The sequence below is a fragment of the Nannobrachium achirus genome, assembly GCF_963921795.1.
Source record: "Nannobrachium achirus genome assembly, chromosome: 4".
NCBI lineage: Eukaryota > Metazoa > Chordata > Actinopteri > Myctophiformes > Myctophidae > Nannobrachium > Nannobrachium achirus.
In genome coordinates this window covers 76,127,333-76,191,278 of record NC_137813.1, presented here as the reverse complement: position 1 = coordinate 76,191,278, position 63,946 = coordinate 76,127,333, and the positions used below count along the sequence as shown (strand labels likewise).

The 63,946-nt window shown below is 42.7% G+C and overlaps 1 protein-coding gene across 1 annotated transcript; it reads left to right on the top strand.

Annotated features, from left to right (window-relative positions):
- Window positions 1-3,628: 3,628 nt before the first annotated feature.
- Window positions 3,629-36,849, top strand: LOC308283193 (T-box transcription factor TBX19-like; the record flags this gene model as incomplete). The annotated part of the gene is made up of 8 exons (XM_080723572.1): window positions 3,629-3,768; window positions 4,382-4,564; window positions 12,847-13,123; window positions 22,417-22,551; window positions 27,074-27,135; window positions 29,738-29,793; window positions 33,707-33,857; window positions 36,684-36,849. 8 exons carry the CDS (start codon window positions 3,629-3,631, stop codon window positions 36,847-36,849), a joined length of 1,170 nt encoding a protein of 389 aa, XP_080579698.1.
- Between the last annotated feature and the right edge of the window lie 27,097 nt (window positions 36,850-63,946).

Below are 63,946 nucleotides of genomic sequence, written 5' to 3'. Positions count from 1 at the left end.
TATCAAATGATCTCGCGACACACCTGGACTGCCGTCGCGGCACCCCAGGGTGCCCCGTCACCCACTTTGAAACCCCTGTTCTAAATCCTTCTTCTAAATCAGTGGTTCTCAAACTTTTTCGTGTCAATGGACCCTCAAAATTACATGTATTTTGGCCGCGGACTCAAAATATGTTGTTCCAGGGACCCAAAGGTTTGAGTTACAAATGTTCGCTTTCAAAAATAGGCTATGTGTTCAAAGATTTGCAAAAAATGTTTCGTTTTTCTAAAATAGCAGATCTACAAGCTCACAGCGCAGGACTTAGCGCCGCGCCGCTCCAACATTGTAGTTTGCAGAGTTTGCAAGGCGACATGTGGTGATTGGGTTTTGATTAGTACAGTAAAACGTGTGGATGTCTGCCACTAGTATCAACTAATTGCCATTAATTCTGTGCACCTCTTGCATACAGTGGCAGTGTGATATTTGTAGGAGACAGAATTGATCTGCATGCGCAACTTGGATTTTCATTTGACACATTCAAACCGAAAAAGTATCTGTGTGCTTTCAGATATATAGGCTGAAGTACACATTTTTGAACAGTAGTAGGCCATTTTACCCTGCTAAAAAATGTGTATATTACTAATTATATTCAACAGTTCAATCCAAAATATAATCCTACAAGTGTTAGGCTGCAAGCCTGCTTGTCAAAATGATGGGGGACCCAAATGATTGTCTTAGGGAATGCGACAAAGAACTACTCCTTTACTGCGTAAAAATAGGCTATCTATTGTGCAACTGTTGGCATTTGAGGTGCCTATGGGAAAAGGTTTTTTGGGTATTTTTGTTTTATTTTTAATATCATTATTTATTATTATTTTGTAAGAAATGAACAGTATGAACTCTCAAAACCCTGTCTGACGATCATGATCACATGATTCACAAGGCCATTTGTTCTGGTGCCCCCTATGGGTGGAAGTGACATTTCTTTTGGCTTTGCGTTACGCAGTTGAAGCCCCACCCCGTCCTCACTCTGGTGTCGGAAGCGTTTTCCCCATTCATTTCTTCCATAGACATTTCATAAAGTATTTATTTAAACGGCTGGTGAGGAATCATGACTATATTTTTTGAATGCAACGATTAATTAGAAAGCTGAAGAAAGGGGCAGGGTACAAGACTGTGTACATCATTATTTTAAAAATTGCGGAAACTACACTCCCAGAATGCATTGCGAATGACACTTGTTTCCTGAAATATATCCCTTAAATCACACTCAGTTTAGTTATCCAGGCCAGCATATGGCCTGACATGTAGTGATTTTCATCTCTGTGGACGCTCATATCGTCATCTTTAACATAGTGCATCATTTTTGTAAAAGAAAGACTGTCGCTCACGGAGTTCTGCTGAAGTGCAATAATCTGTCAGGAAGACAGGGGGCATTAATCTACTTCCGCGGTAACCGCAAGATACATGAAAGAAGAAGAAACTAGACCAATCACAGACATCGATTTCATGGGATGTACATTTCTAGCAGTATGGGTAATGCAGTTCTTCTCTGTGTGATCTTGATTAAAACGTGTTTTTACTAAAACTAGAGTGATTGCATACATACTTGGGGTTTCTACAGGAGCATATAGAACCATTTTACAACCACCAGCCTAGTGGTAAGTGTACATTGAATTGCTACGACTTTGTGGCTGATAATGAAAAACCCTATGGTGAAAATGAATGGGCTTTTTTACTTCCGACACCTCACTGCGATGCTCTATTTAGAGGCCGCTTGATGTGTGATTCAAATTTGGGGTTAGATGGAATGCTGTGACTTGCTGTCTTCATTATTTGTAGCTTTTTGTAGCATCTAAACAGGGCCTTTTACATTTGGTCCTTTAAGTGTTATTTTGATGCCGATAGCCCAATACTTTTGTAATATTTGGACTTTAACTTGTAAAGGGGAACACCAGGGGTGAGATGCCATGGGCTCGGTTGGGCTCGGCGAGTCCAGACTTTTTTTCAAGCTGCACGTACACACGCCCCACATGCACGCACACACGACACGAGCGTGCAGCCGTGCACGCACGTCCCCCTACCTGGCTAGCTGCTTTGCATAACAATACTCGGGTAGGCAGTTCTCACCTACATCCTCATTTACACTTGTACATGGCCAGCAGCACGTTCGCCTTGCATTCTTTGCAGACATTTAGCTCCTTTCGGAACCTCTCCGCTATGCAGCTCCGAGATAAGCTTCCCCACTCTTGTGATCCACAATCGTTTGCGTCGCGGGGAAGCTCAGCCGTTCGCGAAAACGTCTTACCTTTTGTGAACCTCTCATCTGTTTACATCACAAGAGTGGAAGAAAAACAAAGCAGTGTGTTGTTTTGTCAGAGCTGCATGCATAGTGGAGGGAGAGTTCCGAAAGTGTCTATGATTGTAAAGTAAAGTCTATGTAATATGTAAAGTTATTTTATATTTTATATAAAAAAATACACTAATTGAAACACATTAATTGAAACTAATTAATAATGTAACTAAATAATAAGAAATATAATTAGGCTACATTAAAAATGTTGTGATGTTGAATACAGTATTTCAACTAGCACCGCGCGGCAGGCATGCGTGCACACATACGTGACGTGCATGTGATGTCATGAATTTAGAGGGGCACCACTTCTAAAATCCATATCACACCATGGGGAACACTCACCGGCTGTGGACAGGCAGAGCAAGCTGTTTCACCGCGCGCCGCGCGCGGCAACGCCTGGAATAGAACAGTCGGCGTATCAGAGCGGCAGAAAGAGACGTGAACACTGGTGCTTGTCCCCCTTAACAGAATGTTTCTAGAGCAGGGGTCTTCAACGTTTTCAGGCCAAGGACCCCTTAGTTGAGAAACAGATGAAGCAGGGACCCCCGCAACCTGTTATAGATTCCATATATAGTTTCACAATTATCAATATCGGATTCATGTCAATTTGTGTTTTCACTTGAACCGTCAATACTTAATGACCTTTCACTCTGTACTTAGTCTGCTCTTTCCCCCCAATACACCAAAGCTCTTTGCCAAAAATAGAAGATCTACAAGTTCACAGCGCATTGCAGCGCAAGGCGTTGTGAGCTTGTAGATCTTCTATTATATATATATATATATATATATATATATATATATCACTCTGATTTGGAGGACCCCCTGTTATAACACTGAGGACCCCATGTTGAAGTCCCTTGTTCTAGAGCAGGGGTTTTCAAAGTGGGTGACAGGGCACCCTATAGGGTGCCGTGACGGCAGTCCAGGGGTGCCGCGAGATAATTTGAAAATATTTGGAATTTATTTGCACACTTGAAAAAATATTTAGTATAATTTTAAACTTGAATTACACGAGGCATTGTGTAGATCGTCTGTTTTCACTAGTTTTGTGCATTTTATAGATGATGAATACAAAACGAACGGTTTTGGACATACAGGTTTCCACCCAACAACGACGATATGCTATAAATATAGGGTGCTGGGAGTGAAAATTATAATGTAGGGGTGCCTCGGATTAAAAAAATATTTACGGTGCCCTGAGACAAAAAAGTTTGGGAACCCCTGTTCTAGAGCATTGCAGTATTGATACTTTTACATAAAAGTCAATTTTTTTCCACCACTTGTGTGTGGCAGATGAAAGTGGAAGGCTCCCAGGAAGACGGCGACCCCGTGGGGACCAACCCTGGTGACAGTGTCATAACGGACTGTGGCAGCGTCGCATCGGCCGGCGGCGGCGAGCCCTGCAGCACTGACGGCCCGGCGCTGTCCACCAGGCACGTGCACGCATAGACATTAAAGGGGGCTTGAGCCCCCTGCCCTTATACCCGTCTGTAAAAAGTGCCTTCTCCAGACCCTTAGAAACATCCCCATTCCTCCGCGTCATAAGCGCCCACACACTAGGTGGGGTTGGCAAAAGGGCCTTTCTTTGTGGAGTTTGCATGTTCTCCCCGTGTCTCCTATAGGGTATATACCCTCACAAAAACATGCAGTAATCCTGGCCTCTATACTGCCTCCCCCTGGCCAGCCGGGGCGCCTGATGGAGGGGAAAGGAACCGGTTGGAATAACGTGTTCCTTCCACACGCTACGTCCAACCCGTGAAGCTCTCCCCTGTCAGGTTATAAGAAGCGGTCTGCTCACTCCTCATGCACTGAAGGAAGCATGAGCTCAGTTCGGGGCTCTCCCCAGGTTGGCAGAGGGAGAGCAGAGCCCAGGATTACAGTTTAGGCAATTGGCACCGGGTGAAAAAATGGGTTACAAAATCGTGGAATAAAAATGATACGTATATAATATATATATATATATATATATATATATATATATATATATAAAAGAAATGTCAGCCCCTGCATCTCTAACATTCTCAGCTCGTCCCTTCTGTCCACCAGCGTCGATGTGGCGCGCTGCGGCAGCGTGTCGCGGCTGCTGGGCGCCGTGGAGCGCGAGCTGCAGGCGGGCCGCGAGAAGGGAGACCCCACCGAGCGGCGGCTCACCGTCACGCTGGAGGACGCCGAGCTGTGGCACAAGTTCCAGCGAATCACCAACGAGATGATCGTCACCAAGAGTGGAAGGTATTGAATGCGCCATTTCGCCAAACAGTGGGTCGTCGGGACCCGTTTGTTGGTCACGGAGCAATTCTTTTATGGGTCAGGAGTCTCGAGTAAAAGTCGCATTTTCTTTTTCAAAAGATTGAAAATGAATGCAAAATGATTGTATACATTTTTCTTTTTTAATAAATGCATTTTTTTGGGGGTTTTGGTTTTTTTTTTACAGCTTTTTTGTGCTTCAGAGTAGGACGAACTATTTATATTTTTGTATTTTATTTTGTGTAGGCTATAGCCATATTATCACTGATATATTGTAGACTGGTAACAACACATTTTGAGTCACTCAAGGCTTGGGTTTTTCAACCCTGCATTTCAGGTGCAGTAGCCAGCCTAGACTAGTTTTGGGAGTTACTAATACACTTCAAAACGTAGGGTTGGCAACTGATCTAGCTAATGCTAGTTCCTACATTTACAGGAACACAAAACGTAATTTTGTTGATCGTAGATTACCTCTCAATTTGGCTCTTTTTTTCCTCCTGTTCTTTCCTCTAGCCTGGGATCATTAGCATGTCATTTTTATGATCCGGTCAGGAGTGGCAACAACCACGTCCTGTTGTAGTCATCAACGACGGACGGACTGCACTTTGGCCAGAACCATCAAACCGGAAACAGAACTCTGAAATATTTAAAAATAGTTTAAATCTTTTATTTCAACTTGTACCGCAACGAGTGTGAATAAACTAATTGGTTTGTATTATTATGAAAATAACGTTACATCATGTTGTAGTTTGCGTAGTCATCAGGTGGCCTGTCTTCCTCTTTCCGAATTTGGCAATCAGGGGTGTCGCACCAAATTCTGGGCCCTGGGTACAAGGATTCACTGCGGGCCCCCCATGAATGTTCTTCATATGGGTTTAACCCATTTAGACTGGGAACTGGGAATTTGGACTATTTTGTGCTTTAACTATTGAAAAATAGCAGATATACAAGCTCACAGCGCGGCACTCGGTGCCGCGCTGCAAGCTTGTAGATCTGCTATTTTTGAAAAATTTTGAAAAATTGTGCAAGTCTTTGAATATTTCAAATCCTTCTATGTCAGTGGTGCTCAAACCTTTTCATGTGAAGGACCCACAAAATGATATGTATTTGGCCACGGATCCCCCATCTCAAAATATTTAGTTTCAGAGAGAAGCAAATTTTCACAACTTTTCAAAAATAGCAGATCTACAAGCTCGCAGCGTGGCACCGAGTGCCACGTTGAATATCTGCTTATTATTTCCATAACTTCAATGAGTTTATTGCGACCGTAGTTCGCAGTTACTTGCACTCCTATACTATCCAAAGTCCAAACCTCCACGGGCTGTCAGTCCGTCCCTCCCTCCGTCAGTCGTCAGTCCGTCCGTCTGTCAGTCACACGTCACACGTCACACTTTTGCCCTGCTCATATCTCCGCAACCGTTGCCCCGATCCATGCCAGATTTTGCACACACACAACTTGCCTGCCAAACTACAACCTCCAAGGACCCCCGGAGCTCCAGGGACCCTCAGGTCCCTGGGGGACCCCAGGTGTAAAAAATGACCAAATGTGCAAAAATGACCAAATGACCACCCCAACGGGGCTGCTCACAGGGAATTCCCGGGGACTACCGACTCCTGGTGCTCCAGAACGGATGCAAAAGTGGTGGCGCCCCCAGTGGAGGACCCCCTGCTACTGCAGCGCACATAAAATGCCGTAACTCGGGCTAGGAGCGACCGGGAGAGCCGGGGCCGGTACCTATTCGTCCGCCTCGGCGGTGCGGGGACCCCACCCCTCATTTCTCACATGACCCTCTTCTAGCGCCACCATGAGGCAGATTCTTGCAAAACACATTTTTGGACACTGCTCCTACAATTTTTGCCCTAAAATCACTCAAATCGGTACACAGTATGTCTACACTCATGTCATCAACTTGGATCTGTCCCATATAGCGCCACCTTCAGGTCGATTTTTTAAAACACATTTTTGGACACTGCTCCTAAAATTTTTGCCCTAAAATCGCGCAAATCGCTACACAGTATGTCTACACTCATCATCTCATCAACATGGATCTGTCCCATATGTAGCGCCACCTTCAGACCGAATTTTTTAAACACATTTTTGGACACTGCTCCTACAGATTTTGCCCTAAAATCACACAAATCGGTACACAGTATGTCTACACTAATGTCATCAACATGGACCTGTCCCATATAGCGCCACCTTCAGGCCGAATTTTTTAAACACATTTTTGGACACTGCTCCTACAGTTTTTGCCCTAAAATCACACAAATCGGTACACAGTATGTCTACACTCATGTCATCAACATGGACCTGTCCCCTTTAGCGCCACCTTCAGGCCGATTTTTTAAAACACATTTTTGGACACTGCTCCTACAGATTTTGCCCTAAAATCACGCAAATCGCACAGTATCTCTACAGTCATGTAATCAAAACGCATCTGTCCCATCTAGCGCCACCATCAGGACGATTTTGGTACAACTCATTTTTGGCCTATTTGTCTCCCGATTAGGGAGTCTTACTGGTTTACCAACAACGCCTTGCTCCCTCAGCTGTTGTAGCACGTCTATTGGGTTGCCTGTTATACCCAAGCCCCCAGAACCATGGTAGAGCATTGAAGCTGCCTTAGCCTAGTGGTCAGACCTGGGAGTGCAGTTAAACGCTCCTGCGTATGCTAAATGCTAAGGCTACTGTGTACCCTTGTGCGCCTGCTTGGTGCCTCGGCCAATCGCAAAGTTGGCCTATTGACGCAGTTCAACCAATCAGCGTGCAATGTACAGTTACTTCCGGCAGTCTTCCGGGTGCTTCAAACGCCACTGAGCAATTTGCATTGACATGAACAGCTGGGGCGGGGCTGTCCGGCCTCTATATTATTGCGACCGTCAGGTCGCATTTACTATCAAAACCTCGACCAGCTGTCTGTCTGTCTGTCTGTCTGTCTGTCTGTCTGTCTGTCAGTCTGTCACACGTCACACGTCACACTTTTCCCCTGCTCATATCTCCGCAACCGTTGCCCCGATCCATGCCAAATTTTGCACACACAATCCTTGCCTACCAAACCACAACCACAACCCATCAATTCTCACATGACCCTCTTATAGCGCCACCATGAGGCCGGTTCTTGCAAACCACATTTATGGACACAGCTCCTAAATTTTTTGGCCAAAAATCACGCAAATCGGTACACAGTATGTCTACACTCATGTCATCAATATGGATCTGTCCCATTTAGCGCCACCTTCAGGCCGATTTTTAAAACACATTTTTGGAAACTGCTCCTACAGATTTTGCCCTAAAATCACGCAAATCTGTACACAGTATGTCTACACTCATCTCATCAATATGGATCTGTCCCATATAGCGCCACCATCAGGCCGATTTTTTCAAACACATTTTTGGACACTACTCCTACACATTTTGCCCTAAAATCACGCTGCGACCTGACCGTCGCTTATCTCCCGATTAGGGAGTCTTACTGGTATATAACTCTATGGTTATACCCCATTAGGCACCAGCCAGACACAGCATGTCTTGTTGAAAGTGCAGCAGATGAGGAACAGAACAGGGGTGCAAAGTCTATTTATTCTTGTTCATTTGTTAAATTCACCCTTTGTCAAGTCCCCCAAAAAAATACATGTTTTAATTAGTTTAACCAAAACAATCCTCTGAAACAGGCAGAGGGCAGAGACAGAGCAGTGCATATAGGCTGACTCGCACTGACCAGGAAATTGAGGAAGTATAGGCTCGCCCTCAACATAAAATTAATTTTAATATGCTTTAAGTAGCATGAGAGGGCCTGAGGGGTCAAACTAGGGGTTTACAATTATTCTGAATCCATTGCAAGCATTGGTTTGGCATGAAAAACATCCCTTGGCCTAAAAACAGACAAACAAAAATATGGTTTAGTGATGAGTCATCACTTTTCACAATTTTGTGGGGAGCTTTTTAAGCCCAAGGAAGGTTTTTCATGCCAAACCAATGCTTGCAATGGATTCAGAATAATCATAAACCCCTAGTTTGACCCCTCACATGCTACTTAAAGCAGACTTTTGGGGGGTATTTTTTTCCCTTTATAGTATAGTGTATAGTAAGTGAATGGGACAAACTTTTACCCCCTATAAATACAATTGCTCAATGCTGACAGGCGATCAGCAGGTGGTTTTATGAACGTATATATATATTGACAACATTTTAGGCCAATAAAAGAAAAACTATATACCAAGTATCATACCTATGCCATAAATGCTAAGTTGGCAGCCGGACTATTTGGATATCATGTCCAGAGCACACAGTGTGTATTCACCTCTGCAGCGTATCGACTGTTGCTGCAGCTCGAACGTTTGTGTCATCCGTTGTATTAGCTCCAATGGCCTAACTGAAATAATAGTAAACATGAATTTTCGCATGGCTGTTTAGAAATGCGTGACAGAACGTCCTTGGAGGGGCTTGCAGATATAGGGTCCCCAGCAAAATGTGACACGTGGCTGTCAAAAAATAGCAGAGATACAAGCTCCCTGCTATTTTTGAAAATCTTTGACCCGATTCTATGAATGTCTTCTGGACCCTCAAAATGACATGAATTTGTCCGCGGACCCCCATCTCAAAATGTGTTGTTCCAGGGACCCCCCAGAAGCTAATATTGGAGTTACAAATGTTATATTCAAAGATTTGCGCAAACATTTTCACAACGTTTCGAAAATAGCAGGTCTACAAGCTCGCAGATCTACTATTTTTCAATAGTTAAAGCCATACTGTGTAAGATGCCCAACTAGTGGTCATTAGCCCTATAGCAAACCGCGGTCGCGTCCGCGTCTTTCGGACGTTTTTCGTACCTTCAGACCCCCGCGTCTGCCTCCACCTCGCTGAGATCTATCTTTTAAGGGGTCCCTTGTTCCTGTGCGTTCAGTAATTCCAGAGATACGGACTCCTTCACCCTGCCTGGTAGGCGAAATTACCTAGAGAAGGGATGGTACAAACGGGCGACAACAAATATGGCTGCCATAGCGACCCCACTTCAAGATGCGCTGTGATTGGCCGGCAGTTGTATAACCCTCGCTGTGATTGGCCGGTAGTGTGATGACGCAATTTTGGCGCGAGATCCGGTCCACGGCAAGGATCTCAGTTTACATACAGAGAAGGCTTTACAGGCTGAAATTCACGGCGCGGATCTTCTAAAACTTTTGTGATTTAATAGTTAGGAGAATTTTAAGATTTGTTTTATAAAAAAAGTTACATAGTACAACTTTAACCCTGCAAGACCCAAATTAATTTCTACTTGCCTTTTTTTTTTTTAAATCAGATGGTGTTGTAGGAGTCCTAATCAGAGGAAAATGTAATGTTTAAAAATTAATAATGTTTTTGCAAGGTTTTATAGCCATAAATCATAAAACATGCTCTAATTTGCATTTTGGGGATATTTTTCACAATAATAACTTATGTACATGTTCTAGACATTCTAATGATCACCAAAACAAATATTACAGGCATTTTACTTATGTTTTTTGTGAGGAATAGCTTCAGTGAAAAAGTGAGATGTTGTTCGTCTAGACTCTGGACTCCAGAGATCTTTAAGTGGTGTGAATGTCAGCCTCTGTGGGAGGTATTCATATGCAAATATCGTGGCATTGTAATGGCATTGTAATAGTAAACAATAGGATTTAATGGTGATGTTAATGTGAAAAAATGAACAGGAAAACTAATTATAACATTTTTTAAAAGAATATTTAAAAAATGTTGCCAAAAAGCATCGCTGGGCCTTGCAGGGTTAAAGTGTAAAATCATTCCAGGCCTAAATGGCACCGATACCCATTGTGTCTAATTGTTTCTGCGCACATCATCATTTCCTGACCCGCTGATTGATTCTCGTTGGCCGCGTGCCGGCATTTGCGGCGACCTCCTCTTGAGCGCTGAGAGGGGGCGTGACCGCTGAGAGAGGGGGCGTGACTGCCGGCTCGTGCTCTGGAGGGTCCGGTTCGTAGCCTGCGGTGGGCGGTCGTCCATTTGCACGTTTCCCAAATCACCACTTTACCCACTGGAATTGTTTGGTAAAAGCACAAGCTGATACTTCAAGTGTGCGTGCGCGCGTGTGCATGCATGTGTTTGAGCGTGCGCGTATGTGTGTGTGTGTGTGTGTGTGTGTGTGTGTGTGTGTGTGTGTGAGAGCGAGAGAGAGAGAGAGAGAGAGAGAGAGAGAGAGAGAGAGAGAGAGAATGATAGCGAGATGAACTAAATATAAATGCACCAGAAAGGGTCTCATTGGAGACGGCTGCCGTCAAGATTCATACGAGTAAATAGATTCCATATAGTTTCATTTCTTGACAGCGCAATCATCAGTGTATTTTGGATTCATGTCAATTTGTGTTTTCAGATATTTAACTACTTGAACCATCAATACTTAATAAACTTCACCTTTCACTCTGTACATTCTAAACCAAACTTCTTTGGCAAAAATAGCAGAATCTACAAGCTCACAACGCCTCGCATTTTTCCCCTCTACACCAAACTTCTTTGCCAAAAAATAGCTGATCTACAAGCTCACAACGCCTCACATTTTCCCCTCTACACCAAACTTCTTTGCCAAAAATAGCCGATCTACAAACTCACAACTAGCTTGTAGATCTGCTATTTTTGGCCAAAGTTCTCTTTTTTGTAAGTTGACGACCCTATTTAGTAACTCTGCCCCCTAGGGGTCCTGGACCCCCTGTTGAAAACCCCTGGGTTAGGGTATCATAGAATCAAACTAGCAGGGTGTTTGTGGTGAAGTCTGAGGTGGAACACATTTTGCTGACACCGTTGTACAATGAAGAAACTGATCAATTTACATAAAGAATAATAATCTAAATGTTAAGAGGCCATCTGGCCATGTTTGTGTAGTGACTAAATTAACCTCTTAAACCAGGGGTCTTCAACGTTTTCAGGCCAAGGACCCCTTAGTTGAAAGAGAGATGAAGCAGGGACCCCCCACAACCTTTTCATAGATTCCATATAGTTTTATCGTTTGACAGCACAATCATTAGTGTATTTTGGATTCATGTCAATTTGTGTTTTAAATGTTCAATGTTTTCAATACTTAATAAACTGGACCTTTCAATCTGTACTTAGTCTGCTCTTTTTCCCTCAAACCTCTTTGCCGAAAATAGCCGATCTACAAGCTTGTAGATCGGCTATTTTGGCTAAAGTCCTCAGGATATATGGATGCTAGGGTTCAAAAAAAGGAGAAAAAAGTCACACAACGATTTGGAGGACCCCCTGCAGTAACTCTGAGGACCCCCTAGAGGTCCTGGACCCCCTGTTGAAGACCCTTGTCTTAGAGGTCGCCCGGGCGGATTCCCAAGCAGGGGTCATCGCCATGATGGCTTGTGGTGGATATTTTTGTCACGGACATCAGGGACGTGCTGGGCCCCTGATTCAGCCCGGGAAAAAGAGTTGGGGAGGCCCTCATTGCGTGCTATAGAGAGAGATCTCTCTCTATAGCGCTGCTGCTACTCAAAGATTTGCCATTTCAGATCATGACAAGTGACAAGCCAGTGGGCCAATTAATGTACATGAGTTATATTTTGTCGTTGTCGGGTGGAAACCTTGTATGTCTAAAACTGTTCGTTTTGTATTTATCATTTAAAAAAATATTTAACATGTTTTCACTACTTTTGTACAACAGCCTTGTAAGATGAAGTAGGGCTTTGCTTTGTGAAAAATGTACAAATTTGAAACTTGGAGATACAAGGTTTCTGCCTGACAGTGACGATTTACTTTGTTGGCCGCCCAGCCCCCAAAATGGAACAAAGACATTTTATTTTTTTATTTTTTCCTAATGGCCGGCCTGGACCAGCCAGGAATGACAGACATACAACATGATGAGGGGACAATATTACCAGAAACACATGACGAGATAGCCATGAATCAACAGTTTCTGTAACTCTGAGAGTTTGCACACTCTCCCGGAGTGATGGGGTCCTTTAACTTTTGAGAACCACTACTGGGACTCTGTGGGTTCCTTTAGGGGGGGTCTAAATTGACCCGTCTGTAACAGCGTACATATGTACAAATCCATTTGCACGCTGTCAAAGGAAGACCTTGAAAATTTGTTTCCCCATCTCAACATATTTAGTTACAGAGGGCAGAGTTACAAATATCCGCTATAAAAAAACACAGATGTTCAAAGATTTGCACACATTTTCACGACAAAAATAGCTTGTATATCAGCTATTTTTCAATAGCTAAAGCATTCAATAATTCCAGGCCTGAACTAATGCCGTGCCCTGCTCTCCAGGCGTATGTTCCCCGTGCTCAGGGTGAGCGTGGCGGGCCTGGACCCCAGTGCCATGTATACCTTCCTGCTGGACTTCGCGCCGGCCGCCGCCTGCCGCTGGAAGTACGTCAACGGGGAGTGGGTGGCGGCCGGCAAGGCCGAGGCGGCGGTGGGGGGGCGGAGCCAGGGCGGCGTCTACATCCACCCCGACTCGCCCAACTTCGGCGCGCACTGGATGAAGGCCGCCGTGACCTTCAACAAGGTCAAGCTCACCAACAAGGTCAACGGGGGAGGGCAGGTACGCGCACGCACGCACACGAGCGCACGCGCTCGCGCACACACAAAGTAACTACGGGAACAACGTGAACAGCTCTTAACCCATTTAGGCCTAGAATTATTGAATGCTTTAACCAGTGAAAAATAGCAGATATACAAGCTCACAGCGCGGCACCGAGTGCCGTGCTGCGAGCTTGTAGATCTGCTATTTTTTTTTTAAGTCGTGAAAATGTGTGCAAATCTTTGAATATTAATCTTTGAGTATTTTTTAAGCGAACGTTTGTAAATCAAGTTTTGCTTCTGGGTGGTCCCTGGAAATAAATATTTTGAGATGGGGGGTCCATGGCCAAATAAATATCATTTTGGGGGTCCTTCACATGAAAAGGTTTGAGAACCACTGATATAGTAGTCTCTCAAGAACAGACTAACCGAGCTCCATTCAAGTGAAAAGGACCTTTTCTTTGACGATGGCTGGCCAGATTGCTGACATAGAAACATCAACAAAAAAAAACTTAGAAGGATTCAAAAGACACTTATAAAATCGGGTCAAAATGTTCACGATTTTTCAAAAATAGCGGATCTACAAGCTCGCAGCGTGGCACTCGGTGCCGCGCTGTGAGCTTGTAGATCTACTATTTTTCAATAGTTAAAGCACTCAATAATTTTAGGCCTAAATTAATTGGGCGGCAGAGATTTAATGCACTTCCTGATGAGGAGCATCCACTCAGCAAGGGTTGCACGCACGCACGCACGCACGCACACATACACACATACACACATACACACACACACAGGAGCGGGCAGGTATACGGACGCAGACACAAATTATACTAATCTGGCAATACTGTTGTTTATGTTTACCCATGCATGTGGACCTTCACACACACACACACACACACACACACACACACACACACACACACACACACACACACACACACACACACACACACACACACACACACACACACACACACACACACGTGCGGCGGTAATGCAGTGTTGGCATGATGTCCGGTGCTCAGGGAGACATAATGAAATAATTGCCAAGGTTATTTGTGCATTATGATAATTATGTGTTTTCTACTAGACAATTAACTAGCGGAGAGAGAGAGAGAGAGAGAGAGATTTGATATTCAAAAGGCCCACACACACTCCAACTAATGTGGGCACTGGCAATGTACAAGGAGGTGTGTGTGTGTGTGTGTGTGTGTGTGTGTGTGTGTGTGTGTGTGTGTGTGTGTGTGTGTGTGTGTGTGTGTGTGTGTGTGTGTGTGTGTAGTAGTGTGAGAGGTGAAGCCATGCAGGCTCTCAATCTGAATAGAAAACAGTTTGTTTTGTTCCGCTGAGAAGCCAGATTGGCTAATTGGCCTTGTTAACGACCGCGAGAGAGAGAGAGAGAGAGAGAGAGAGAGAGAGAGAGAGAGAGAGAGAGAGAGAGAGAGAGAGAGGACTCGTACACTCATAGCGGAAGTTTCTAAGTGTACTCACATTCATTTTCTTAAATAAAAGTAGCAATACCACACTGTAAAAGGCCTTTAATTCCAAATGTAAAACTACATAAGTATTGGCATCAAAATATACTTAACATTTTAAAGTAAACTGTTTACTTTCAAACAGTGGCGTCAGTTCAGAAAAAGCTAAGGTATGGCAACATGACTGGTGTCACCTTAGCAACAGGCATGATACATTTATTTTAAGAAGTACATTTTATTTTTTCCCCCGGTTTCTTGGGCTGGATATGGCAGCCTGGAACGGTTGTGCATTGCACCTGTGCAGCTGACCTGTGGAACCTGGGAATATACCATGTTGTCAAAATGGGGAGAATAAAAGTGTGGAGAATATAATTATAATACCTTGTTAAAGTAACCATTTTGTTACATTTTGCATTTGTAGTTAGTTTACTGTAATTTAACAACATAATAACCAGCACAGATAGACAAAGAGACATTCATGGATATATATTTAAAAGTAACTTTTATTCTCCCCCCTGGACCCAGGGTATGGCAGCTGCATACCCCTGCCATACCCAATTGACGCCCCTGCTTTCAAATTGTAAGCAGTGGTGGAAAAAGTACTTGTACTTAACTACAAAATGTTTGAAAATAGCAGATCTACAAGCTCACAACGTGTCGCGTTGTGACGCGTTGTGAGCTTGTAGATCGGCTATTTTCAAACAGCCTATGTGGGCTAAAGTGGTTTATGTATGTTTTATAACATTATAATTTATCTGCATAGTAACTATAAACCAGAGCATGTGAGCGGAGCGCGAGCGGAGCGGAGCGGGCCGTTTTTGACGTGAGCGTGAGCGAGCAACTTTTCAAATGGGTCTGAGCGGCATTGGAACGAGGTCTGTACCCCGCTCCGCAGAGCGGCGACCGCCGCCCGCTTCGAATACCGCTCACTGTGCGCGAAATCACCATACACAACACAACTGGCCATGCCCACTAGTCCACAATGCACCTTTGTATGCTGTGCTATGAAAGTCCCATACAGCCAAGAACAAGCATGGAATTTGCAAAATACTACACCAAAATAACAGACAAGACGTACAAATGTACTATCAAAGTTAAAGAAACAGAAGACGCCGACGAGACAGAATGTGGTGAGAAAGTTACAACCAGCAAAGATTAATTTTGGAATCTGAGAAGACACGTCTCTAGGAGACATGAGGAGATATTTCGCCAACATAATGAGAAGAAATCAAAAGGTTTGTAGCCGTTTTGAGATAGGTCATTTACAAAAGCCAGCTTTACTATCCTAATGTAAGCTATAGGCTACTTAATAAGCATGTGTTTGTTTTATAGATAAAGAAGCGCAGCAGCAACAAACAGAGAAACAGAGTGATCAGCTACAGAGTTTCTTCACTGGGAGAAAAGGCCCAACCGTCACACGTGAAAGAAAAAGGGAGCTGGATGAATAATTTTTTAAAATGATATACATGGACTACGAACCTCTAACTGCAGGCGAGCGCGAAGGAATGCGACACTTTGCTGGTAAGGCCGAACCGGGTTATACTCCGCCCTGCTACAATACTGTCAGGGATACTCTTATGCCAAATGCCATGGAAGAGATGGAAGCCAAGCTAAGGGATCTACTGCTAATGGGAGAAGGGTTCGTTCTCGCAGCGGACATCTGGACAAATAGAAGAGGACACAGTTTCCTTGCCATTGTGGCGAGTTTCATAGATGGGCTGTTCAAGGGGCATAATGTGCTGTTAAGCTGTGAGCACATTGCAGGAAGCCATACAGCAGACCGCATCTACCAAAAATACCAATGTGTTCTGAAAAATTGGAACATCCACCAGAGCGTGATTCGGGTTGTGAGCGACAGTGCCAGCAACATGATCAAGGCATTTAATATCCTCCCGGACCTTGACAGTGAAGAGGAAGAAGAGGAGGATGAAGTGGGGGTCGCTACGCCCGATGATGGAGAGGAGGAAGAGGAGGGACTGCCTGAGCTCTCACAAAACCAAGTGGACGAGGTCACCAGTAATGTCAATGCTATGGTAAACCAGTACTTCACTGTGTCAAGTTTACACCTGCGATGCCCTATTCATCTTCTTCAGCTAGCCATTAAAGACGCCATTAACGAGCATGATGATATCAATCGCCTGTTAATCAAAGCTGGGAAGATAGTGAAAAGTGTGCGCAAGAGTTGTCAGAACACAGAGGAAACCGACCGTCTGGGTGTGCGACCCACCACTGCTTGCCCGACACGATGGAGCAGCCAGTTACACATGATCGAGTCTGTCCTTAAATTGTTTGATAAAGATCCATTATGGCAAAGCAAGCTTAAGACTACCGCTACAAACCTCACCTCAAACGACGTGCGTCGGCTGACTCACCTTGTAGAAGTATTGTCACCGCTGGCTGACCTCACCGACAAAATGCAACGGGAGCTTGGGAATTTAGGGATGATTCTCCCCGCTGTCACCGAGCTCAAATCCCTGCTAGTCAATTCCGACGTGGCCCTTCCAATGAGCATTGCTTCGTTTGCAGAAACACTGGCTAATAACGTTTCCACCCACTTCAGAATGTATTATGATGATAAACACATCCTCCTCGCGTCAGTGTTAGATCCTCTTTCAAAACAGAGTGGATAATCCGTGATGAGTTGGTTTGCAACAAACTTGGAGAGATCCGTGATCTCATCGTTAAAGAAGCTGAGGAAATGACCGCAGCAGGTCAGTCTGCGGCGACCACCAGCACCGCATCTCCCGACCCCGCACCTGCACCTGATGTAGGCCTAATCAAGAGACCTTGCATGTTCCGATCATATTTCACAGAGAAGCAAGATGCTGGTGATGCGAAAAGTGAAGTTGAAAGCTATCTCTCCGCCCCAAGATCGAACCCAGATGAAGATGTACTTGCATTCTGGAAAACTAACTCCTGTGGAAGTAAGAAACGAGGCGACAGACGGAGAACACGGTTCAGACGTTTTACTTCCAAACAAATGCATGAATGACACAGGTACAAGCACTTCCCTATATCCCTTCCTCTCTCTTCCCATTTCCACCCCCCCAATCCATTCTGAGGTGAGATAACCCCCCCTGGTGTCCAGGTGTCCAGGTGTTCACCACACAGGCCCCCCCCCCGAACACTCAGAATTGACATTAGTGCAACACCATAACCCTGTACAAACCCCCCCCCAAAACAGTACACCCAGTGTCTTCAGTCTCTCTTAGGAGGTCTGACCCTGCGGCCATAACGACTGTATTTCACAGTCTCAGGGAAAGTGCAAAGGGCAGGGGTAGGGGCCGGGGCAGGGGGCCGTCCTCGCCGACGATGAGGCTTCGCCGGTGGAACAGCAGGGGTGACAGCTGACGGAGGGCCTGGGAGAGGGGAAAGCTTACACTTCAGGGGAACAGCCTCCGCCCACCTGGTGGTCCTGTCCACCATAGTGAGGAGATACGTGAAACCTTGCGACGGGGGAAGTGGGCCCACCAGGTCCACGTTGACATGGTCAAATCGCCTCTCTGGAATGAGAAACGGCTCCAGGGGGGCCTTAGTGTGAGGATGTACCTTGGCCCTCTGGCATGCCACACACGAGGCGGCCCACCCCCATACGTCCTTCCTGAGTCCTGGCCAGACAAACTTTGCCCCCACCAGCTTAACTGACGCCCTCACCCCCGGGTGCGAAATGGCGTGAATGGCATCAAACACGCGGCGGCGCCAGCCAGTTGGTACCATCGGCCGGGGCTGGCCAGTGGAGACATCACAGAGGAGAGTGGCCCCGCTGTCATGAAACGCCACATCTTCCAGGTGCAGTCCTGTCACCGCCGTCCAGAAAGCCTGCAGGTCAGAGTCGATGAGCTGATCGGCGGCCATGGCTGCATAGTCGATGCCCAGGTGCACGGGACTGACGTGTGCCCGAGAAAGGCAGTCCGCCACCTGGTTGTCTTTGCCGGCCACATGTTGAATGTCTGTCGTGAACTCTGAGATGGCGGAGAGTTGGCGCTGCTGACGCCCCGACCACGGCTCTGTAGTCTTGGCCATGGCAAAGGTCAGGGGTTTGTGGTCCACATAAGAGGTGAACTTCTGGCCCTCCAGCAGAAACCTGAAGTGACGTACAGCGAGGAAAAGGGCCAGCAACTCTCTGTCAAACGTGCTGTACTTTCTCTCAGTGTCCCGTAGCTTTTTACTAAAAAAGGCAAGGGGCTGCCAGGCTCCAGCCACCCACTGTTCGCACACGGCCCCCACTGCATAATCCGAGGCATCGGTGGTAAGAGCTATAGGCGCAGCCGGGGACGGGTGGGCCAACATGGCAGCTTTGGCGAGAGCAGCCTTTGTGTCCTCAAACGCTTGGACCCGCTCCGGGGTACTTCCATTACTCTTCTTCAACTAAAACTTAAAACTTATTAATTTGAAATGAAGCTATAATAATGATCCCCTGATAATTGTTAAAAAAATAACGAATTTTTATTTTAAATGTTAACCTACAGTTATTTAACTATAGGCCTACTTGCATGCCTAATTGTCATACGATCACGATGGTAATATATTATTATGAAGAAGAGGAGAATGAATCTGCACACTGTCTCTCAGCTCCCAATTAAGTTAATAATTTATTTATTCAATAAATAACAACGTCTTAGCTGCTTTAAATGCTCCAGAAAAGAGCGCAAATGGAAACGAGCGTCTTCAGGAAATGCCGATGTGTTTCACTCTGAGGAAAACACGGCTTTTCTTTTGTGCCGTTTTTTGGTTGTAATTGTTGCTGATGAGAAGACTGTTTGAGAGCGGAGCGTGGAGCGAGCGGTGAGCGACTAATGCACAACTCAAGGTGAGCGGCGGAGCGGGGGGGAGCGGAGCGGCCGGGGAGCCGACGTGAGCGAGGAGCGAGCGGGACCACGGATCCCTGGAGCGCGGAGCGGTATATTTATCCGCTCCACTCCGCTCACATGCTCTGCTATAAACTAAAGTTTTCAAATAAATGTAGTGGAGTGAAAGTACAATATTTGGACCAGAGATGTAGTGGAGTAGAAGTAAAAGTATTGGAAATTGGAAATACTCAAGTAAAGTACAAACAGGGGCGTCACTTGGGTATGGCAGGGGTATGTAGCTGCCATACCCTGGGTCCAGGGGGGAAGATAAAAGTTAGTTCTAAATATGAATCCATGAATGTCTCTTTGTCTATCTGTGCTGGTTATTATGTTGGTAAATTCGCGCGCGTGCAAGACACCAGTCATGTTGCCATACCTTAGCTTTTTCTGAACTGACGCCACTGAGTACAAATACTTCAAAATTGTACTTAAGTACAGGACGTAAGTAAATGTACTTAGTTACTTTACACCACTGATTGTAAGTATATTATGTAGATACCAATACTTATGCCTGGATTTTTTTAAGGGGGATCTGGTGGCTAGATCCTTTTTTAAAAGGTCAAGTCGATCGTAGAAACATGTTAGGCAAAGAATCGTGGCTGAATTACCACTTTGACCACTAAGGATGCAACGGTGTTGTCGTTGTCAGTGGTGTTTTCAACGTTTTCAGGCCAAGGACCCCTTAGTCGAGAGAGAGATGAAGCAGGGACCCCCACAACCTGTTCATAGATTCCATATATATAGTTGAATTGTTTGACAGCACAATCATCAGTGTTTTTTGGATTCATGTCAATTTGTGTTTTCATATAATTAACCACTTGAACCATCAATACTTAATAAACTTGACCTTTCACTCTGTACTTAGTCTGCTCTTTTTCCCCTCTACACCAAACCTCTTTGCCAAATAGCCGATCTACAAGCTCACAACGCCTCACAGCGCGAGGCCTTGTGAGCTTGTAGATCGGCTATTTTTGGCTAAAGTTCTCAGAATATGGACGCTAGGGTTCAAGTGGTTAATATAAAAAAGGAGAAAAAGCTTCTATCACTCAAAGATTTGGAGGACCCCCTGTAGTAACCCTGGGGAGCCCCTAGGGGTCCCGGACGCCCTGTTGAAGACCCCTGGTGTAAAGTAACTAAGGACATTTACTCAAGCAAGGAGAGTGGGGTAAACTGAGACACTTTTTTACATTTGCTCCCCTCAAGGCGAAGTAAATGTATCAGTAAAAATGTACACATTACCCAGTAATTTGGGATGTTTCCTAACAATGGAAGTTATCAGAATGTATTCAAGACAAAAGACAGTAAAAATATGATTGTTTAAAAAAAATGTGGTCTTGTGTCTCACTTTACCCCAGCACCAGGGTAAACTGAGGCAGACCAGAGAAATCAAGGGGGTAAAGTGATCCACGTACTTTTTTCAGGTTAAATATGAACAATACAAAAATGTACATAGCAGATTTTTTTTTAATATGGTTTGTCCTGTCATTTCCACCCATGCGTCAAATAATTTGACACAAATATGCTATATGCTGATTATCTCATTAATTATGCACAATACAAAGAAATATATTGCAGAAATGGACTCTACAGGGAAACATACATGTATCAATTGAGAAAAGTTTGGTACTGTACACCCTTTCATCAGGTTATTACAGCTTTCTCCCTGTCTATCATGTTGGGGTAATGTGAGATAGTGTCTCACTTTACCCCCGAAGCAATTGTCTCACTTTACCCACATCCACATTTTGGGTAAAAGGACATCTCTTATCAAGTCAGGGTAATCTTCTGCTAGCATCCATTGGTAGTTCTTCAAAATGTATGATATACAATGTTCTCCCTGAATCAATTTTCTTTGACACAACAGCTGGTTATGTTGACAGCAAGAACATTTACTTTGACATACAAAAACACATATTTTTGTGAAAAAAGCATGTTTCCCACAGCACTATCAGGTCCTCTCCTTAGTGGCAAGGGGGACATTCAAGGGGCTTGACAATATAATGGTCACATGACCACAAATGTGTTCCATTGCCTATATACAGGGGGTGTCTCAGTTTACCCGGTGTCTCAGTTTACCCCACTCTCTCCTATACTGTACTTAACTACAGTTTTGATTTCCAATTTTCTGTACTCCACTACATCTCAGAGGCAAATGCTATACTTTTACTCCACTGCAATTATTTGGAAACTTAAAGGACAACTTTGTTTTTTTACAACAAGGGTTCATATTTTAGATTGTAATTAGAGAAAAGAAAAAGAGAGTGTTAAAATGTTTTCATTCGCTTCGTTCTATTGTTTTATCGCATTTACCGCGCTAAAATGTGGGGCATGCGTATGCATGGGGGCATGCGTACAAGTGGCTAAAAATGTCTTTTTAGACACAATAAGCCAGCAGTTTCTTTATTGCTATTTACAGTAACACTTCTAGCTTCATAAGTCACATCCAACCATGAAATGTTGCGTTGTATCTTGGGAATGGGCTTATTCTGTGTAAAATGACATATTTAGCCACTTGTACGCATGCCCCCAACCACTGAAATAAGAATCTCTAAAACAATAGAAAGAAGTAAATGAAATAATTTTAACACTCATCTTTTATATTCTTTAATTAAAATCTAAAATATGAACCCTTGTGGTAAAAAACTAAAGTTGTCCTTTAAGTTACTTTGTAGATTATTATTACATGACATACATTACCCACATAGCCCTATATACAATATACAGTATTTCGGCCATTTGAAAACAGCCGACAAGCTGATGTGTCGTGATGCAACGCATCGTTTTTTGTGTACGTATGTTATACGTGTTGTATACATTTTATAAAAAAATAAGTACAAAACAAAATTGGTCGTTATTGCGAGTACAGTGACCAGTAAAGTAACAACTCATTCCACTACTTTTCTGCCTTTCTCTTCCCTCTGACTTTCTATCTCTCCACCTCTCTCTCTCTCTCTCTCTCTCCATCTCTCTCTCTCCATCTCTCTCTGCAGATCATGTTGAACTCTCTCCATAAGTATGAGCCTCAGCTGCACATTGCGCGTGTTGGTTCCAGTCACAGAATGGTGTGTAACACCTCCTTCACTGAGACACAGTTCATCGCTGTCACTGCTTACCAGAACGAAGAGGTAAGGCACCGACGGACGGAAGCACGCACGCACGCACGCATATAAACAGAAGTCAGATAATTCGGAAAACAGCCAGTTACAAAGTGCATGTAGGGCAGAACATCGTTACATACTGTGCAATCCTGTCGGCATACTTGTCAAACACAGCAGACAACTATCATGGGTAAAGGAAACAACGCCTCCTCCAAATTGAGCGGCCTCCTATAATAGTCTGAACCGAGCAGTACCTTGCTGACTGTAACGTTTGGCCCTCCTTTTGGAGAGGTCGGCCATTTGACGGCACGTGCCCTAGGCCAGGGGTTTTCAAAGTGGGTGACGGGGCACCCTGGGGTGCCGTGACGGCAGTCCAGGGGTGCCACGAGATAATTTGATAATATTTGGAATTAATTTGGACACTTTGGAAAAAAATATTTAGTATCATTTTAAACTTGTAGTACAAAGTTATTTTCAGTCAGTTCTAACCAAAATGGCTGTTATCCCAACGTTTTCCAACGCAACATAATCACAAAATATCGTCACTGTCAGGCATAAATCTCGTATCTCCAAGTTTCAAATGTGTACCTCTTTTCGTAAAGTTAAGCCCTGCTTCATCATAAGACTGTCGCACAAAACTAGTGAAAACAGCCGATCTACAAGCACACAACGCCTCGCGATGCGGGGCATTGTGTGCTTGTAGATCTGCTGTTTTCACTAGTTTAGTACATTGTATAGATGATAAATACAAAACGAACGGTTTTGGACATGCAAGGTTTCCACCCGACAACGACGATATGCTATAAATATAAGGTGCTTGGAGTGAAAGTTATAATGTAGGGGTGCCTCGGATTAAAAAAAATATAGGGTGCCCTGAGACAAAAAAGTTTGGGGACCCCTGCCCTAGGCTACCAAGGATAAAAAACAAAAAGTTTACATCTGTAGCCAAGCTGTGAGATGGTCTGCTCTAGCTGGTGATATTTTAACACTCTGGTTAAGAAGGTTTCCTCTAAGCTGTAATCAAAGGGAATGAACACCTCCCTGTGGTTATCATTAACAACAATGGCCGGGTTTCTCAAAGTGATTTTAGCCCATCGTAGCTCACGCATGGTCGTAGAGGCCAAGCCCCGACCGCCATGTTCCCGTGTTTACATGGGTTCGGGCAGAGCGACTTATTTAGCCCCCTACAACTACACCATCATTCAGATTCCACAAACAAAGTGCTTAATAAAGCCTCACACCTGTCGGTACAGCATTCTATGATTACCTGTATCCTCCGTGTTCTTTAATAAGAGGCCTTTTTATCCGATCGCTGTCTGTTTATCTCAATGGGGTTGGTGCGCATGGGGAACGCCAGGAAATACATGGGAAAACAGAAAGCGATCGGATAAAAAGGCTTCTTATTAAAGAAAACGGAGGAGGAGTGAGACTTTATTAAGCACTTTGTGAAATCTGAATGATGGTCTAGTTGTAGGGGGCAAAATAAGTTGCTCTGCCCGAACCCATGCATGTAAACCCGGGAACATGGCGGTCGGGGCTTGATCTCTACGACCATGCGTGAGCTACGATGGGCTAAAAGCGCACGCACGCACGCACGCACGCACGCACGCACGCACGCACACACACACACACACACACACACACACACACACACACGTTCTATTACTATAGGCCTACCTTTGAGGACATCAAAATTGTAGGACAGCATTGAATATTGTTGTTGTCGGGTGGAAACTTTGTATGTCCAAAACCGGTTTGTATTTATCATTTTAAAAATGATTTAAACTAGTGAACAGCCAATCTATAAGGCGAGGCGTTGTGTGCTTGTAGATCTGCTGTTTTCACTACTTTTGTGCGACGGCCTTGTATGATTAAGCAGGGTTTTATTTTGCGAGAACACTTGAAACTTAGAGATACGAGGTTTCTGCCCAACAGTGACGATATGACAGAAAGGAGCCCAAAAAATACCAGATATAGCGCTTATATTGGCTCTTCTCCTGTGCGCAACACTGGTGTGTTAGGGTTACCAACCGTCCCGTAAAATACGGGATCGTCCCTTTTTTGGAAACTAAAAGACGTGTCCCGTATTGAACTGAAACGGGACGCTCTTTGTCCCGTATTTTAAGGTTGGGGGATAAATATGAATGACGGGATGATTTAATTGAGAAATGACAGCGATTCTGCCTGTCAGAGAGCTTCCACTTCCACTCTGCTCTCTCTCCTCTGAGACAAGTGCTGCATCCCATTGCTGTGAGAGGCGCTGCGCTGTTTGTAAGCAGCTGATTGGCTTATTAACATACGGCTCTGAGTGTTGCTAAGACACAGTCTCCGCCCCCTACACACTCCCTTCCCAAGCATGGGCTGTAGGTTCACTCCACACAAGTTGCCTGCGAGAGACGAAACGAGTGCGTGCGAGCGACCATACGACAGTGCTCGGCTCAGAACATTGTTTAATGTCTTAAAAAAACGTGTGACAGAAGATTGTGTACAAACATATTAGACATGAATCCATGATAGGTGATAGGCTAAACAAAAAGGTGAAAAAGCAGGCAAGCAACAGAAAATAAGCCATGGATATTGGTATTCCTGGGAACACTACAGTAATCTTGTCTGCCAACTAAAGCGACCCCAGACAGGCTGGTATGTGAAATAACATAAGCATGCGTTGATTTTGTTTTTAAAACCTAATGGTTATTGTTGTATGCCAATATGATTAAACTAGTGTTGGGTAACCAGAGAGTGGGCACATAAGGACCAGGTAGACCTAGGCGATATGTTTTGGAAAATTGAGAGACACCCGAATTAATATTGTGAAAGGAAAAATATGATTTAATAGAGGAAAATACACACTTTAGCCAACTTTATAACCGAAAATATCCGATTTTTCGGCCCAAAGACACCCGAATTAATATTGTGAAAGGAAAAATATGATTTAATATAGGAAAATGCCCGTTTTAGCCAACTTTATAACCGAAAATATGCGATTTTTCGGCGCCGCCTTTGGCGGCGCATGTTTCCTTAGAAAGTGTCCCGTATTTGAAACTCTGGGAGTTGGCAACCCTAGGTGTGTATAAATAAGGCTTAATTACAATGCCTTAATACAATTCCTTTATTAACCCCTAAACATAGTCTGAATATCAGCCAGAATTTAAACGTTGTTTCAAGTCAAAGGAGCTTTATTGGCACATTCAGGGGCGTCAATTGGGTATGGCAGGGGTATGCAGCTGCCATACCCTGGGTCCAGGGGGGGAAATAAAAGTTACTTTTAAATATAAATCCATGAATGTATCTGTTTCTATCTGTGCAGGTTATTATGTTGTTAAATTACAGTAAAATAACTGCAAATGTAAAATTTTACAAAATGGTCACTTCAACAAGGTAAATTATATTCTCCACATTATTCATCTTGACAGAATGGTATACTCCCAGTTTCTGCAGGTCAGCTGCACAGGTGCAATGCATTTTTGTTAATTGTGGCACGTTTACTAACATGCCAAGTTTAGCTGCACTTGAACACCAGTTCCAGGCTGCCATATCCAACCCAAGAAACCATAGAAACGGGGGGGAAAAAAGAAAATGTACTCAAAATGAATTAATCATTCCTGTTGATCAGTCATGTTGCCATACCTTAGCTTTTTCTGAACTGACACCACTGGGCACATTGTTTCACTCCATTATTCAGTCTGAGAGCCCTTCCTGCTGCAGCTGTTTCTGGGATGGGCGTTGCCAAAGAGGCAGACTTCGGCGATTGGTTCACCCCCTGACCAATCACAATGGGGCTGTTAAGTCTGACATAATTTTGTAGGCAGAGGAGAATTTTTGCCCCCAGTGCCCGTGAATCTTTTTACTATTTTTACTATTTACACATTTTTCTTCTCTTTGTTGTTGAAAGGAAAGTGTTAGAATTATACTTTAGTCGTTATTTTTGTCTCGGATCTGTTGAAATAGCGAGGAACAGATATTGACAATAAATCTGCTTGGAGGTCTCACTACAAAATGATGTCACGGCTTAAAAGCCCCAGTGGGCGTGGTTTACTCGTCCCACTAAAAAAATCTCCCGTTCATTTCCTCATAGACTGTCACGAAAATATTGATAACAATTATGTTAAGCCTCGAACCAAGCCATCCAGGAGGGCAGTGCATCATGACCATAAAACCTTTGTTTCTGTTAAAAGTCTATGGGGGAAATTAATGGGAGATTTTTTTGTGGGACCAGTAAACAACTTCCGCTGTGCTGCTCTATAGTAGTAAAGCATATGACGTCATTGTTAAGCGACCCTTATTTGTGTTGCAGAATAGGAGCGCCACTAACTAGTAATCAAACGTGAAATATGTCTTAGCGAGATTGAAAGGAATCGCAAATTACCGCAGCGGGCGACATGGGAATGTCCAGTCCGGCGCACGCACGCACACACACACACACACACACACACACACACACACACACACACACACACACACACACACACACACACACACACACACACACACACACACACGCACTCACTCGCACACACAGTCAGTAACAGGTTGTGTTGTTATGTTGTAGATAACAGCTCTGAAGATTAAATACAACCCTTTCGCCAAAGCTTTCCTGGATGCCAAAGACAGGTAGGTTTTTTTCTTTTTGTCTTTTTCTTTTTTTTTTACTGTTGTTCCAACTTATTGGATATTGACGAAACCTGAGATTTAGCTCCAAGTAGGAACCAAATACAAATTTCCGGGTGCGGGGGCACGGTGGAGCAGTGGTTAGCGTTTCGCCTCACAGCTAGAAGTTCCTGGGTTCGATTCCCACCAGGGGACGCTGTGGGTGCTGGGGGTGTGTTCCTCCCTCCGGGTTATCAGTGCCCACACCCTAGGTGGGGTTGGCGATAGGGCCTTTCTGTGTGAAGTTTGCATGTTCTCCCCGTGTCTCCTAGGGTTGATACCCTCACAAAAACATGCAGTAATCCTCGTCTCAATAATGCCAGCCGGGGCGCCTGATGGAGGGGGAAGGAACTGGTTGGAATAACGAGTTCCTTCCACGTGCTACGTCCATCCCAGGGCAATCCCCCCTGTCAGGTGAAAAGAAACAACTTGGATTACCCATGCATTGAAGGAAGCATGAGGTCAGTCCGTTGTCTCCCCAGCCGCGGCAGAGGAGAGCAGAGCCCAGGATTACATAGGCAATTGGCACTGGGTGAAAATGGGTTACAAAAAAATAATAATTCCGGGTGCCCAGCCTGGAAAACTATCCCGGTTGTGTCTTCTCCAGACCGGTCTGGTCCAAAGCCCTGGTTGGGTGTTGTTGCACAAAACAAAAAGTGGAAGAGCCAATCAGCGTATGCGCTCAGGGTCCGAGAATTACAATTTACAATTTAGGCATTTAGCAGACGCTTTTAATCCAAAGCGACTTACAATAAGACGGTAATACATATAATAAGCAAGATACTATGTCAGTACATCAACAACAATACAACAAATGCATACCCACTAAGCAATTTGGGGGTTAAATCGCGTTCAGATGACGTCTTCGCCTAAACCAGACGTATAGCTAGATCCAGTCTGTGACGAGTTTAAATGTTAAAGTTTTTTCACCGTCTATGCCAAGCCAAGCCATTGTATCACCGTCATTTAAACGCCTTTAGTGGCCCCTAGCGGCCGCCGAAAGTAGTGAAAATTTAGTGAAAATGATTGCAGCCAGCAGGATTTAAAATCATTTTTCCTTAGCTCTGAGAGCCGTATCCTACCCGTACCACCGCAGCTGATCGTATTTGTGATGATTTCTTGCACTGTTATTATTTGTGTCCCAATCTCACTGAGAGCCAGTCATCTCGGAAAGTACAGCTTTAGACAGGGACTGAAAATACCTTTTTTTTTTTTTTCTCACTAAAATGTGATAAAGCCACTAAAGCATTTCATAAATTTCAGGCTACATTTCACTTAAACGCCAGAGCTTAACTCTGCATGTAAATAAGACTTTTTTTAATTAATGTGAGAGATCATCAGGTCATTTGCAGGTTAGAAATTTATTTAGAACTTGAATATCTCAAAAGTAGTATTTCAGCATGGCATCATTCTATAAGCCATATCTTCAAAACTGTTGGGTCAATCTCCACAACCAATATATCATTTTGTAGCTATGATCCCCAGCTTTCAAATGAAATGAAAAAATGAAAATGAATAAAAATCCAATGACTGGCTCCCAGCCAAATTGGGACACATTTGACACTGGGAGTCGACGGGGTTCGAACTCAGGATCTACTGTACTTGAAACCTGCGCGCTAACCGCTCGACCACGGCAGCTTGTGATTCAAAGGGGTTCCAGCAGCTATTAGTAGTTGACATATCGCTTCCCGCTGTTCGTTTGAGGTCGGTGCATTTGTTTGACAACACAAACTAACTTTATATTGATGCATAGCTATAAAACGATTTTATTTAATCATTATCGTATGGTGGGGGTGACATGCAGTCTTGTGTGTTTGTGGCTGTTGGTGTCAGAATGAATTATGTAACTCAGAGAAGTAATAGTATGCTGTCATGAGCAGCGTACCACGGCATTATGCAATTATTTAATACACTTTTAGAATTTTTCAAAGGTATTGACCAGCACGTCTTTTAGACGGCTATAAGATGTGCAATGGCCAGAAACTGCTCAGTGGATGCAATCAACTATTAAGGTAAAACCGGGAGATACTGTTAGCATCCGATAATGAACAACTTGATAAAAATGTATTTAAAAAAAAGATGGTCTAACACACGTTTGTCCTGAACGGTAATATATCGTTATTATGGAAGCGTTCAGATGACGGCTACAACTCAACTAGACTATATAGTGAAATTGGTTCTTAAAATTACTTTAGTCCAATATTTGAAAACCAGGTGTGGATATTAAAGCAGTTTTTTTAATCAACAAGTATGGAATAATGGATTAAATGTAATCAGCTACAATCGGTCTATAGACAGACTGACGATAGACGGTTCAAATGAGGGCTAAACATAACCATTGGGCTAAATGACGGCTTGTGTTTACTGGGTAGGAATGTCAATCTAGAAAACAACATAGGACTAGGTAGACCAGAAAAAAACTTTTCTAAAACCTCAAAATGCTATCTAGCTTCATGTGTGGTCATCAAGAACTGTAAACATTTTTCAAAAGTAGCCAATGCTTAAGTGTCTACAGTGCCCCCCTCCCCCAGTGGGCAGTGCGGTAAAATGTTAACTTTCTTCACAGGAATCCAGGGGGGCGGGGCTTGCTGGAGGCCGAAAATCGTGCTGGGGTTCAACCATGTGAGTAGAATGCTACACACGCACGCACATTACTGTACCCTACATTATTTATTTATGTATTCATTGTTTAGAATGGGTACACATTATTGTGTATCATTATTTTGTGCTTTAACTATTGAAAAATAGCAGATATACAAGCTCACAGCGCGGCACCGAGTGCCACGCTGCGAGCTTGTAGATCTGCTAATTTTGTTTTAATCGTGAAAATTAGAATTTTGACCCGATTCTATAAGTGTCTTTTGAATCCTTCTAAGGTTTTTTGAAAAACCTATGTTTCTATGTCAGCAATCTGGCCAGCCATCGTCAAAGAAAAGGTCCTTTTCACTTAACTGGAGCTCAGTTAGTCTGTTCTTGAGAGACTACTATATCAGTGGTTCTCAAACCTTTTCATGTGAAGGACCCCCAAAATTATATTTATTTGGCCACGGACCCCCATCTCAAAATATTTAGTTCCAGGGACCACCCAGAAGCAACATTTGAGTTACAAACGTTCGCTTTGAAAATACATATATTCAAAGATTTGCACACACTTTCACGACTTTTCAAAAATAGCAGATCTACAAGCGGTGCCATATAGTTTTGTACTTTTTCTGGTTTCCATGGTTGACAGTACTTCATTAGACCCCCTGGTGTGGTTGTTATGAGCAATAATGTATTCCCTTTGCATTTGATGTTTCGTCCTGGAGGCTGACACCTTGTGGATTAAAAGTGCCGATCCAAAAACAGTGATTAAATGACATCATAATCATCCCCTCCCCTTTTACAATAGAGACACACGGGCGCCTACAAATTCACGCCCACAATTGAAACAACGGTGAACTGCAAGCCAGTCCATAAACCATATTCACACCGCGGCCATCTTGGATCACATGACTTCCTGGGATAGCAGCCTGCATTACAAACCATTTTGAACAATGGAGCGATGGTCCCAAAATAGTCGGGGGCCTGAGGGAGATGACATGGTAATCTCACGCTAATTAGTCTAAAAGCGCGAAATTTTGCACAGATGTAGCCCAGGGTATGCTCTAATGATTTAGCTAGGGCGCCCGAGTCGGCGACCTTCAGGGTCGCCACAGCGGCCAAATCAAGTTGGGCTCCCATCGACTTTCTATACAGGAGGAAAATACCCAGAAAAACTTTTTTCTGGGTATTTAAGTTGGATGAGAGGGGTCTAACTAGGGGTTTGTAATGATGCTGAATCCATTGCAAGCATTTGTTTTGCACAAAAAACATTCCTTGGGCGACAAATGGCCTCAGAAAACGATGGTTTAGTGATGAAAAGTGATGAGTCATCACTTTTCAGAGTTTTTTGGGTGTTTCCTGGAGCTGTGGCGACCCCGAAGGTCGCCGACTCGGGTGCCCTAGCTAAATCATTAGAGCATGCCCTGGGCTACATCTGTGCAAAATGTGGCGCTTTTAGACTGATTAGCACGAGAAAAAAAAAACCCTAAGGCCTCCGACTAACATGAATGCTCACCCATACATTCATCGTTTTCGGAGGCCATTTCTAGCCCAAGGAATGTTTTTTGTGCAAAACAAATGCTTGCAATGGATTCAGCATGATGACAAACCCCTAGTTAGAGCCCTCAGATCCTACTTAAATACCCAGAAAAAAAAGGTTTTCTGGGTATTTTCCTCCTGTATAGAAAGTCAATGGGAGCCCAACTTGATTTGGCCGCTGTGGCGACCCCGAAGGTCGCCGACTCGGGCGCCCTAGCTAAATCATTAGAGCATGCCCTGAGCTACATCTGTGCAAAATGTTGCGCTTTTAGACTGATTAGCGCGAGACATCCTTAAGGCCTCCGACTAAAATATGAGTTCTATTCAACCAATTTATTTTTACCAAATTGACAAATGGGCAGATGACAACATCAACATCTCCAAAAGGATTAAATAGAAGGTTACATCCACAATATTCATGGTAGTTAGGTTGCAACCTTACTGTGTACAAAAACCTGCTATCTGTGCAGTGCTTGCTCCACTATCATATTAACTATTTGTTGTTAGATTGTTTCTGATTAATATGCAAAAATCACGATACAGTAATATTAACTATATGATAGCAGAGCAAGCACTGTAGCAAGTCGTTGTACAGAGTAACACTGAAACCTATCTAACTACCATGAATATTGTGGATATACCCTTCTATTTAATAATTTTGGGGGTGTTGATGTTGTCATCTGCCCATTTGTCAATTTGGTAAAAAGAAATTGGTTGAATGGAACTCATATTTTGGGACCATCGCTCCATTGTTCACAATGGTTTGTAATGCAGGCTGCTATCCCAGGAAGTCATGTGATCCAAGATGGCCACGGTGTGAATATGGTCTATAGACGGGTTTCTGGTCCACGTTACACTGATAAGAACTAGATGCGTGCGCAGGGTCGGTACCAAAATTAGCCAATGAAACCAGCGCTCCCCAAAACAACAGGTTTGGGGATTGGACGGAATTGATTACATGATACAGTCACCTGTGCATTTAGTCTCAATGTTTGTAAACAAGAAACCTGTCTATAGAAAGTCATTGCAATTCAGCTGTGGTTAGCCTAATATTAAAATAATCCTACACGAATTGAAGACTATATTGATTTAAATAAAAATATGTTTTCAAATGTATGGCCTAACCCTGACAACATATCTTCGTGTTTGCTAGATACATGATGTGAGTCACGTTTAATTTGCCACTTGAATGGATTACCCATAATGTTAACAGAGAAGAGGGGAAACGGCAGACACAGAATCTGTCGCTTTTCAGTGACATCACTGTCTTTACTGCTGTGCGTTTATGAGCGCCGACTTTGAAGATCCCAACTTTTTCAATTACAGAGTGGATTCTCCAGGTTAGTATTAATCCAAAAATAACCTGCAAGACTCTGTTTAGAAGAAGCGAGATGCGATCATTTTCCAAAAATAAACAGCCTAATTATACATGAGAGACAAGCGTATCTGGGTATTGAAAACCTCAAGGGATGCGTCCATGACGTGTGTACCATGCGACCACCTAAACTTAAGATTTCCAATGCTAGCACTTTTGACTCACAGATGAAGTATATTAAAGTACATTGTAGGTAGTGTATCAAGATGACAGATATGCCACTTTAAAAAGGCTAAATTAAACTCATGGGACACTTTATTAGAACACAAAAAAATCGCTATGGCCTCAGTAGTCAACCACTGAAATTATGATATTTCACGATGCCTCTCATTGGGATTGTATTGGCAGCTGCAGTGCACCGTTCTTCCTTACCCGAAGTGGGGCCGCTGTCACAATAGGGGGCGTGAATTTGTAGGCGCCCGTGTGTCTCTATTCACCCAACACTGTGGATGTGGCTAACTTCAGCTGGGTCACCACCCACCATGACAACCAGGCATACTTAATGAACTGGTGGGTGTGGCCACATAAAAACCTAATTTGAAATCTTTCTCTTCCTCCTTGTATAATCATAATACCTGATAATCATGTTTATGGGGGGGGGGGGGGGGGGAGTAATCAATAGAAAAAAGGTAATTTTGGGGGTGAACTACTCCTTTAACCACTTTATCCCTATTTTAAAATTTTAAAATAGATGATCTACAAGCTCACAACGTGCCTCATCACGACACATTGTGATCTTGTAGATCTGCTATTTTCAAACATTTTGTATATTTTGGTGACGACACTTTCATACATTCACTCAAATATATTTTGACTTCTGGACTTTTACTTGTAACAGAGTATTTCTAAATTGCAGAATTGATACTTTTACTTGAGCAAAACATTTGGGTACTTTTTTCTACCACTGTGTGTGTGTGTGTGTGTGTGTGTGTGTGTGTGTGTGTGTGTGTGTGTGTGTGTGTGTGTGTGTGTGTGTGTTTGTGTGTGTAGGTGTTGGTGGGTGGATCTTCTCGCCTCCGGACTCTCTCTGCCCTGCAGGTGGGGGAGGGGCATTCCCCTATGGCGGGGCGGGGCGTCCCGTGACGTCATCATCACATCAGCACGGTTACAAAGCCCACCCCGCTCGCCACGCCCCCTACCCCCACCCCCCCCACCCCTTACCCCCCGCCTCACTGCACACAGTCAGCAGGTACACACACACATGCGCGCACGCGCACGCACGCACGCACGCACGCACGCACGCACGCACGCACGCACGCACGCACGCACGCACGCACACACACACACACACACACACACACACACCGCCTGTCAATCAATCACTGTCATTTTGTTTGTGTCTCAAATGACCATGTGTCTTACTGTCTGTCTGTCTGTCTGTCTGTCTGTCAGAGGTCATAGCAGAGGGTTGGTCGCCCTGCTCTCCTCCTTCTCCTCGCAACCCCAGGTAAGATCAGGACGACCGGTATCAACAATAATACCAATGCCAGTAACAGTACTAACAGTAACAGTAGTGAATATAAATGCATCCATCAGTGAATACATGTTGCTGCTGTGGTCTGACACTCCTTTACCAGTACAACTCTCTTACAAAGCTTACTGTCTGTCTTATGTGTGCTATACTCACTGTGTCTGGTTTAGAGTTCTCGATGGGCCTGAAAAATAAGGTCCCAAATGGGCCCTAACTGGGCCCGGCTCTAACAATTACCATAATGTTGGGGCCGAAAAACCCGCCCGTAGGCAGCACCAGTGGTGCAAATGATAGCAGAGTGAGAGAACGAACATAATAGACCTTATTCACATCGCGGCCATCTTGGATCACACGACTTCCTGGGATAGCAGCCTGCATTACAAACCATTGTGAACAATGGAGCGATGGTCCCAAAATATGGCCCAAAACCAATTTCTTTTGACCAAATCGACAAATGGGCAGATGACAACATCAACATCCCCAAAAGGATTAAATAGAAGGGTACATCCACAATATTCATGGTAGTTAGGTTGCTTTTTTTGCATATTAATCAGGAACAATCTAACAACAAATAAGCACAGCACAGATACCAAGTCGTTGTACACAATAAGGTTGCAACCTAACTTACCTTGAATATTGTTACCATGGATGTAACCAATCTACTGTAGCCCTTCTATTTAATCATTTTGGGGATGTTGATGTTGTCATCTGCCCATTTGTCAATTTGGTCAAAATAAATTGGTTGAATAGAACTCATATTTTGTTCACAATGGTTTGTAATGCAGGGTGCTACCCCAGGAAAGCATGTGATCCAAGATGGCCACGGTGTGAATAAGGTCTATACTTGGCAAAATGACAACTTCACCCTGTTCTTTTCTTTTTCATGGAGCCCGATGCTCGCCCCGGCCCGACTATTTAACTTATGGCCCGAAAAACCTAGGTCAGGCTCGGGAAGAATTTGAGAACTCTCCTCTGGTTAAACAACATGTTCCCACACAGACCATCCATAACATGGCTAACACATTCATGAAAATGTCTAAAATGGCCTTGAATTGGACTAGCTTTCATTATTTAGTGTCTCATGTAGCTCAGTCGGGAGAGCACTTAAAGGACAACTTTAGTTTTTTACAACAAGGGTTCATATTTTAGATTGTAATGAAAGAATATAAAAGATGAGTGTTAAAATTATTTCATTTACTTCTTTCTATTGTTTTAGAGATTCTTATTTCAGTGGTTGGGGGCATGCGTACAAGTGGCTAAATATGTGATTTTACACAGAATAAGCCCATTCCCAAGATACAACGCAACCTTTCATGGTTGGATGTGACTTATGGGGGCTTGAAGTGTTACTGTAAATAGCAATAAAGAAACTGCTGGCTTATTGTGTCTAAAAAGACATATTTAGCCACTTGTATGCATGCCCACATGCATACGCATGCCCCACATTTTAGCACGGTAAACGCAAATAAAACAATAGAACGAAGCAAATGAAAACATTTAAAACACTCACTTTTTCTTTTCTCTAATTACAATCTAAAATATGAACCCTTGTTGTAAAAAACTAAAGTTGTCCTTTAACTGGCCTGTCGACCACAAGGTCATGGGTTCGTCCTGTGCACTGCATAATAACTCTTAACTCAGCGTATGGGTGAGGCAAAGTATTGAATACTGACTTGTGGTAAATATTGGGAGCTGATGGTAGGTGTTGCGCACTGCGCAGCACCTAACGCTTTGAAGTGGGGATAAACCAGTGGCGTCAGTTCAGAAAAAGCTAAGGTATCGCAACATGACTGGTGTCTTGCAAGACACCAGTCATGTTGCCATACCTTAGCAAGAGGCATGATACATTTATTTTAAGAAGTACATTTTATTTTTTCCCCCGTTTCTATGGTTTCTTGGGCTGGATATGGCAGCCTGGAACGGTTGTTCAAGTGCAGCTAAACTCATGTTAGTAAACGTGCCACAATTAACAATAATGAATTGCACCTGTGCAGCTGACCTGCGGAACCTGGGAATATACCATTTTGTCAAGATGAGGAGAATACAATTATGGAGAATATAATTATAATACCTTGTTAAATTGACCATGTTGTGACATTTTGCATTTGTAGTTATTTTTCTGTAATTTAACAACCAGCACAGTAGACAAAGAGACATTCGTGGATTTATATTTAAAAGTAACTTTTATTTTCCACCCTGAACCCAGGGTATGGCAGCTGCATACCCCTGCCATACCCAATTGACGCCCCTGGGATAAACTCCTGCGTTCTTGGCATGTATGGGCAATAAGCCTCTCTGACTGATTTGCCGGCACACACCAGAGAAATGTACGCCAACCCTGCACACACGCGCATATATAGATCCAGTCCTATTTTAAAGCCAGCATAGGCCTATGCGGGGCTTGCGTAGTCTGCATGCCTGGTGTAGCCGCTATCAAACATAATACAGAACATGACAGCTCTGTGTGTGTGTGTGTGTGTGTGTGTGTGTGTGTGTGTGTGTGTGTGTGTGTGTGTGTGTGCGTGTGCGTGTGCGTGTGTTCAGTCTGTATCCGTGTCTATGGAAGATTGGATGCAATGATGTAAGCCCCTCCCACTCTCCCTGCAACGTACTCCACGGGCCAATCAGCAGCGAGGGTCTCCTGCAGCCGGCCAATCACAACCGGATATGTGGAGCCGAGTGGCCAAGTGGTCCCACCCACTCCTTCTGAAGAAGAATCCGATTGGCTGGAAATGAAGTGAAACTGGACACGACGCTAGCATAATACACCATAGACCAGGGGTCTTCAACAGGGGGTCCGGGACCCCTAGGGGGTCCTCAGAGTTACTACAGGGGGGCCGCCAAAATATTTGTGTGATAAAATAATTATTTTAAATGAACAACTCGAACCCTCGCATCACTATTCTGAGGAGAATTTTGGCCAAAAATAGCATTGAAGACGTTGAAAGCATGTAGATCATCTATTTTTGCCAAATAGGTTTGGTGTAGACTGTAGAGGTTAAGTGGTTAAATGTCTGAAAAAACACAACACAAATCCAACATAGATTCATGACAGTGCTGTCAAACAAGTCTATGAATCCATCTATGAATTCCATGAAAATCTGATACACAATTTTATACAATATGTAGTGTCCCTGCTATGTTGAAGACCCATGCCATAGCCGTAGAAAGGTAGACGCTTCTCCCGGCTCTCTGGGGCTTGTAAAAAAGGATAGGCATTTCTTGACAGAATTTTTCCACGTGCGTAACAGAAACGAAACAGAAACAAGCTGTGGAATAAACTCCCTGTCGCACTACGGACTCACTCGCTAGCTTTCGCCGTGGACTGAAGACTCACCTTTTCAGACTCCACCAAAACCCTTAGCACTACTGGAAAATCAATGTCCATTCATGAAGCTAGTTAGCATTTGTTTTTAGGTTTTTTAGAAAGTTTTTTTTTTTACAGATTATATTGTTTTTCTAGATAGATATTAATTTGCATTTGTTATATTGCTGTTGATGTACTGACATTTAATCTTGTTTATTATTGTGATTTTTTTATCTGCTTATTGTAAGTCGCTTTGGATTAAAAGCGTCTGCTAAATGCCTAAACTGTAAACTCTAAACTGTAAACTGTAAACTGTAAACTGTAAACGGAGGTTCGGAAGGCAAATCAGAGGCAGGTACTGCCTGATACTAGGGATGGGACGATATGACATTTTCATATCACGATTATTGTGACAAAATAAATCGTGATTTACGATATTATCGCGATAATCAAGATCCATTATCCTGGGGTGGAACATTTGCCAAAAAATAGCAGATCTACAAGCTCACAACGCGTCGCTTTGCGACGCGTTGTGAGCTTGTAGCTTGTATTTTTTGGCAAAGACAATTGATAGAGAGTGAAAAAGAGACTGTATCAAGTACCTATTTTACAAGTATGTTTTACCAATAGAGGGTTTAAGTGGTACCGGATATGCAGCTTGGCAAATAAAAGGTGAATTGATCCCAGTGCATGACGGATGACGATTTCACGATAAATTAAATCTCCACGATACGATTATCGTCAGTGTTTTTCATCACGATAAACGATAATATCGTATATCGTCCCATCCCTAATAGATACGTCCCGTGATTGTGACAGTAGTCACTTTGAGTGGCAGCATGGGCAGTTCCGCACTTCCGCTATCCTGTTTTACGAGTCCCTCCAATGAACTCCAGCGGCACACACACACACACACACACACACACACACACACACACACACACACACACACACAAATTCTGCTTGGCAAATCGTATACTGTATGAGAAAGAAGTAGTCGCCAGCACTCAAGGAATCTCCTTTTTACATGATTTTATTTACCTCAATGGACAGAGTTGATACAACGCTGAAGAAGACCACAGGGTCGAAACGCGTCCGTTGACTACACTCTGTCCATTGAGGTAAATAAAATCAGAGATTCCTTGAGTGCTGGCGACTACTTCTTTCTCATATGCTATTTTGAGCCGTGCACCTAAAAGCCTTCATCTAACTTGGAGTGTTGCGGGCTGTCTGCTTCATTGCAGATACCTTTCTCTACTAAATCGTATACTGTAACTGTCTTAGAAATAACTCTACTTCAAAGGTAGGGTAAGTGATATATTTTGATTACATAAATAAAAAGGTTAAAGCTCTAAATTGAGATGATGATAATCATTGCTATAATGGAGTGGTTGATCAGTAACAGGGGCCTCCATGTCTCTCCAGCTAATAAGCAGGATACCAGTTTTATCCAATCAGAATAGAGACCATCAGTTTTTTTGTGTTCCAGTTCCAATTTAACCTGACTTTCGCCAGATGGTGGCAGCATTGCGTTGCATTGCTTTACCATCTGGGCTCGGTCCGGCAGAGTTGATAACACTCGTAAAGTCCCGGGCCGGACCAATCAGCGGCAGCTATGGGCGGGCTCTGAGCGGCTCTGAGCCAATAGAGTCTGATTGCAGACCACGTGGAAACCCAGGAGGCAGATTCTGGGTGCAACGTCATGCAGACAGGCCAATATGAGTGGTTGGAGTTGGCACTCCCAGACTGTGACAGAGAGACGGCCATATCCAATCACCTGCTATAGAATTTGAAAAAATGGCCCGCCCCTTACATCGGTTCTGCCGGAGCGAGCCCAGATGGTAAGCAATGCAACGCAATGCTGTCACCATCTGGCGAAAGTCAGGTTAGTTCCAATTGTGTCGGCGAGTTTTGTATTATATATTGTTTTGTGTCATCACTTCCAATTTCATTAGATTCAGTCAGATTATGCAGATTTTACATTTCAGAAAGATTGTAAACTACTACTAGTACTACTACTACTACTAACTAGTAAGACACTTGAGGGTGACATGCGACCTCAGGGTGACATGCGACCTCGCCCTTTAGGGCGAGGTCGCATGTCACCCTGAGGCCAATTCTTGACCATCTGGCCAACCACAGCGTTTCTCGGACGATTCTAGTTGTTGTCATTCTGGGGAGAGTTTGTTCATGTTTTTGTGAGGGTATCAACCCTAGGAGACATGGGGAGAACATGCAAACTCCACACAGAAAGGCCCTATCGCCCATACCCTAGGTGGGGTTGGCGATAGGGCCTTTCTGTGTGGAGTTTGCCTAAACATGGAGATGTGGTACAGAATGACTCATATTTGGGCATAAAAAGTATGTCATGTGACATCACTTCCTGTACAGACAGTCAGACAAACAGCCATTGACTCCGGCCTAACAATGGCTACTGTCTATGACGGTAGTCCCATAAGACATGATGGACTGGACTATCTCCATATATAGTGTTCTCCACATCTCCATGTTTAGGCCAAACAGGTTTTCTCCATTTCTCCATGTATAGGTCCAAATGCCCAACGTTGAGCTTGACAACGAAACGTTCTTAACACAGCCGCCCCCATATTTACTTTAGAAAATATGTTAAATTCTAAGAACGTTTCGAGTACCGGTTTGATACAAGAGCGAATAAGCGCTACACTTCTGGAATCCTGTGCGTCGACTTAAAGTCGGATCCAGGCCTAATAACTTTATCTGGCCGCCCCGTTGCCACCTCCATGTTACATTTTCTTTTCTCCAGGTGGATGGACATTCTTTCATAGGTGATCTAAGTCCAGCCGCCCCGTATCAGATCGGAGGAGGATACCACACATTGTACCTCATCCACCCTTTCTTCTCTCTCCTTTTGGTATCTTAATCTTTACTGCTGTGCTGCCTCTGGGCAACTAATTTTCCCCCTTGGGATAATAAAGGTATCTATCTATCTATCCTCCTCCTTTTTTTCTTTTTTATTCTTCTCTTTTTTTGTCTTTCTTAGTCTTGTGTATCCTTCTCTTTTTTTTGTCTTTCTTAGTCTTGTGTAGACGTCCCGTACAGGAAGTGATGTCACAACTCGCTGACATCACACTGACATCACTTCCTGTACAGAAGGAAGGTCACTCAAGCGACAAGGTTTTTCAGGGTAAATGCGACCTTCGGTCGCAATAATAATGTAATAATAATTGCGACCGAAGGTCGCAGTTTACCATGAGAAACGTCACAGCTTGTCCACATCCGTGTAGACGTGTACACACATTTTTATGGGTTTCTATGGGTTTGCTGCTCTGACATCATGCGCTGATGTCACTGTGATGTCACACTAACATAATACCTTTTATGCCCATATATGGAGTTCCCTGATGTCATCAATATTAATGATGTTAGAGAGATCCCTTTGATGCCAGGGGGAAAAAAATCCATTTAATGCCCATATATGGCAGCCCATTCTCACCCCTTCTGCTTCACCCTCCCGACGCGTTCCCAACTCGCTTTCTGCTTCACCCGTGCGACGCTTTGGAACGCTTACAGCGTCTACTGTCAGACGAGAATGGAGAGTCTTAGTCACGGGGAATCGAACCCAGATCTCAGTTTTAGCTGTCATCATGCTCTACCGACTGAGCTAAGGAGACGGTTGAGGAATACCTTTTTTTGTGCTTTTATCTTTGACAACGTGGATAATAACGGAACGTAGTCCCTTCTTTGAGCCGCATTCGGACGCGGAAGCAGTCCCCTGGTCAAAATGTACTATTCTGTCCATAACGGCACATAATTCGGTAACGCCGCTGAGTCGGCTCATGCGCCGTTCGCACCGATCGCCGCTGCGACTCGGTCGCTACCGCTCCCTCTGCGGCGGCTCCCGGGGCTCATGGGCGCCTGACACAGTGCGGCTCCGTCATTTATAGTGGCGTGAACGGTAGCGTCGGGTGGCTGGTAAACCCTTCATAGCAGTATCGAATCTCGCTTCGGGAACGACGTTTTTTTTCTTTCTTCTTAGACCACTGGCCATACCCAATGCGTCCAACACTTGCACAGTAGGCATACCCAAAGTGTCCCCTCGTCCGACACAGTACGGTACTTGACAGGGCGTCAGTTGTCTGACGCTATGTTGCATATGGAGATATGGAGATCCCTGTGATGCCAGGGGAACAAATCCCTTGTATGCCCATTTATGGAGATCCCTGATGTGTCCACATCCCTGATGTCCACATCACTGTGGTGCGACCTCGCTTGTCGCCCTGAGCCGTCTTACTAGTAATAATAATAATAATGTATTTTAGTCTATTTAAAATGTGTTGTATTCTTGGTGTTTTATTGTAACTGCAAAAATGAATTCAGTGTTTTTAATGCCAAATGTATTGATGGACCTGTGGTCATGCTGAAAGACCAATAAAATAATACACTACACTAAACATATTGTGTTGCTCATTATGTATGTTAAAGGGATATTTCACTCTCTGAAGAAAAGTTTGGTTTAGGAGAGACAGTGGACAGGCCTTTAGGAGGATAGGATTTGTCACCATAACCAAGGACGGGTGTTTGTGATTAATCATTTATATTTTCACAATAGAACCGTGTTATACATGTAAATGTAATGTCTCAACTCTTAGTGCTTGTCAGGGGGGCGGGGTCCCCAGTTAAAACATGATTATTTTGGGGGTCGCGGCCTAAAAAGTTTGGGTCTCACAGGCCTGGTATGCCGACAAACTAAACCTAACCTTAAAGGAGTCATTCAGACCAAAACACATATAGAGTTAAATCTGCCTTTTATCATACCCCTTCATACCTGCTTTAGTCGATTTTTTGCGGACTCTCTCATAACTAACACAGTGGATTGTCCTTAGGCTAGTGCGGTTATTTCTTTAGCTTCAAAGTCAGTATTTTTTTATTGGATTGTGTTTACACAACATCCTGAGACCAACCAAACCACTGTTTTAACCTGACAGGCACCCTTACTTGTCAAACAGCTTTTGCTCTGCACCAGAGCAGGGAGAGGAGAGCCTAGAAATGGAGGGGAGGAGCAGAGGATCTTCTCGTCTGTTTGACAAGTGCAGTGTGTTTTATTATTCCCCGCTGCCCCCAATCCCTGCAGAGTAGTTCCGGTGCAGCGCATTGAGTGACCCTGGCCTTTCCCTAATAGGACTGATCGTGGATAGCTACTGGGACATAAGTCGGGACTTGATCAACCCCGGCTGGGTCACCTGGGCGAGGGTGCATGATGTTGCGAGACCCGAAACACCCGTCGACCCCAGGCTACATCACTGATGATACGTCCCAGTTGCATCCTCGTGATGTTTTTTTTTTCATTCCCCAGTGTATTTTTCCCACCCAAAAAAATACAATTCATTAAGTCTAAGCCTTGGTTTTCATTTCTGTGATTTTCTGAGTGGGTGAGTCCGGAATGGTTCTCTCCTGAAAAGTGGATTGGTGTTATGTCACACCAGGGCTCATTTCCATAGTATTGCCCCTCCTCTTCAGTTTCAGAGAAGGGGCGGTATTTTTGGGGTGGATTCTATTGAGACTATATATGAGGTGGAGCCATGAGGTAAAGTGGTGCTAAAATTGGAATGATACAGAGAAGATTACGATTGACTCTACATGGTTATCTTCGTGGTTCTCTAATATTCTCTGCATCGTTCCAATTTTAGCCCAAAGACGGTGCCCCATTGCCAACATAGGGCTTTTTGGTATTGCATCTGAAAGGGCTTGGAATTAGAGACAGACAGAACATGAAGTTTCAATATCCGAGTGGTTGTTTAGGCTAAAACTATAAAACCGTATTATGGACCAAATTTATATAGACACGTTTCTGGTCCACGTTAGACTGATAAGAACTAGATGCGCGCGGAGGTCGGTACCAACATTAGCCAATGAAACCAGCGCTCCCCAAAACAACAGGTTTAGGGATTGGTGGGAATTGATAACATGATACAGACACCTGTGCATTTAGTCTCAATGTTTGTAAACAAGAAACGGGTCTAAATATATTATATTCTGAAAAGCCTGGTGTGGCCCCTTTAAAGTGCCTGGACCACTACATCAGTGGCATTTCTTTATCATCAATTTAAAAAATAATGGGACCATTTATATTTACCAAAACGCATATCATGGTAAGGGGGGTGGGTGTTTACATTAAGCTGATGCGATCCTGTTTGCAAATTAGTTATGCAATACTCCACATGATATATATATGCCTAACAAGGTAAACAAACAGTAACATTTTATTCATTACATTAAAAAGGCACTTCAGTAATGTAGACCTCGATACCTGGTTGATTTGTTTCCGCTATTCAGTTTACTTATTAAGCAAGTCTTCTTGTGACAGTGAGCCAGTTACAAGGTGTAAATTGGCATTCCATGATGTGTCACCTAGGTAAGTGATACAGAACTGCCCCCTAGTGGCGTAACATCTGATGGCATGTAGTCTTTTTGCCTGTTGCTCCCCTTCTGTCGCTCCCCTTTAGAGACACACAGGCGCCTACAAATTCACGCCCACAATTGAATTGAGACCCCGCTTTGGGTAAGCCAGCCCATAGAAAGTCATTGCAATTCAACTGTGGTTAGCCTACTATTAAAATAATCCTACATGAAATGAAGACAATATTGATTTAAATAAAAATGTGTTTCCAAATGTATGGACTGACGCCAACAAACATATCTTCTTGTTTTCTAAATAAATGATGTGTTTCACATTTAATTTGCCACTTGAACGGATTACCCATAATGTTAACAGAGAAGAGGGGAGACAGCAGTCGCTTTTCAGTGACATCACTGTCTTTACTGCAATGCATTTACGAGCGCCGACTTTGAAGATCCCGACTTTTTCAACTACAGAGTGAATTCTCCAGGTTAGTATTAACCAAAAAATTACTTCCAAGTCTCTGTTTGGAAGAAGCAAGATGCGATAATTTTCCAAAAATAAATAGCCTAATTATACATGAGAGACAAGCATATCTGGGTATTCCAATGAAGGACTTTTGACTCACTGATGAAGTATATTAAAGTATATTGTAGGTAGTGTATCAAGATGACACTTTAAAAAGGACAAATTAAACACATGGGACACTTTATTAGAACACAAAAACAATCACTACAGCCTCAGTAGTCAACCACTGAAATTATGTTATTTCACGATGCCTCTCATTGGGATTGCATTGGCAGCTGCAGTACACCGTTCATCCTTACCCGAAGTGGGGCCGCTGTCACAATAGGGGGCGTGAATTTGTTGGAGCCCGTGTGTCTCTATTACGATTTTGAGGCTAAGATGTTTTGAAAACATCTCAAAACCTTTGGCTGATGTATAAAGGGGTTACGTGGTTAAACAGATTTTGATGTCCTATGAACACATTTTCGTAGCGATCCCTTGGAACACCTTCAAGGACCCCATGGGGGTCCCGGGAACCAACTTTGAGAACCACTGATGTAATAACTCACACGGTAGTGTCCCAGTACCACATAAAATACAATTTAGGCATTTAGAAGACGCTTTTAATCCAAAGTGACTTACAATAAGCAGGTAATACATTTACATCAATATAATAAGCAAGATAATATGTCAACAACAATACAAAAAATGCATAGGAAAATCAATCTAGAAAAACAATATCATAGGTAGACCACGCATCTAATCAGTACAACAAACTTTTCTAAAACCTAAAAAATGCTATCTAGCTTCATGTGTGGTCACATGTGTGACTAGAACATAATGGACATATGCTCAATGCTCATGGTGTCTAGAAAAAGAAGCACGTGTTTTGCACTTTTCTTTTTGTATATACTGTGTTATATGTAGGTAAAACAAATAATAAATAAACCATAGAAACCGGGTAAAGTTAGTTCTGATTGGTTCAAAAAGGTGTTCTACTACTATTGAAAGAAAGGTTGTACTTGGCTCTGTACAGGTACAGAGCCAAACTAATAACGTATTTATCTGCATTGTTCCTTCAGACAATGCAGCAGCAGATATAATAACAGCAAAAAAAAAGAAAAAAATGGTAAGCAACTTGCATGGTTCCTACAGCATTACAGTGTGCAGAATCTGCAAACTGCATTTAACTGAGTTAGAATCGCACAAAGACACCTGACCCGACCCGAACTGAAAAAAAAAAAAAAAAAGAAATGGGCACATGAAGTGTCCTTTTTCATCTCTGGGAGTTCCGGCAAAAACATAAGCCACTTTCACCCTGTTGAAGCCATTCACAGCAAGCACGTATTTACCGCCACTGCTTGTGTCCTTAAAGCCACTTTATTAGTGGTCGGACTTGTGGGTAATCAGACATATGGTATTCGAATTATTCGATCGCAAGTATTTGAATAGTCGAATATTCGACAGGACTGGCCAAACTGTCAAATAGTAAGTAAGCAAGAGGCGAACATTGTGAAAATAGCAGATCTACATGCTCACAACGCCTCGCAGTGCGAGGCGTTGTGAGCATGTAGATCTGCTATTTTCACAATATTTATCTGCGGGAACCGAGTCACATTAAATGTAATACCTACAATTCCAAGTGCTTGTCAGGGTGGGGGTCCCCAGTTCAAATATGTTTATTTTGGGGGACACGGCCTAAAAAGGTTTGAGAACCCCTGGCATAGAGCATTAACAAATTCATTCACCTAAGATTTAAACACTGGATTAGACTGGGTGTAATAGCCACATGCCTATTGGTTCTATTGGTGAAATGAGGAGTTTGGAAGAATAACAAAAAACATAACAATGGCGAATCAAGATTTGCCATGGCATTTATTTTTATTTGATTTATTATTGTGTCCTTTTATTTGTGCTTTTTTTGTGAATCTGCAATAAAGACAAAGTGTTATATATAATGAAAGTGTACTTCTTGGTGTAGAGGTCGCTAAAAGCAGCGATACCATCATGCTTGTTGTTGGCGGCACTGAGCTTTAGTGGCAGTTCAGAGGAGCTGGTTCCATTGAACAGGAGGGGCTGCTGCTCAGCCTTCTGCTGCTCAAGACCTTTCAGTGCATCGGCTGCTTCCTACAAGAGGCAAATGTAGATGTTGACAGGTATGTGGTATAGGGCATTCACGAATAGTGATTTTTACTATCCGAATTATTCGACCTCAAAGTATTTGAATAGTCAAATATTCGAAAGGACTGGCCAAACTGTCAAATATCAAGTCTGCAAGAGGCAAACATTGTGAAAATAGCCGATCTACATGCTCACAACGCCTCATGTAGATCTGCTATTTTCACAATATGTATCTGCGGAACAGAGTCACATTAAATGTAATACCTACAATTCGAAGTGCTTGTCAGGGTGGGGGTCCCCAGTTCAAATATGTTTATTTTGGGGGTCACAGCCTAAAAAGGTTTGAGAAGCCCTGGTATAGAGCATTAACAAATTCATCCACCAGGGGCATTGACAACTCATTCTTATGACTTCCTATCTAGCCAAGCTTTTTAACTATATATTTTTTAAAGAGAAAACAATTAAAAAAAGAATTATAATAATAAGCGAATATTGGACTTCAGTGAACAACGTCGATTAGTGACTTAGATATTTGAATATTCAAATATTCAAATATTTGGTGAATGTCCTAGTATGTGGACATGCCAGACACAAAGGGATTAATAAAACAGTTGCATAGTTAAGTATCTAGATCAAATCTAAAGTGACTAAACTAGCATAACACCTTGGTTGGAATAATGGATAATTTCACCTAGTGTTTAGTATTCCTATTGTCATGTCATAACAGGCAAACATTCTGCAACAATAGGCAATCATTCAGTGACAATAGCAGATCTACAAGCTCACAATGTGTTGCATTGTAATGTGTTGTGAGATTGTACAGTAGATCTGCCATTTTCAGCTAAGAGATTTGGTGGAAGAAAAGGAGGGCATCTCCTATAGAATTCTAGGGGACCCCGGTCAACTAAGTACTTACACTGTATACAGGGTTTAAGTAGTTAAGGCTGTATAACATATATAACACTAACATTGTCATAATGCATCAATGATATTAGCTATGTAACTAGAAATACTTTTCCTACAAAACAGTGTGGGTTCGCTCGTGACAATATTCTGCAGCGTGCTAACTGTCATGTGAAGCTCAACCAATACTCCAGTTAACACCACTCCCAGATTTTCCACACCTCAATTGCACCTCATTGGCTAAGGGCCCTGCCTTTACACTGTCTGTGACAGAACTCAATATGTGACAGAACTCAATATTATATAAATAATGAAGAAACATAGTGATCTTCATTATTAGATAATATAGCGAGCCCACAATAACTGTCTATGTGGTTGGCTTATCATCAGCGTGATTGATATGATAACGACCTGATGAATTAAGTACACTGGACCAGAATGGAAACAAGCCCCCTGGGGTTATTTGTGTTATCCTTTTAGCATACCATTTGAGTACGACTACTACATCTACTAATAAAGTATTCAATTCATCAATCAAACCTGATTGTTGTGACCTCAAAGGCTCGGATTTGTGATTCTTCAGAGAGGCTAAAAGAGTAGCTCTTCTCTTCTTGATGTCTGCCAGTTCACCACCCAGCCTGACAAAGTAGAAGTATAGACAGAACAAATACATACAGTAAGTGCTCAGGCTACAACTGTATCAGATACAATTTACAATTTAGGCAATTAGCAGATGATCTTGTTGATGCTTTATACAGAACACACGCATCAAATGCAGAGAGACAGTAATCTCAGCCTCAGTAATCTAGGATCATATATACTGTAGGTAAACCAAGAACCTAGCATCAGTCTAAACAATATAATATATTAAAAATCGCACCTGTGCGAAGTGAGCGGTGCAAACACAACGGCAGATGCCCTTGTATATGGTTAATGAGGAGGAGGAGTATGACAAACTATGACATTACTGTCAATATATGTGTGTGTTTGTGTGTGTGCGTGCGTGCATGCGTGCGTGCGTGTGGAAAACAGATTCTTTAAGCGTTGACCATAGGACATGATGATATTAGGATACATCTACACCGAGGTCCTTGTATTCAAGGTATGGGACGACTGTTTAACCAAGCCAGAAAGGAATTTCACAGACTGAATCAAACGACGAGAACCAAGGACCTAAGGACCCAATCAAGAGGGACAGCAGACATCACTATCTTTTTCTCAGAACAGGAGAACTACATAGGATCATAGGGCATGATTATATTAGGTTTTAATCTTACAAAGCTTAATATCGCATCAATAGACGGGTTTCTGGTCCACGTAACACTGATAAAACTAGATGCGTGCGCAGGGTCCGTACCAAAATTAGCCAATGAAACCAGCGCTCCCCAAAACAACAGGTTTGGGGATTGGACGGAATTGATTACATGATACAGTCACCTGTGCATTTAGTCTCAATGTTTGTAAACAAGAAACCCGTCTATACCAAGACCTTATAAGAAGTTTGAAAATCTGAACTGGTTTGATTAGCACAAACCAATCAAAGGCTGTTTAGCTTGTCTTAGCTGTGTATCATCTATAACCTGTGAGAACCAGCTCAGGCTCTGGTGGTCCTTGTCGTCAGTGAGGCGACCAGGTCCAGGACCAGGTCACTACAGCTCAAGGGCCAAGACCTTATAAGAGGTTTTGGAAATCTGAACTGGTTTGATTACCACAACCCAATCAAAAGCTGTTTATCTGTATTTTAAGCTTGTCTTAGCTGTGTATCATCTTTAATCTTTGAAATTAACCACAGTCTGTCTAAAAGTGTGGTTACTTTCTCTGATTATGGGTAATATTCATCTCATACAATTTTGAAATTCAAATTCAAATGGTCTGTTCTGTTTGACCAATTCATAACATGAATGGTAGATATCTTTTGGCTAAAAACAGACTGGCAAACCAATCAGAGGCCTCTGTGTCTATGAGGTACTATTTTTTCCCCCTTTTTTTTTTGTTTTCTTTTTTTTTTTACCAAACAAATTATTTGTGCAGGGAGAAGAGTCTGGGATGTGTGGAGTGTCGTCCCTGGTGTTTTAGGAAAGGTTCAGAAAGCTTCCCTGAGGTGCAAATCAGAGTGTTTATTTTTTATTTTTATTATTCTATGCATAGTCTTGTGTTACACTCAGGGGTGTCAATTGGGTATGGCAGGGGTATGCAGCTGCCATACCCTGGGTCCAGGGGGGGAAATAAAAAATATTTTTAAATATAAATCCATGAATCCATAAATTACAGTAAAATGACTACAAATGCAAAATGTTACAAAATGGTCACTTTAACAAGGTATTATAATTATGTTCTCCACACTTTTATTCTCCCCATTTTGACAAAATGTTATATTCCCAGGTTCCGCAGGTCAGCTGTACAGGTGCAATGCACTTGAACAACCGTTCCAGGCTGCCATATCCATCCCAAGAAACTGTAGAAACGGGGAAAAAATAGAATGTACTTCTAAATGTATCATGCCTGTTGCTAAGGTATGGCAACATGACTTGGTGTCTTGCACGCGCGCATTCAGTCATGTTGCCATACCTTAGCTTTTTCTGAACTGACGCCACTGGTTACACTTACAGGTCCACTTTATCAATGGTTTCTGAGTCAGGTGGTGGGATAAGGAAACAAACTCCGGGGAAGGTTTTGGTCACCCCATCGCTGGAGACGATGTTCCAGTTCTCATTGTCGGAGTTAGATTTAAGAGTGAACCTATCCCCACGAGACATGGAATCCTGAAACACATTTAAGAATTAAAAACAAAACATTCCCAAGAGGTTAAAACGTGGATTTGTTGTGGTCCAGCGTTACAACAGTGAAACGGCGCAACAGTTAATCAAAGTAATGAATTTGATTATGAAAAAATAATAATTGAAAATCTATATTTTAATAAAATAATTTACTGATTCAAAAAAGTGTGAGTGCAGTTCTCTAACAAATTAAAGAAGTGTGAAAACTGGAAATACCAAATTGGCACCAAATGTCTGAACCTGCGGTTCCTCTCGTACTGAGCGGGATTGCTATTGCAACAACACATCGTCTAAATCCAGCTCACGTTCCCTATTAGTGGGTATGAACAATCCAACACTTGGTGAATTCTGCTTCACAATGATAGGAAGAGCCGACATCGAAGGATCAAAAAAAGTCAATAGTGTGTAAAAATACACTGGGAATAATAAAATACATGAAAAAATTGTTTTCAATTTTATGGTGTCAAGTTAATCATCTGGGGACCCCCCAAAATAATTTGGGGACCTCCATGGGGGTCCAGACCCACTAGTCCGGAAGGCTTACCTTGTCTGTCTCCCAGTCACACAGGGACTCCACTGTGATGGGTCTGCTGGGGGCCATGCGCCGCAGCTTCAGGGGAGCAATGGTGGTGCTGCGCTTCCTCAGGTCAGCCAGGAGCTGCTCACTGCGCTGCACTGCCCTCTCCTCTGACTGGAAGACACACATAATAGTCCGGCTGCCAACTTGGCTTTCATGGCATAGGTATGACATTTGGTATATAGTTTTTTTTTGTTTTTTTTTTAAACCACCTGCTGACGGACTGTCAGCATTGAGCATTTATTTTATAGGGGGTACAAGTTTGGGCCCATTCACTTACTATACACAATACTATAAAGGGGAAAAAATACCCCCCGAATGCATTTGCGTCCCCATCCGGAATCAACGGGGGCACATTTATTGTAATTACATTTTTGTCTTAGGAATCCGATAAAAAACAAAACATATTGTTGAACTCAAGTCTCCATGGCGTGAGTAATCAATAGAAAACAAGTCATTTTGGGGGTGAACTACTCCTTTAAGGTGGAATTAATTTGTTTCCAGCATAAAGCAAAAACAAACATTTTGAAATACTCAGATTTTTGACATTTTAATACGAGCATAATGTCTCGCTTTCTGTTGGCTTCTGACACGTCCATCATTTTTTGTTGAAAACACACATTCTTACAGCGACGTTGCATAAATCAGGCTTTTAGTACTCAGGCGCATAGGGAGCGGTAGGCGAACGAGGCGCCCGCCTACTAACTGAGATCTGATCTCGCCCCCAAAAAAAAAGAAATAAAAAAAAAGTCTCCCCCCCAAAAAAAAAGTCTCTATTTCCATTGTGTAAAGGCCTGACTGGGCAGTAGGCCTACAGTGTGGAGAGGACCATAGGCCAATAGAATGTCGCTCAACCAGTTCCATTCATTGACTAGTAGGCGGCTGGGCCATTGAGAAAGTGTTACCCTTTTAGAGATGTAAATTTGGGCTGCCGGGCTATTTAACTCAAGTCGCAACAACAGAGACAATAACACACTGAACAAAGTCCATTCTGCTTTCCTCCTACCTGTAGGATATCCTCTGTTCCAAATGAATAAAGTCCTTAATGTAGTAAGTAAACGGCTTCCAAACACAATACGTGATCATTGTGTTGTTTAAATCCAGCACTTCTGGATTAAGAATTGACGTCTTGTTGTCTCTCCAGCTGTAGCATATTAAAACTCGTTAAGCAAGCCTCGTCCATAAATTTAAGGCCCATTCCCACTGGGCCAGATAACAGATAAAAAAATCTCTTTCTCCAGATATTTTTCCATTCAAAGTGGATGGTAGATACAGATAAAAAAAATATCTACCACAGATAAAAGTATCTGTGGCAAATATCTGTGGTAGATATTTTTGTTTTATCTGTATCTAGCATCCACTTTGAATGGAAAAATATCTAGAGAAAGAGATTTTTTTATCTGTTTATCTGGCCCAGTGGGAATGGGCCTTAACAAATAAAAAATAAAATGTATTTCATTAAAGGAGTAGTTCACTCTCAAAATTGGCATTTTGGCTGGAATTTCGGCTGGCATTTCGCCTACCAAAATTTAATTCCTGGCTACGCCCCTGTTAGTACTGCAACTGTATGATTCTCTTTAGAGAATTTAAATTAAATTATATACATAATGTTTAAATCATGTTGCTATATATCGTTGTCAGGTGGAAACCTTGTATGTCCAAGACCTTTCCTTTTTTTATTTGTGCACTATTTTCACTACGTTTGTGCGACAGCGACACTCTTATATGATGAAATCTGGCTATAATTTTCAAAAGAAAAAAGTAACAACTAAATTGACACGGATGCTTAAAGGTGACAAAAGGTGACAAATATTGACCAAAAAACATAATAGGCTTCCCAGGTCTAAATGGGTTCTACAAATGCCCTTTAACCCATTTAGGCCTGAACACATTATTACGCAATATTTTATGCTTTAAATATTTAAAAAAAATAGCAGATATACAAGCTCACTGCGAGCTTGTGGATCTGCTATTTTTGAAAATTATCTTGAAAATTCGTGCAAATCTTTGAATATTTTGACCCGATTGAAGTGTCTTCTAAATCCTTTTTTTTTTTTTTTACTATGTTTGTCAGTGGTTCTCAAAATGTTTCATGCCAAGGACCCCCAAAACTACATGTATTTGGCCACGGACCCCTATCTTAAAATGTCTATCTCAAAATGTCCCCCCCCCCCGGATCTCAAAATATTGTATCAGGGACCCCCCAGAAGCAAATATTTGAGTTACAAATGTTCACTTTCAAAAAGATATATTCAAAGACTTCTTTCAAAAATAGCAGATCTACAAGCTCGTAGCGCGGCACTGTGAGCTTGTATATCTGCTATTTTTCAATAGCTAAAACATTCAATAATTCTAGGCCTAAATTTAAATGAGTAGTTCTCACACTTTAAAGATGTTGTCTTTGTGCAGCGCCAGCTTGTAGATCTGCTATTTTTGAATAGCCAATGTAAAAATATAAAATGCTTTCCCAGTTTTAATTGGGCTATGCTGATAAAAAGTGTCAATTACAAAGCATTGTCGTATAGGCCCTATATTGAGCTCTTGTGTACTGCACCTCAAGTTGAAACAGGATCTCTAAGTTACTCTTCTTGCTCACAGTCTTGGGATCCAGGCTGTTGTTGAATCTGGTGAGGTTCTCTGACAGCTGTTCAGTGTCCATCTGGTACTGAAGATGACATTTTAGTACAGTGTCTCTCACTAGATTGTTGTTGGTTTGCTTTTGTTAAAAATGACTTCAATGTACTAACAATTAAGCAATAAGTTTTCATCATAGTTTTTTTTAAATAAAAGTTTATTTAGTTTTAGTCATGGCTGATTTTCACTTAGCTGCATGCCGAAAATAGCTGATCTTATTCACTAAACATCTAAACCACAAACACAACTAAGACTCATGGAACTAGCTCAACTAGTTGAACAACAGACGCAAGGCATTGCTGTTTTTAATTGAGTATGCCAGTTGAATGTAAAAAATTCACACCCAATGTGAAGTGAGCGGTGGTCGTGCTTGCATAATGTCTTCAGACTAGGATTTGAGTCTAGGATGTACAGGCTATGCTACACACACACACACGTTTTGCTATGGCAAAACGCTGAAGAAAAAGGCAACAGACACATGATGATGACATCACTGATGCTACACACACACGTTTTGTTACGGCAAAACGCTGAGGAAAAAGGCTACAGACACACGCACAGCCACTCTATGGAGCGGTTTACCACCGCTCAAAAATGTGCCTATATGTGAACTATAACCATTAGGTAGTATTTGTAAAGATTGATGTTGTGTTTACCTTCATGAAATCTTCCTCATTGTCAAGATGCGTCTCTTTACAAATATAGATGTTGAGGAGTCGCTGCCACTCAGTTCTTGTGTCATCTCTCTGAGCCTTAAATACAAAATGATTGTATGACATAATTTCTGTATGAATCAGTTTGACTGTAACATTTACATGATTTCCATATTATGCACACAATGTATGAGCTAATATTAAGGGCCCCTTAAACGTTTTCCATTGAAAGTGCCACAGACCCTTTTCACAGCAAACATTTTGTCTGGTAAAAACAGCTTAAGGTCATACAATGAATTATGTGTGTGCGTGGACTGTGTGCGCAGCTCTTGTACAGTGAACTTCATGCTTCCCTAAAAACACTCAGCTGTGTTTACCTGTTAAAATATCTGCTGAGAAAAGGTTCACAAGCCATATTCTCAGCCATTTCCATGTTCCTACACCATACCCAGGGGTGGGGTGAAGGGACAGTCTTTTTTTTTTAGATCTTTCAGTCCAAGTGTATCAAAAAAGCACCTCGGTTAAGGGGGAGACGACCTCCAGTTGGTCCAACCAGGTTATCATTCACCAGGTTAGCATTCTCTAGCGTCGGCAGGCTATGCAGCTGTGGCTCTGTCTCCAAGAAAAATTTCTCCCAAGGGAGAAAAATAAAGCTGAACCTTGAATCTTGTTAGCATTTCACCAGGTTAGCATTCACCAGTTTTACTGAGGCTAGGGTTAGGGTTAAAGGATTAGTTCACCCCTAAAATGACTTTTTTCTATTGATTACTCACGCCATGGAGACTTGAGTTCAGTAGGCCTAATAATTTTAGTTTTTTGTTGCAAGACAATAATTTGATAACAATAAATGTACCCCCATTGATTCCGGATGGGGACCCAAATGCATTCGGGTCCCCATCCGGAATCAATGGAGGTAAATTTACAATAATCCATTTTTTGTCTTAGGAGTGCGACACATACAACAAAATATTATTGAACTCAAGTCTCCATGGCGTGAGTAATCAATAGAAAAAAAGGGGGTCATTTTGGGGGTGAACTACTCCTTTAAGGTTAGGTTTAGGTGTATCTTCGTCCCCCCGACTTTCAGCACCTCTGCGCAGCCAATCACAAGCTTCCGCTGCCTTAACCCAGTTGCCTTTTTGATACACTCGGACTGAAAGACCTGCAAAAACTAGACCAGGTCAACCTGGTTGTGCCAGACCCCGGTTCTGCCAACCCTGCCGACCAAATATGCGCCAAAACGCCACTAATTAGTCAAAATGGCTGTGGGTGGTGTCATATGAAGAACCATAATGTTGTTTTTGCCAACCCCCTGTCTGTCATCATCATTTATGACATCATGCCTTTTGTAGGCATGTCATCATCATGTCATCATCATATATACCCTTTATATAGAAAAGGGACAGACCGACATTTGCTTATGTAGGCCTACCCATTTCATGGGTCTGGCAAACACTGTCCCGTGGGGTGAAACCCCTCTGTTAATTAAATAATAATAATAATAATAGTAATACAATAAATAAAAAATCAAGTGCCTTGATTGTAGAGCTGGCAGGGTGCTTCAGGTCTATGAGACGGTCTCCTTCATCCTGGAGTCTGTTCACCTCCCTTTCGTGTGCCAGCAGGCTGTTGTTCTTGAAATTCTGTTTGAGGTCAAAATAAGATTTTAATTATTGAATACTTTAACTATTGAAAAAGTGTCTTTTGAATCCTTCTAAGACTTTTTGAAAAACCTGTGTTTCTATGTCAGCAATCTGGCTAGCCATCGTCAAAGAAAAGGTCCTTTTCACTCAAATGGAGCTCAGTTAGTCTGTTCTTGAGAGATGTCAGTGGTTCTCAAACCTTTTCATGTGAAGGACCCCCAAAATGATATGTATTTGCCCACGGACCCCCATCTCAAAATATTTAGTTCCAGGGACCCCCCAGAAGCAAAATGTGAGTAACAAACGTTCGCTTTGAAAATACATATATTCAAAGATTTGCACACATTTTCACGACTTTTTCAAATAGCGGATCTACAAGCTTGCAGCGTGGCACTCGGTGAGCTTGTATATCTGCTATTTTCACTGGTGTTAAAGCATTCAGTAATTCTAGGCCTAAATGGGTTAAATTATCCTAGCATCTATCCCATCGCTCAATGAGCCCCTGAGCTCCGTTCCCTTTCCTCCTTTCCTTTTCCTCTCCATCTGCATGCAATAATGTACCATCAATTATTTGACAAGGACTTATTCCCCAGAGTTTTCAGTGCTTTGTCATCTTGCAGGCTATCGTGGATTGTGATTGCCGACCGCCCGTCTCCAGATCGAGGGTTTCCAAGGATTATGCCCACGGACTGTTATGATAGTTGTTGTTGTTATTGTCTCCACCAGCCGAAGGCAGGGGGAGAGTATGTTTTCGCCCCTGTCCGTCCGTCCGTCCGTGCGTCCGTGCGTCCGTCCGTCCTCCGAGTTTGTGTACAGCTAATCTCCAGCGCCGTTGGCCCGATCGCTGCCAAACTGAGCACACACACTCCCTGGATGCCAATTCAGAACCTCTGCCCCACATTTTTCAAATGGCCCTGTTCTAGCGCCACCATGAGGCAGATGTTTGCAAAACACATTTCTGTACACTACTCCTACAGATTTTGTCCAAAAATCCTACAAATCGGTAGACAGTATCTCTACAGTCATGTGATCATCATGGATAGGTCCGATTTTCCATATTCCATCCTGATTGGCTACAATTGGCTTCCAAAGTTTGCAGGATTGCTCCGTTTTGAACAAAATGCCTCAAATCATGAACACAGCGTGCAATCTTTGTGAAATTGGGCGTGCACGTTCCCACTAGGTAGAGGAAGAAATGCCACTTCAAATTTCTCAAATCAGCCTCATGGTGGCGCTATAGCAGGGCAATTTGTGTGGCCTGGTGGAGACCTGTGCTCGGAAGAGCACTGCTTCTAGTTATTGTTAATTTAGCCAGCAGAGAGCGCAAGTACTGCGTTCGGCTGCGTATGTACGTATGTAGGTATGTCGGTATGTCGGTGTCTGTGCTTGTTTAAGCCAGAATTCCTGGTGATGCCAGTGGTGATGTCACTGGCATCGCCAGTGGTGATGCCAGTGGTGAGCGCACCTCATGGCACGCTCTGCTGGTGCACAGGTAGGCCATACATGGTCTACTTGTGCACAAGAGGCAAGTTGGCACCTCGACAGAGTGCAGTTCTAGTTATTGTTGTGTATCCCCCCTCAACTCAACCAGTTGAGGCAGATGGCTGCACAGTGCACACCCAGAGCCTGTGTTATTTTCCTTTCCAACCTTTATTTATTGAAGAAAAGACATATGAGGTTGCCCTCATTTGCAGTGCCATCGAGATACACCACAATACAACATCAATATTCACAAAAACAGACAATACGAAGCAAGTTTAAAAACAATTACAGACATTTGAGGGTAGGTTGTCAATTAAACATTTCCATTTGACCGTATGTTATGGGGTCGTTGGGGCAGTGGTGTGATATGGATTTTAGAAGTGTGGGTCCTCTAAATTCCTGACGTCATGCGCTTACGCTGTTTTTATGGTTAAGTGTGTGTTTAGTGTGTGCATATGAGGCGCGCGTGCGTGCAGCAAAATATGTGTAGGCGCTCCGTGCCCACGCGAGCCCATTGCATCTCACCCCTGGGTTGGGGCATTAAAGCAAAAGGCTGTCTTCCCCAGTTCAGTGTTTGCTTTGGGGACCTTTAAAGGGCCACTTCACCCCTGGGACAACCAGATCTTATTTTATTGTTGTTTGGGACACGATCAACACAATCCCGAGTTATTTTTTGTGTTCAATCTATGTTTTGAGATATTTTAGTATTTAGTATGTACTAGTGATGCATTTTGCATCATATGATGCATTTTGCATCATCATGCTGCATCATATGATGCAAAATGCATCACTAGTACATGCTGAAATACTAAAATATCTCAAAACACAGATTGAACACAAAAAATAACTCAGGATTGTGTTGATCGTGTCCCAAACAACAATAAAATAAGATCTGGTTGTACCAGAGGTGAAGTGGGCCTTTAATGTGAGCCAGTCACTGGAGCGTGTCCTATACGTCACAGGCTTCCAATCCAGTAGAGATTTAATATACATTAACCCATCAATTGCCTTAAAAATTAACAGGTACCAATATTTGTTTCGCCTGTCGGCCAATGAAGGACAAACCACTCTATCATACAGGATGGTGACTGCTCTCCATTCCGACATGTCTCCATTCCGACAGTGACTTCTTATTGTCGGAGTGGCAACACTTCCATAGAGGTTAGGTTTAGGGTTAGGGATAGGGTTAGTGTCGGAATGGAGACATGTCGGAAAGGAGACATGTCGGAATGGAGGATATAGTGATGAGTCCTATAATTGTCTCCAGATGTAAATCTCAGAGCAGTACCATTGCCAAGGGCTTGCTTGGGAGTCGAGTAAGGTCTTGACCTGCACTTCATGCAGTGTGTCTCGAGACAAGGCAACACACAGGGTTTGACTGCTGCAGCTTCTATCATCCTATGAGTGCTCACCTCATACTGCCTGCGGACATCAGGCGGATCCAGCATGTGGTCGCTCCAGTCCTGCTTTTTGGTCTTCTCTTGTTCCTCCACCAGATAGGCCATCTCCTTTTCACAGCCCTGCATGTACTCATACAGGCTGCTGAGGTAGTGCCGACGGCACTTGGAGTTAGCCTATAGGAAAACAAAAACAACTAGAAATACTGTTCCTCCGAAACAGTGTGGGCTCGCTCGTGACTAAATTCTGCAGCGTGCTAACTGTCATGTGAAGCTCAACCAATACTCCAGCTAACACCACTCCCAGATTTTCCACACCTCAATTGCACCTCATTGGCTAAGGGCCCTGCCTTTGTACTGTCTGCGACGGAACTCACGCAACGGAACGGAACTCACGCAACGGAACTCTCTCTATAAATAATTGCAGGCGAGCCCACAATAAATAAAGTTTCCCCAGGACTATAGTCCAACATGCCAACATGACTATGTTCTGCAACATGCTAACTGTCATGTGAAGCTCAACCAATACTCTAGCTAACACCACTCCCACTCCCTGCCTTTGTACTGTCTGTGGCAGATAGCGGCGGAACTCACTATATAAATGACATGTGAAGCTCAACCAATACTCCAGCTAACACCACTCCCAGATCTCCTCCAATTGTGCCTTATTGACTAAGGGCCCTGCCTTTGTACTGTCTGCGACACAAATATGTGGGGGAACTCACATTTCAGGTGAGCCCACAACAACAATAGTAACTAGAAAAATGCAATTGGAAATTGCAAGTGTGGTTGCCGTGACTATATCTGCAGCAAGTTAACTGTCATGTGAAGCTCGACCAATACTCAAGCTAGCACCAGTGTTGATTTCGTCGACTAAAACTATGACATAAAATGTTTGTCGACTAAATTTTTTTCACTGATGAAAACTAAATAAAAACAAAACTATGATAGCTAAAACTAAGACTAAATATATTGACAATTTCGTCAACAAAATAAAAAGTAGACTAAAACGTTAGGGAGGGACTAGAGGAGAAGAGTCATTTTATGTTTGGTTGCTCTCAGGTGTTGCTTTTTGAAAATAGCCGATCTACAAGCTCACAACGCGTGTGAGCTTGTAGATCTGCTATTTTCAGCGTGCAACCAAGAGTAAAATCAGGTGACTAAATTATGACTAAAATTAAATTACATTTTATTCAAAAGATTATGACTTAGGGCACGTTCTCACCCAAAGTCCGCTTAAAAGGTCCGGATCAGAGACCAAATGTTTACATTGTTGCATTTTGATTTTGGTCCGGTTAGCGTTCACACAGGACTTTTGTTAAAAGAACCAAATATGTAAACAAAATGACACGTGGACGTGGTCATACAGGCTGCTGTTGATCTATTGACAGAATAGGCTATTCCTATGGAAAATTACTTCACTGCCTATTCGAATTAATTTTGTGTTATTAATCACAGCCGCTTCCTATATCTTTTTAAAGAAGCGAAACTCACGCATTTCAGGCAGTAATTAGCGATGGATGGATGGAGGAATCTCTCTTTCTTTCTCTCTCTCTCTCTCTCTCTCTCAAAAAATATAGCGTAATATAAAGCCTTCTTCTTGATTCATTTAACAATAAATAGCGCAAGAACGCGTGGCCAAATAAAAACATAATAAGCCTCACCATTTCCACATCAAATAATTAGTCCGGTTCACTATGTTAAGAAATGTTTATTCGTTCAAAATTTGTGGGGATTTGTAAAACTATACATTTTTGGAATCTTCAGAGCATGGGGAATCCAAAAATCTTTGTTTACATTTGCACAGAAACCTGCAAAGCCGCCATTTTGGACGTTCAAAATGGCTGACATAAAATACATAATTTGTGCCATCTTGGCTTCTAGACAACCTAGAAACTTAATTAAACATGCCAATCCTATGTTTTCTGGGTCAAGGAATCAAATGAGTAAATGATGGGTGTAAAATGTCCTGGACCCCCACCCCCTTTCTGGGTGTTATCTATTTTGGGACCTCCCAGAACAGTACGCCAGCCAGTTAATGTCCGATTTTCATAATATCAGAGTTGTTTTGTAGGTTTTAAAACATCCTGAGTTCATTTATTACACTGTTAAAGCAGCCAGAATGACCTGTCTGACTTTTGGTTGGGGTCTTTCCTCACCTGGGACCCCCCAGACAGACCCCTGAGCCTATCTCAGTAATCGCTCTGCTCCTGCTCCAGAACAATGTTAAATTATATCATAATTGAAGCATAAAAGTTGTTGTAGATGGGCTCTGGAAACAGAAATGAGTAGTAGCACATAACAGGGGTCTTCCACAGGGGGTCTGGGACCCCTGGGGGGTCCTCATAGTTACTACAGTAGGTACACCAAATCTTTATGGGATCTTTTTTTCTTCTTTTTTTTTTACATTTGAAACTTTGAATGTTTTTAGGTATCCTGGGTTATGTATTGTACTTTGATGGTTTATTAGTATTCTCAGTATTATTTATATATTTTGTGTGTTAGACAGTTATGGTTGACAGGTGTTACTGCAGGGATTGCAATAATTAAGGTATTGCAACTTCTTACTTTGGGCGTGCAGAACAACGTGTCTATTTATTGCACTGCACTCACACTGACAACACAACACACACACCTCTTTGTATTGTCACCCCAAAACCCTCAACCTATCCAAGAGCCCATGGTCAATTGTGCCCAAAGAGATTCACTACAATACAGTAATTTCAGACATGCAGGATCTATTCGTCTTCTTCATCGTCATCTTCGATGTCCAACCTAATAGTGTTGACAGTGTCTCCACCATAGCATAGAGTAAAAGGCAGGTTATTTGACTACCTGCACCATCCCTTGCAAACTGCTTTTCAGTCACATTATGAGCTCAAGTACTGCCTTTGGAGCAGGGAGGGCAAGACACCTGACTGGAACATACCCTCCACTCTCTGAATTCCATCTATTTTCTTCAATTGGTGGGCAATTTGACAGGTATGATTTATCCCTCATTGTGACGTAGTTGGCATAGAGGATTATGTGGTGTGATTAGTGCAGCACAAGTTGGAGGTAGTATCTCAAGCTCTAAGTTCTTTGACAGAAATAGTTCCCAACTGAGTAATTGCAGGGTTGTTGGACCTTTTGAACTGTAAACACGGCATGCAAAATGCTCCAATGATGTTGATGGATGCTCACCATTAATAAGCTCAGGAGGAAACCTAGCCAAGGTCCTTGAAGCGGTTTATGGCTTGGTCATCATCATCAGGCTTCGAGTAGGCATTGACCCATGTACTTTGGAGATTCCAACAAATGTTCTTCCCCAGTCAGCAACAGGTAGATTGTGTAGGCCAAGGAACCCTTGACATTTGTGACATCCAATAACTTGACCTCACTCGAATATATCTATATTCTTTTTATTTTAATCTGTTGCAAATTTCAGAGAAGTAACAGCAGGAGGACATCAGTGTCGGGTGACCAAACACATATATCTCGCAAAGCACCATAAGCAGTAGAGGCAAGGACTTTAGTAATCAGGGCCTATTCATGTGTTTGCACTTCCTCAAAATCATGTCCCTTGATGAATGTATTGTATTATGATGCCTACTTTGTCATAACTGACAAATTGCCCTGAGCTTCCATCAATCGAAGAAAATAGATGGAATTCAGGTTGCAAGGGACGGTGCTGCTGCTCAAACAATAACCTGCCTTGCACTCCTCCCTGCAAATGCTATGTTGGAGACTGTCAACACTATTAGGGAGGACATATATTGTAGTGAATCTCCTTGGGCATAATTGACCATGAGCTCTTTAAGAGGATAGGGTGTGGGGTTTTGGGCTGACGATAACAAAGAGGTGTGTGTGTGTGTGTGTGTGTGTGTGTGTGTGTGTGTGTGTGTGTGTGTGTGTGTGTGTGTGTGTGTGTGTGTGTGCGTGTGTGTGTGTGTGTGTGTGTGCAGTGCAATAAATGGACACGTTAGTCTGTGTGCCCAAAGTAAGAAGTTGCAATACCTTAATTCTTGCAATCCCTGCAGTAACAACTGTCTAACACAAAAAATGTTATAAATAATACTGAGAATACTAATAAACCATCATTATACATAAAAATGTTAAAAGTTTTAAAAAAAGTTTAAAAATATAGATTTGGCGGGCCCCCTGTAGTAACTCTGAGGACCTCCCAGGGGTCCCGGACCTCCTGTGGAAGACCCCTGGTATTTGCTACTACTCCTTTTTGTTTTCAAAGCCCAGCTACAACAACTTCTATGCTTCAATTATGATCTGATTTAACATTGTTCTGGAGCAGGAGCAGAGCGATTACTGAGATAGGTTCAGGGGTCTGTCTGGGGGGTCCCAGGTTAGGAAAGACCCCAACCAAAAGTCAGAAAGGTCATTCTGGCTGCTTTACAAGTGTAATAAATTAACTCAGGATGTTTTAAAACCTACAAAACAACTCTAATATTATGACAATCGGACATTAACTGGCTGGTGTACTGTTCTGGGAGGTCCAAAAATAGATAACACCCAAAAAGGGGGTGGGGGTCCGCAATATTTTACACCCATCATTTACTCATTTGATTCCTTGACCCAGAAAACATAGGATTGGCATGTTTAATTAAGTTTATAGGTTGTCTAGAAGCCAAGATAGCACAACTTATGTATTTTATGTCGGCCATTTTGAACGTCCAAAATGGCAGCTTTACAGGTTTCTGTGCAAATGTAAACAAAGATTTCTGGATTCCCCATGCTCTGAAGATTCCAAAAATGTATAGTTTTACTAATCCCCACAAATTTTGAACGAAAATACATAGTGAACCTGACTAAATCTCTCTCTGTCTCTTTCTTTCTTTCTTTACAAGCAACGGGTACATAAAGATATTTCCTATCCTTATCATGTTGGAAATGTAAATAAAAACAATAAAATAATGCATAGCAAATCCCTATTAGTAACGAAGTCATGATGTGACTCACTCATCCCCCGGTTCCAAGGAAGTAATTCTCTATGGAGAATAACATTGAGTCATCTTAAAATCGTCTCATATAAGCATTGCGGTCCAAAAATAAACAAATGGTCTTTGCGATATTATCGGCGAGGTGGCTCTGTGTGGTTTATGATAGTCAGTCACTCATATTTGATAAAACCTGTTTCTAGCGAAAATGTAACTAATTCGGCGACAGTAACATTAGTGTTTTCTCACCATCAGTTGATTCTTCATATCCATATGAGTCAAACCGCGGAGATAATTTGTTTATAATTGGAACACAGTTCTTATATGACGCAATATGAAAAAGGTCTATGGGAATTCAGAATGGGGGAAGAAAACCGTGAACCAGGTAGGATGTGTAAATTACGTCACACTTCACTACTCCCAAATGTTGAATCTAGCATATGCGTGTGAGCCATATAACTTTATATGCGGTGGCGCATGCTTAAAAATAACATATCTA